Source organism: Quercus robur, chromosome 9 (assembly GCF_932294415.1).
Source record: "Quercus robur chromosome 9, dhQueRobu3.1, whole genome shotgun sequence".
Taxonomy (NCBI): Eukaryota; Viridiplantae; Streptophyta; class Magnoliopsida; order Fagales; family Fagaceae; genus Quercus; species Quercus robur.
Genome location: NC_065542.1, coordinates 22,074,007 through 22,146,095, shown reverse-complemented (window position 1 = coordinate 22,146,095; position 72,089 = coordinate 22,074,007). Strand labels below are relative to the sequence as shown.

General features: G+C 34.2%; 4 protein-coding genes across 6 annotated transcripts; 2 read left to right on the top strand and 2 right to left on the bottom strand.

The window, feature by feature from the left end:
* Positions 1–18,121: 18,121 nt before the first annotated feature.
* LOC126699588 (uncharacterized) lies at positions 18,122–23,604 on the bottom strand. Its single transcript, XM_050397488.1, has 2 exons — positions 23,405–23,604; positions 18,122–18,395 (listed from the first exon to the last, which is right to left on the bottom strand). Exons 1-2 carry the CDS (start codon positions 23,551–23,553, stop codon positions 18,272–18,274), a joined length of 273 nt encoding a protein of 90 aa, XP_050253445.1. The 5' UTR covers positions 23,554–23,604; the 3' UTR covers positions 18,122–18,271.
* Positions 23,605–25,504: 1,900 nt separating this feature from the next.
* On the bottom strand, positions 25,505–34,218 carry LOC126699584 (V-type proton ATPase subunit H). Of its 3 annotated transcripts, none has more exons than XM_050397483.1 (12): positions 34,106–34,218; positions 33,682–33,763; positions 32,601–32,726; positions 32,244–32,346; positions 32,101–32,171; positions 31,346–31,413; positions 31,115–31,232; positions 28,824–28,985; positions 28,546–28,671; positions 28,011–28,136; positions 26,622–26,801; positions 25,505–25,990 (listed from the first exon to the last, which is right to left on the bottom strand). In XM_050397483.1, the coding sequence occupies exons 2-12, from the start codon at positions 33,709–33,711 to the stop codon at positions 25,742–25,744; spliced, it is 1,359 nt and encodes a 452-aa protein (XP_050253440.1). In that variant the 5' UTR covers positions 33,712–33,763; positions 34,106–34,218; the 3' UTR covers positions 25,505–25,741. The 3 variants fall into 3 exon arrangements, with proteins under 3 accessions (XP_050253440.1, XP_050253441.1, XP_050253442.1); XM_050397484.1 differs by lacking the exon at positions 34,106–34,218 and adding an exon at positions 33,951–33,975; XM_050397485.1 differs by lacking the exon at positions 34,106–34,218 and adding an exon at positions 33,820–33,842.
* Positions 34,219–37,568: 3,350 nt separating this feature from the next.
* On the top strand, positions 37,569–38,666 carry LOC126700848 (uncharacterized). Its single transcript, XM_050399027.1, has one exon. The coding sequence runs from the start codon at positions 37,569–37,571 to the stop codon at positions 38,664–38,666; it is 1,098 nt and encodes a 365-aa protein (XP_050254984.1).
* Positions 38,667–51,892: 13,226 nt separating this feature from the next.
* Positions 51,893–62,965, top strand: LOC126699577 (uncharacterized). Its single transcript, XM_050397478.1, has 5 exons — positions 51,893–52,670; positions 53,264–53,526; positions 59,666–59,783; positions 60,835–61,043; positions 62,382–62,965. Exons 1-5 carry the CDS (start codon positions 52,308–52,310, stop codon positions 62,833–62,835), a joined length of 1,407 nt encoding a protein of 468 aa, XP_050253435.1. The 5' UTR covers positions 51,893–52,307; the 3' UTR covers positions 62,836–62,965.
* Positions 62,966–72,089: the final 9,124 nt, after the last annotated feature.

The following is a 72,089-nucleotide window of genomic DNA, read 5'->3' as shown; positions in this document are numbered from 1 at the left end:
AGTTTTAATTAGAGTGGTATTTTAATCTATTAAATCTTAGATAATAAAATTTCACTTGAATTAAACATGTTCATAGTTTTAATGTATTTATAATACTTGCATCAAGCCACATAGTATAAGTACAACATATACAACCCAACTTTCATTATTAAAACTATGGTAGGCGGTAGGTTCCAGTTAACTCAACTGGTAAAATCTCTGATAGTTGAAGAAGAGATCTGGGGTTCAATCCCTGCCTTTACCAAAAATTGATTGGTGTTTTGGTCTGATAATAAATAGCTATTATTAGAAGCGGACGCCATAGGTTGAATTTCTCTAAAAAAAAAAAAAAATTACGGTAAGCTATTAGAATAATATCATATAATTAATCAACCCTCTTTTAAATTTCAAGAAACTCTTGGTAGTAGAATTTTAATCAAAGTAATATATTTAAACATTTTGAAATGTTGACGATAGAGATTTCACCTAGAACAACTATATTAATTATTTTGATATACTTATAAACGTTATAGTGCACCATATGACATAAGGAGAAAAAGAAAAAGAAAATGAGAGGACATTCACTTAGCACAACCAAAATATGTACACAACTTTATTAGATAGTATATGATATTTCTCTATAAAAAAAAAATAGTATTTCATATCATATCATTTTGACATAAACTTATATAATATTAGTTTTGTTGTGAATGTTTTGGTGACAATAATTAAATAAATGATGATGATATAATTTCAGCCGGAGGTCTTATAATTTTACATGGAAATTGTTTTGCATGAATTGCTATTACTTTTAGTTAATACTTAATAGTAACTCATTGAGTCCATGAACAAAAATTAATCAATTTGATGGTTTTAACTAATCAAAATTTAAAAAAAAATCATTAAAAAACGAACTTTTAATAAATAAACAAACAAAAAGCTGGATCCAACCATGTTCATATATGAATTCTCTAGGCTTTGCATTGAGGAATTGTTCTGACAATTGTATGGTTAAAAATAAAAGGGCTTTTAAGGGAAAAGGAATGGTGATTATAAACACAAACAGATAAACCATTTAATTATAAGATATTTTTAGGCTCTTGTTCTTCTGTATATGAAATTGAAAAGCTGTTCAAAAGACCTCCCATTCCTTTAGTTACAGTTGGTTTTGAATATGACAGCTAGGTCCACGTAGTCCTATTATGGTTGGTGGGTTTCACATGTGAATTGCATACCCAAAATAAACGTTTTCATAAAAATCTGTATCGAATTCGAATGTGGCTTCAAACACATTATCCACATAATTATCTTTTGCCCAAAATTGGTGGGAAAACATTTTCCATGGTGAAAGGTGAAAACTTATGCTATGGTATTCCTTTTTATCTTTTTGTGTGTATGTGTCTATTGATATTTGAAATCTCACCAGGTTTTGTGAATTAGGAGCAACCAACCATTTTTTTTTTTTTCATTTTTCCTTTGTTAATTTTAGTTTTAATTTTCTCCTTTAAATTTTATTCATTAATTCAAAATCTGAATTTGTATGCATTAATGATTTTTTTTTTTTTTTGGGAACACATTAATGATACATTATTCATAAAATTTCCCTGATATATATATATATATATATATTTTTTTTTTTTGATTTCATTCAAAATCAATAGTTAGTCAAAATATTTCAAGGACAGATGTATATGTATTTTTTTTTTTTTTTTTGATAACATATCTACTATTTTGTTTTTGAAGGACATATGTAGATCTCCTATTTTGTCTCTTTTAAAAAATTGTACTTGAAACTTTTTTGGTTTTTAGTTTTCCCCTAGGGAATAAGATGGGAAGGATCTTTTTTTCTTTGTGAACTTGTTGAAAAGTACTTAAACAATGAGCTATATCAAAAAAAAAAAAAAAAAAAAAAATTCTCTCTTTTGCAAATTAATTTTAATTGGAGAAAGTGAGAGGAGACGAGACTGAGACTTAAACAATTACAATCTGTAGCTCACTTCCATGAATACCATATGTAGCTATGAGCTGCAGCAACTAAATCTGACCTTTTGTATCTACTGACATGTGCAGACTTTATGTATTTTTCCCCTTCTTTGGGACACACAAGCACAACATTAATTTAACTATTTACATATTTTTTAATATTATATATATCCAGCTGTATTAAATTTTCTTAATTATATACTGGAGTATTAGACTAAATGGATTTAAATAAATAAAAAATGTTAATCTCAAATTAAAGTACCAATAAAGTTGGTACTCAAAATTAAAAACCTTCCCTTCAAAGTTCAAAACTTCAAATCATACATAAATGACGAGTCCCTTCAAACTTGACCTTAGACCAAGGTTGAGATATAGAAGTGCCACCACCAAGGAATCTGACTTCAAGGAATATTATGTTGAAATCCTTTTCAAACCCAATTCTGATACTCTTTTAAGTTACTAATCACAAAATTTCTATGTTATGGGTGTTACATTTAAGTTCTTAACCCAGTCTTTTTTATTTTCATGGCGTAATAAGCAATGCTGATATCCAATTGGGCATGGCAAAGAAAGTAAGAACCACCCTTTTGTATGGTGGGAAACTGACTTTTAACCAAAACACATCCATATTTTTCTTCATGGTGTCGCAAATGATTGAAATAATGAGATGATATTCAATTAGGTGAGACTTTGAGTCTTAAGGAGGTTGCAACACAAAATTTACGTGGTAATTGTAAAAACTCTTATTATAGTTGTAAATTTACGTGATAACTGTAAAAACTCTTATTATAGTGGTGATATGATATATTAGTCTCTATTCTAAATGGTCTAAAATATAATAATTGAGTTTTTCATAGATCGAGAGTATAGTCTTACTCAAGAGTAGATAGGGTGCTACAATAGTCCCGTCCAAGCATAGAAGTCACTTTGATCGTCTCCTTTACCCATTTTTGAGTTAAAAAGTAAATAAAAAAAGAAGAAGAAGAAGAGAGAGAGAGAGAGAGAGAAGATATGACGTATCAGACATGAGCAAGGTTTTGGGCCTTTGGCCCCCACAACCTCTCATTTCTTTGAGGAACAATTCAGATAGTTTGTCCTTTTTCGGGTATGATTAATTTTAGCCAATAAGGTACCACTTCTATCTTTTCTTACAATTTTGATAAAGAATGCATTCTTCATGCAACACGTGTATTACCAGATGGATCCCACTATATATTTCCTGTTGCAAACTGATAAAAAAAATTTGGTCAGTAATCGATATTTAATCTCCTTGAAAAGCACATATTAATTTTTGGTATAAACAAAGATTAAACCCTACATTTATTTGACAATAAAATTTTTTACTAATTAAGCAAAATGAATCAAAACTTACACCCTTGAAATATATTGATTTAAATATCGACTGTTTTGGATTGTACTATCTCTTTCAACCTAGTTCAAGTAGTTTCAAAAAAAATATGAAATCTTAACATTTTTTTTTTGTAATTTTAATAACTATGTTATTGATTAAATATTTAAATTACAATTTTTCGTATTTACTTAAAATTGTTTATAAAAGATGAGTTTCTAGATTGAATTGTAAATAATTTTCAATTGACATGAAATTTGGTATGCATGTTAAGAATATAGAAAACATGTAACTCAACAGTGAGATTTTTGAAAAATTAATCCAATAAAAAAGTTATTAGGTGACATAACATTACTTAAAATTATACCTGATATATAGAATCTTAAAACATTACATAGGTAATAACAAGAATTTAAATAAATTGTTTTTACAATCAAACTGAAACACTTTTATGATATTCATAACTTTGTCATCAAAGCCTCATGGCTCTACTAATATTTGCATATATATTTTTCTGAATTATTAATATTTGCATGTGAAGTGAAATATGTACTTGGCAAATCTCATCTAATGCAAACCCGGCAAAAAAATTTGACAGAATGTAGCCCTTGCGTGTCTAAAGCAAAAGAAGACAATTCTAGCAAATGAATGATAAGATCGAACTCATGAAAATCTCATGACTTATTGACAAAGACTTTGATACCATGCATATTGGTGAAGCATCAATCCTAAAAGGTTAAACCATTAGCAACTAATTACAAGTGAGCTAACAATGTATAATAACTGTACACATTAAATGAGCTCTCTTTAAAATGGAATAGGATTAGAGTCACGAATCTTTGTAGATAAATTATATGATTATTAAAAAAGAGGTTGCATTTTTGTATCTTAATCATTAGAAAGAAGACACTGATTGGAAATAATTCAAGTTGTTGGTTTGGGGAAATAATTTTCTAAAACTATATATGTAACTTTGTTTGCGTTGCTTATTTAAATATATGGGTTGTATTATGTATGTGTGTGTATATATATATATAAAAGAAGACTATGATGTCTTGAAGCTTTTTTTTTTTTAGAAAGAAGACACTGATTGGAAATAATTCAAGTTGTTGGTTTGGGGAAATAATTTTCTAAAACTATATATGTAACTTTGTTTGCGTTGCTTATTTAAATATATGGGTTGTATTATGTATGTGTGTGTATATATATATAAAAGAAGACTACAATGTCTTGAAGCTTTTTTTTTTTTAGAAAGAAGACACTGATTGGAAATAATTCAAGTTGTTGGTTTGGGGAAATAATTTTCTAAAACTATATATGCAACTTTGTTTGCGTTGCTTATTTAAATATGTGGGTTGTATTATGTAAGTGTGTGTGTGTATATATATATATATATAAAAGAAGACTACGATGTCTTGAAGTTTTTTTTTTTTTTTTTTAAGAGAATTTAACCTATAACGTCCTCTCTTGATAATAACTCTTTTGTAAACCATCAACTTCATTTATATAGATAAAAGACTAAGATGTCATGCATGATGTCGATTTTTTTTTTTTTTTTTTTTTTTGAAATACTCAATCGACGATATGGGTGATGGAAGTTAAGGTTAAATGGTGTAGTATATATCCTTATAAGTCTTATATCCATTAATTCTATCTTCCATTAGGAGCGTGAGTCTCTTTCTTTGTGAGTGTAAGTGTGTGAATGCCAACTTCTAACAAAGTGGTATTTTAAGTTTTTAATGACTTGAAGAAAAGCACTAGCCACATACGATATACTCCAAAATAACTAGTTTAGTCACAACTAAGACTCTTTATAGTTGTATATAAAGCTTGAACCAACCTAGTAAATACCTAATGTAAGACTTATAACACATCCATATAAAGCATGCTTAATCAATATATGATCAATATGGAGCATCACAATTCCAAACCAAAAGTGAAGAAATAAGAAAACAAAAAGAGATCTTATATTCTTCTTCTATTTTATTTTTTTTAAGTGTTATTAAAAGTGTGTAGTGGGCCTTTTGTGATTAAAGTGGGCTGGGCTGCCTCCTGCGATATTGGGCCCAAGTCTTTTGAGTATGAGAGTTGAGACCGGTCCAACTGTAACTCAATTTGGTTCAGCTTGTGTGCAAACTATGCCTCATCTGCCAGGAGCACGCTTACGGCGGGCAAAACTGTTTTAGATGGATTGCGGCAGGCAGATATGATAATAACAATAAAATAAAATAAAATACTTTGAAATCTTTATTAAGATAAACAGATAATTCCTACTTAAGAAAAAGATAATCACAGTTTAACAACAATTATTTTATAAGAAAAGTAAAGGGGACAAGGGGGTGGTATATGAGTTGATTAAGAGAGAAAATAAATCAGATCAAATCTGATCCGCAGGACCAAAACCAGAGAGGGAAGAACGTCTCTTCTCAAAGTGAATAATCTCTCATGGAGATCCTGCCGTGGAAATTAATCACTTTGAGAGAAGCGGACCTGAATGGTTGGCACACAAGAACACTCTTTGTTTCCGGGGGAGAACAAGATTTTGAGAGAGAGAGAGGGAATTAACCTATTGGTACATGCCTGCCGTTCTAACTCTCTATCTTTTTCTTTCCTTCTTTTCTAATATTCCCCTTTCTTATCTTTTTCTTTCTACTTCTTTTTCTTAATCCTTGTTTTTCTATTTCTTGGTTTTCAAGTTTTCAATACTATGGTGCTTTTCGTCCCCTTTTCTGCACATGGCAAGGGCCTCTTTATAGTGCCTTCCGTGATCGGATTTTATTATTTTAGCCCTTAACCACCTTTGTTTGGTATGGGTGTACCTGCCGACCACCACTAGTCGTCTATGTGCCACTCCCCATCGCCAGGCAAAAGAAAGCTATTTTGTTTGTTTGTTTGTTTGCCGTGACACCCTTTCCTGCTACGGTGTGGGTGCCTTCTCTTTCCCTATCCCTCATGGCATGCACCTAGTGGTTCCAGCTCAATTTTGCCCCTTTAGGTGGTATGTCATCCCAGCAGGACACTTCTCCCAAAAGAGCCCTAGTAGGAACCTCAAAATAGGTTTTCCCCTCTCCCCACCACCAAACCATGCCCTCTTACCTCTAACCCATGACCTCACAGTGTCTTGTATTGGTTGGGTACAGGCTAGTGAGGTCTGGGTCTCGCGCGTTCCTCTCTTCCATGTATGTCCAAAATCTGTCTGCTGCTCATGCATCTGTCATGGTTGGCTTGCTTAGTCTGCCGTCCGTTCTTGACTATTTTATGGTTTCCCTTTCCTTTTATGGCTTGCCTTATTCGGGATTGGGCCTTGCTTGATGGTGGGCTTTGCTTTTTCTTCAGCCCACCATTTTTCCTGCAACCACCTCCTGCCATACCACTCTATCATTCTTGTTGCGAAATTGTTTTACCTCAATCTGGCTGGGTCTCTTTAGGCCTGCCATTTATTCTTCTCCTAATGGCCCAGCAAGGCCATTAGTTCTTTTGTTACATCACTGGCGAGCTCCTGTGTCCCATTTGTTTTCCCTTGGGCGTTCCGGGCCCGTTTGCTTCCCTTGGGCTTCCTCGGCCCTTTTCTTAACTTTGCATTACCATGGGCTTTTACTAAATTCTTTGGGCTTCCTTGGCCCTATTACATTATTCTTTATCCTTGGGGTTCATGGGCTTGCCATCAACCCCTTACTTTCTTTACTTTCATTACTTTGGGTCTGCCGTGACCCATTCTCACTTTTCCACATCATATACTGCCCATGGTTTGCTTTTTCTCTCTTTCTGGGCTCCTTTAAGCCCATTTACCTCCTCAAGACCCATTTGTTTATCTCATGGGCTTATAATCCATTATTCCTGCCGCTTGGGCTTAATGGGTTTTTTATCCGTTTGCCAACTCTTTTTTGTCCGTGTTGCTAAGCTTCTCCCTTCCACTTGGGCTTCCGAAATGGCCATCAACAAAGTGTTAGTGTTAATTTCCCACCAACTTCGATAAGCATTCTCATCAAATTATGTAAAACTCTTAGAAATGCAAAATAGATAACATTGTAACTAAAAAGGGGAAAAAAAACTAGTTCCATATGTTCCTTTATTTTGCATAAAATTAAACACAATGCTACGGTGGTTATCTAAATATACACAAGCATTGTAGGTTATGTAAAACTTTTCCTTAGTTTTTCTATTAACTCTTTTCTCTCTCCTTGGAACTCTTTTGGTCAGATAAAAAAGATGATTTTTAAATGATGTGATTGTTTGATTGAGTTTGTTGAGAAAGAAAAAAGATTATTTTAATATAATGTATTTAAAATAAAGAATAAGATGAAGGGTGTATAGTAAAAAGTGATTATGCAAAAGCTCACTTTGTTCTATATATTATAATTTGTACACTAGTTTTAAACCTAGTTATTTCTGAATTTGAACTTTCCATTTGATTTGTGCTTCTTAATGAATCTCCATTTTCACCATTAAAAAAACTAAATTAATTGTTTCAAAACTAGGAAAAGAGGATGGTTGCAACAAATTTAAACCTAATGTAAAATTTTTTGCTTACAGGCAAGGGAAATTTGAAATCTCATATTGGAGAAACTTAAAGAGTATTATGAAGGTATAAAGTTGTTTGTGATTAATGAGAAATTTTTAGGTTTATTGGAGGACTGTTGAAGTAGTCATTCTAGCCAGTAAAATAATGCCACTTATGCAAATGTGTGAGTTAACTTCCTAATCAACACAAGAAATTAAAAAAAAAAAATCACCCGGTGATGTCGCATTTGCATGAATGACAATGTTTTATTGGTTAAAAGGACCATCTTAGCAGTCTTTCAATAGACCTAATAATTTGTCTTAATTAACCTGGTAGTCTTAATTACTTTTCATATGTGGATATTTATCTGGGCATAAATTGGGGAAAGTTTAACTTTGATTCCTTCTTTCTTTTTATTTATTTTTTGTCTACATCAAGAATTAAATCCTCAACTAACTTCCTCTTACATGACATTATGCACCATTTATGTGAAAACTTCGAATTCAAATTTAATTCATTTTCAAATACCCTAAGTTAAAGCCATTGGTTTATAAAATGGGCCAAAGGTCAGAACAATCATAAATTGAACCTAACTATTGTACCAGTTGCGAAAGCAACTAATCAAGCAAGAATGTGATATTCTTGTGGCCTAAAAACTGTGGAGCTAATGCTACTCCTTAAAAAAATGCTTAAATTACATTAAATAATCCGAAGAAGGGTCCCCTACTTTCTTTCTCTTTTTGGTGCTGGAAACAGAGTTCTCATCAGGAATTTGAGACCGACACCATTGATCAATTATTAGACTTTAATTAATATATATTAGTGCAGTGTAGCATTATTTAGACTACAATAAGAAGATAGGCTGCTTTTGCTTAAAAAAGAATTCTAAGTATATTTAAAAAAAAAATAGTGAATAGGCATAGATAATTCCAAATTACACTCTCCACATCTTATCCAAATCTCCTAAACTAAAGTTTATATTCTCTTTGAAGATTTTACCCACTTTCATTGATTTAAAATTCTGTAATTTAAAAACACCAACTTGGTTTTTTTTAGGTAAAAAGTCTAATTATAAAAAAAAAAAAAAAATCAAAACTATATCTACCACCAACAACTAAATGTCCAACAATATTGCTGCAAAGGCCAAACATAAAATGAGTATTTATTAAAAGTGTGTAATAGCCAAAATTTTCAAAATTTCACACAAATTGAAACCCTCTCTACCCCACACTGAAAGCAAACCATGCTTTTCTTAGATCTATGAAACCAATATCGATAATTTACTTGACCCAATCTTTGTAACCACTTCACATAAAAGCTGTGGCCCTGTACCAAACATACAAAAGATTTAGTGATTTTGACTACAGCTATACCTATACTCATATATTTGTCTTGTAAGGTTAGAGCTATACTTGATGTGTCTTAATTAGCTCACTTCAAGCTCAAAAAAAACAAAGTTAAGCTTCAATTAGGCTTTTGCCTAAGGAGATGGGAGTAAGCCAAAGTTTGGATACATTTATTAAAACCTTTTCTCCTTTGACTCTTAACTTTATCAACTTATTAGTATAATGAAGTTTTCTTGGAAGTAAAACTAGTTTGATGGGTGTCTTTATCTTTATCTTTTTTTTCTTTGTTTGAGCATATTCAAAAAGAAAAAGGAAAAAAAAAATGTGTCACATACTCACATGTGAGAGAGAGAGAGAGAGAGAGATTTCTTAAAGGTTGTTGGCATAATTTGAGTGAACGTGAAAATGCTTAGGATATAAAATCTTGTGAGACAGAAATAATGTTGCATCATGCATCATTAAAATACCAGAAAGCCATGTGCAAGGACCCCCTTGAAAACAATTGGTCCTAATTGTTGTGGGGATCCACATAAATTGGAGGATGATATTGGTTTTCTTCCTTATCCGTATTTCTATTACAAAAATATAGGATTGATTGATACAACTTCAAACAAACATTACTTATTTTTGTAATATTTTACTGCATTTATTTTAGGATGAGTAATGTAACATTTAAAATTCATAAGTGAATTGTATTTATAAAAAATAGTATTGTTGATACATAGTATTGGTAAAATAATGCTGGAATTTCATCAATAGAGATATAAAATTAAACACGTAACATACAAATAAAATAAGCAACGATAAACATCTTGAAGACATATTAATAATATTATGCTCCATTATGTATATTTTATATTAAACGATGTTAAGATTCTCTTCTTTACTATAATTTGTTTCTTTATATTAATGGTAACAACCAACCTACGTTACTCACTTCCAAGTTCCAATATATAGAGATGTTTATCTCATATTGGTTGTGTGTATTAGAGTTTCAGTCCTTATAACTCCCTCCAGACTACTACTACAAAAGTTAGACCCTTTTATAGTGATACTCTGGTTATGTAATATATAAATATATTATAAGCCTATTTAAAAAACTCTATATACTACTTCCGTGTTCGTGTCTAATTTTTCAATTAATATCTCCTGCTATTTTCCATGGATATTCAAAGTTCAAAACCTCCTTCCCCAACTATCAAAATTATCCAAACCAAAAAAAAAAAAAAAAAAGTAATTGTTCTATATGTAGTATTGTAGTTCTATATTGATTTCAAAAAATAATCAATCAAAACTCCTGAATATGTTTAGACTATGTTTCTTTCCGCACACACATATATAGAGTTGGGTTCAAGTTTCACTTGGTGTAATTCTAAACAATGTTACACCACCCAATAACTAAAAATTCCACCGTTGGATTATAAGTTCTATATGTTCTTAATATGCATACCATTATTCATGCCACTCAGTTGTTATTTACCATTCAATCCATAAACTCATATTTTATTCATTATTTTAAACTAAAACAACTTGAATTTAAATAATTGATTGATGATATGACTATTGATATATAATCATCTTGAAATTTTGCAAGCATGGAGAATGCACGAAGATAATGTAATCCAACGGTAAATTTGTTAAAATTCACATTCAATTAAAAAGTATTAAGTAGTGTAATATTACTTAAAGTTACAATATGTGTAGTGTAACTTGAACCCAACCTCTCTCTCTCTCTCTTTCTATATATATATATATATATATATTGATGGCTTTATTAGACATGCAATGCTTCTTCCACCTTCAAACCTGTCCAACCTTGATAAAATTAATAAAATATAGACCTAAATTTTGGTAGGATGCCAGAGGATTATATCAAGAGTCTTGTTTTGTTTTGTTTTTTTCATCAAGAATCTAGTTGGTACCTTTATGTAATAAATTTAATTTAAGCCCTACCAGTAGACTAGTTCATTATATGTAGTGTGCGAGATAAAGACAAAGTTTGGTCTCTACATGACTATACATATCTTTCATATATGTGAAAAATGCTTAACCACTAAAAATAAATAAAAAAGAAAAAAAGAAAAATGCAAGCACATATAACATATTTGTACAATCTACAATGGGTTTTGTACCCCTCTCTATGACTCTATCCTCTACACATTATCAGCTTTTACTTTTTGCCACGTACGCCAATTGGTAAAATCTGCAACACATGTGAGTGAATTAGTACACATAACATTTATCAGTATATGTCCCTTTCCCCAGAACAGGCAACAAATAAACACCAAAAAATGAACGAAGAAAAAGAGATACATCTGACATGCTCAATGAGGCTCAAGAAACATGATATGTGTATGATTGTGACCATTTCTTTGAAACTGATTTTTCCCCTTGTGTTTTTGCTTTGTTGGACTAGAACTAGATTGTTGTTCTAATTTAAAAGATGGTTTACCAATGAAGCCATTAAATGGAGCCAGCACAGACATAAAACTTGTTTTGGTTTATCTGAGTGAATCAAGGCTGAAGATGTGGAATTGTTGTTAGGTTTTTAGTGTTAGGTCAATTTCATGACATTTGCTTGTAAATTTATTCATGTAATGAATTTATGATCTCTCTTGAGGCTCTTCCAAGCAAACATGAAAGGTGCCTTCAAAGAAACTCACTGGAGCAAATCATTAAAGATTTGAGAAGTTTACCTGACCTTGATCGAGCAAGATCGGGGAAAATTCAATTTCAAATTTGTTTTTCGAATCCTTTTTGTATTTGATTTTGTGTTACCTCTTTGTGCACCTATATAAATCACACTTTGCATGTTATTTCAGTAGAGAAAAAGGAGACCATAATATGTGATATTCAGAGTGAAAACCTTGTGCCTTTTTTTCTTGTGCTTCAAAGAATTGTGAGCCAAATGTGTTTGAGATATTAGAACCACATAATTTTATTCCATTGAGGTTCACTATAGAGAAATCTTCAAGGAGGTGCCTTCAATACACCTAAAGTTTTGGTTCATCTGAAGGAAATTATTATAGAAGGATTCTAGAGGTTCTAGGTAGGGATGACAAAAACCCCTATCCTACCTCGCACTACCCCACTCTATTTTACTTAGGTTTACCTCGTACCAAAGAGAGGATGGGGCAAGGATTGGTTTTGCTTGCCCCCTCGTCCCTTCTTTCCCAAAATACACACACATACACACACACTCTCTCTTTCTCTCATGATTGCCTTTTCCCATTCTGTTTCATCTTTGCCTCTTTAATATTAAAGCCACCTCATTAGGGATGGCACAATAACTCTAACTTGCCTTGCGCAAGTTTTCTCTACCCTGCCGCGTTGCCATCCTAAGTTATGGGAATACTATGGTAAGAAGGTAAGTAGATCAAGGATGTCAATACCATACCGGAGGCCGTACCGATTTGGCCACCGGTACGATATATTTCGGATATCGGTCAATACTGGTGTACTGTTTCAGATTTACCGCTATTTTATATATTTAATATATATATACACACACACACACACACATACACACACAAAATCTCTATTTACCATAAAACAATACCTCAAAAATTCATGTTTACCATAAAACATTACTTCAATTAAGAACAAATAATTCATATAGTTTTAAACTTTAAAATCAACTAAAAAAAAAAAACACAATAGAGATTTTTTCCGATACGGCCGGTACGATGCCGGTATGACTGGATTTCGCCGGTATGATGCCGGTACGGCCGGTATTTTTTCCGGTACGAAAGAGGGGGGTCGAGCATACCGGATTGCTGGCCAGTACGGTATATTCTGGCCGTACCGGCCGGTACGGTACGGAATCGATAACCTTGAAGTAGATTGTTTACATAGGTTGCATAGATAATCTGAATCACAAAGGTTTCGAGTCTTAACTATTTGTAATTGTACATTTATAGTATATTTTTTATGATATTCTTTGTCTCTAGAGTGGTTTTTCCTTTAAAGAGGTTCTTCATAGATTTTCCCCTTTTGTTACCAAATCATGTGTTTATTACTTTATGTTTCTTTCATATACATCATTTGAGTATATTCATAAGCCAAATTCCCTCTATGTTCGATAGAGAATTAGATCATTTAGAAAATACTATTAGATATGTCATTTTTTAAATACTATGCCTTTTTTTTTTGTTTTTTTTTTTGTCTATAATAAGTGAGAAATGAGGATTCAAAATAAAATTTTCTTTTATGGGAAAATCAAATAATATTATTGAGTTATAAGATTTTTGACATATTTTGTCATTATTTTTTGTTCAAAAGTCAGATTTTCGAGTTAGTTTGGTTCATGATAATTATTCTTTATCAACATACAAAGATATTAATAATTTTTATTTTTATTTAATTTTTTATTGTGTGTGTAAATGTAAAGGGTACAACAAATTTTTTTTTTTTTTTAATTTTTATTTATGGAGTAAGGGTACTACATTAAACATTCAGAAATTGGCCATTTTTATCCGGCCGTAAAGCATTTAAGATGCTCAATTGTGTTTAGTTTAAAGTACGCAAACCGTTTTGATTGGAACTTAAAAATGTTATAAACTATGCACTTATGTAGCAGCAGCGCTAGTAAAAATCTACAATGCGCCATTGTCTTTTTCTTTAATTGAATTCTTACAAGAAGTCCAGAGGGAAGATTTAAATCTTGGTTCTCCTCGTAAAAAACATCAAACAATGTCATTGAGCTATACAAATGTACTGTTTGCCATTTGCTACTTTGGCTCTAATGTTCACAAAATGACTGAAATCCTTATGATAGTCTTTGGATTGGTGAATAAAGCTTCAAACTCAACTTCAAATCCATCATAAAGACATAGAAATGTAGATACTGGTTCCTCTGTTAAAACTCACATTTGCAATTTTGTACTTTTATACAACTTTAAAATTAAAAATTGTTCTATACCAAATTTGCTTCTTAAGTATATGTTGAGTAAAATAAATTCTAAGCAAAAAGTAAAACTTACTAATAAAGCAAAATTCCAATCTGATGACTCAAAATCTATGAAAAAGTCTCTGCAATTTGGCTGTTTGTTGCAGATCAAAACAAAGTTGAACAACTCTGAGGTGGTTCTGGTAGTACTAACTACTAACAGCAGAGTTAATAGATTTTCCAAGCAGCAAACCACATATTCAATAAAACAGCTATATTAGTTCAACTGACGTGGTTTTAATAGCATTTCATCATTAATAAAAAGTAATAAATTCTACTAACATGGATTTTTTTATGAGAAAGTTGATGATGTGTTAAAGGCAATAAGAAATCAAAAGTTGAACAATCCACATGGTCTCCCCCCACGTGACTTGTTTCAACTAATAATTCCTTTACCATTTGCACTAAGTTATCTCCTAAAATTGTTTGTTCTTTTCATTTTTATTATTGTTGAGTAATGATAACTTGTAGACAAATTCAACACCCAAGAAACAAGGTAGATAAGCTTCAAACCCAATGACTCTTACAACCGCCATAAGACAAGTTTTCTATATCATCAAGAGTCTTGTGGTTGAATCACTGTTATCCAGTTCCATAAACATAGAAAAGTTCGGTTTGAATTCTCCTTAAAGCATTCGCATCAATTCGTGAAAAAATTTCTATTTATTTTAGCATAAAAATCTATTTTTTCTATTTTAAATACTTACTTTTCAAAATACCCTACGTCAAATTATCTATTTTACACTACATTTTATTAAAATAACAATTTTCTTAATTTTTTAAAAAATTTTAAAATTTTTTTTCTTTATACACAACAACCATTATCCATTCTCTTCTTTCATCCTCGAGATATGTAAAGAAATAATAATCAATTAAGTGCAAAATGAATAGTATCGGTATAAACTTACATAGTTACTGTAGCAAATTTGTAAATTTACATAATTATACACAGATTAATGTAAGTCATTTTAAGACAAAAATGTGTGAATTTTATGTTTTTTTTTTCTATTATAGATTGCTGATAATAATGCTATTGTTAATATATATAAAAATTTATAAATAAATTAATTAATTAATTTAAAAAAAAAAAAAAAAAAAAAAAAAAAAAAAAAAAACCTCTTATGCTCTTGAATCAAAACATTTATAAAAGACGGGTGAAGAAAAAGACCAAGTTTGCAACAAATCAATCAAATGCTTTAAATGTGAGTCATAACATAATCAACTCCAAAAAGCTAACACAATCAATATAATATAAATGTTGCAGCAGTAACCAGAGAAAAAGATAATATAAAAAGCGGGTCCAAAATCTCCCAAGAGAGTTAAAACCAACTGTCATCCACATGGGGGTTTGGGGTCAAGCTGGCAGAAAAATGCAGAGCTGGGGGAACAAAAAGTGAGCAGGTCAAGCAATAGACAATATTGTACTACCTCTCTGATGTGCTAAGCACAACCATGTTGATTTGTTAAATGTTAACTTCTTTCCTCTCTTAAATGCCAATTGGTTATTCTTCTGCCAGGCCTCAAAATATGTACCATTCTCACGCGAATCATGCCAATACTAAATAAGGGACACAGTTGATTAAATAGTGTTGCAGTTTCCTTCATCCAATCCCAGAAGATTTTTTTGACATATTTGCAGTGCAAAAACCAGACCTTGTGGCAGTACCGGAGCAGAGTCAGGGTGTTCATTGTATTTTACTTCTTGGTGGGCCACTTGATGAATTATGCCATGGTGGGCTTAACCAAGGTTAGCTCTTTATTAAAACCCATTGAGGTTACATGTGTGTGTGCATGTTCAACAGTTTTAAGATATCCCACCACTGTGCAGTGTTATGTATTTATTCTTCACACATTTCTATGCTGATGGTTACAGCTCGTCTGGGTGCATTGGATAAGGCCATGGGGAGGAAGGGAATGGAGAGAGATAGAAACCATTCCTTGTTTGGATGCTGTCTGGAAGGAAAGGGAACCCTCTTTCCTCCCATTATCGTGACACTTTTTAGAGTATCTTCAATAGATGAGTTGAAACTAAAATCCTCTCTAAAAATAGAGAGTAAAACCTAAAAACACAACCCCAACGGTCTCTTCAAGGTTCAAAGAGTATTTTGCTAAAGAACGGTCACTCATTTTGTCTAAAGTGCTACTGTTCATTAGCAAAAGAATTTATTGGAATAAAATATTCAACCCTCTCTCTCTCTCTCTCTCAAATAAAAAAGTTGAAACAAGTACATAAAAAATAGATAAAAATGATTATTTTAAATGGGATAGAGAAATAGTAGAAAATTTATTGAATATATTTAAAAAATCAATAGACTAAAAATAAAATTTATTGTTTACTCTTCAAACAGTAAAAAAAACTTAAAGAATTTGTTGGAGATGTTAGGACTTAGAGTAATCACATTAGTGATTGTAAAAATGTGTAAAATGCAAAAAGTCCTCAATTTTGTACATTTTAACTCAAAAAACACCTACATCAGTCTTTGTAAAAATTTGCAAATATATACTATGGTTGTGTAAATAAATAGTAACCGTGCATATATGCACAGTTACTGTTCACTGTGTAAATGATTTTTTTTTTCTCTCTCCTCTCTCTGCCTCGGACTCACCTCACTCTCACCAATCAACTCTCTCTCATTTCATCAGACTCTCTCATTTCATCAGATCAACTCTCTCGCCGACCCACGCTATCAATCTGTTGTCCTATAATAGCAATTCCAAATCGTTCCATTCTTCCCTAAGTCCGAACCGATTTTCTCGCCCGATATGTTCATGTTTCTCACCAAAACTTCATGCTCTTATGGGTTTTTCTGGGATACCCAATTCTCAATTCCTTCAGTTTCGGCCTCAAATCACCTCAAATTCTTGAACCCACTTCCCATTTCGGCCGATATTTCGACTAACCTTTCTCTTTGTGAAATTAACAACCATGAAGTCAAACCCGAAACGGAAATGGAAATTCCTCCTGTTCTTGATGGAATCGCTACTGTTGTAGGCCAACACGTCCTTTTCCCATCGTCGATCTGTCGATCTTGTGTGGGTTCCGATTGTTTTGATGGTGGCTTTGTGGTTGTTTAGGTTGTTTCAGGTCTTTGAGAGATGACCGTGTGTGGGTTGTGTTGGGTCAGTAAGAGAGATGATACTGTTAAAGAAATGAATATTTTATTTGAATAAATGTGTATGATAGACAAACTAGGGGTTTTGTAAAAATAGGTGTGTAAAATAGAAAAAAATAGGTTTTTATTAGATGAGCAAAATGGAAAAAAACTTCCATATACTGATGTTGATGCTCTTAAATATTTATGTCTTGAAAAGTCTCTTCCTCTTTTTTTTTTCTTTTTTCTTTTTCATTTTCCTCAGATAATGAGGGAAGGAAATGTCGGGTTTAATCTAATATAAGAGGTATCACAAAGAATGTTATTATTGCTTGAATGCCTGACCATTTTCATTTCGGTTTTAAAACATAATGAAACTCTATTTCCGTACAGAATCTCAAAAAAAAAAAATTTCTGAACTTCCAAGGACACCATCAATCTTAACTCTTAACTTACTGTTAGCCCTGTGGAAACGATAATTGCAAACCAACTTAAATGGATTTTCAATATTAAGTAAACGGCTTCTTCATAGGGTCTGAGTTCTAAAAGAATGTTAGGCCTAGGAGTTGCACTGAACAGAGTCTTTTTTCTTTTTCTTTTTTCAGACAATGCAGCAGCTGGTATTCGTGCTGATATTAGCAATGGCTGGTTCTTTTCTCTTTAAAAAAAAAAAAAAAAAAAAAACTTTTGGTACTGTCATTATTTTGTGTAATGAAATTTATTCATCTAACAAAGAAAAATTTATGAAACAGTCAAGAGTCAACATCGCACTTAATATGAAAGGAAAAAAGTCTTCTTCTTTTTTTTTTTAAGAGGGAAAAGATTGAACTCAGTACTGTATATTAGGTGTTTTAAGTATTTGTTGTGTAATGAAAACTATTCATCTAACACACACACACACACACACACACACACAGAGACTCATTAAGCTTGAAGTTCACAATATGTCTATAAAACATGTGTAAGATGCTCAATTAGTGAAATGAAAAATGATACACATCAAGAGAAGAGATACAGAATTACCGACAGATTTACAATACAGTCAAAGATTGAGGTGATAGAGAAAAGAGAGATTCAATCATCATCATAAGAAACATGGAAAGCAGTGGTGCAACCAGATGCCTCAGGGTCCTCAGCCCCACAACAGTCATAGAACTTGGCAGCATACGGCGGATCATTGGGTCCCAATTCATAGTACCTTAAGCCAAAGTAGGAATCTTCCACGGGTTAAATTGTCCACAGAAAGATAAAATATGATGGAAAAAAAGTAATATTTTTAACCCAAAATATGTTTTTAAATTTTAAAAACCAGACTAGATTGGGCAATTGGCCTCGGACCACTCAATCCAGCAGTCTAAATTTCAATCCAGATAGACCCAGAATTGTTGTTGATTGAAAATGAGAATTGACCTCTTGACCTACAGTATAACTGTCACTTTCAGTCAATAAGGACTGTCATGGTTTGTGAGGGCTGGCCAGTTACTGTTAAAAAATAATACGTGCATGAATCTTGTGCCCTATTAGGATTTGAGCACGAGTTGGTCATTTAGTAGAACCATCAATTATTAAGGTATCTAAACAGTGTCAACCAAACCGAGTATCATACACTATAGATATACTTTTTTGCTAGGGAAAATAGAGATGTAAGTGTGTTTAAGCATAAAACACCACAATCATTACATGGTTTCTTATAATTTATTTAGTGTTTCTAATTCTTAAATTAACAAAATAACAAATGTACTACATCATAATTCAGATGAATCATCTAGCTAGTTGGATTTGTAAGAACTATCCATAAGCTGAGACCACACTGTTGATTTTATGGGTTGACAAATAGATCTGAGTTTTACAACATGCCCCTACCACACAAGTGCACGCACACACACATGCATCTGATCTATACTCTTCTGGCAAAAAGGGTGAAGCTCTCCACAGAGACTCAGTTCTCTGGTAACCACGCCAGTGGTTCAATTCTTCTCAGTCTAGTATATCAATTAGCATGCCAAACTTGCAGCCAATGCAGCACTGCTCTCATTATTGGTTCTCTATATTTGAACTCACTCTAAACAACAGTTTTCCATTTGGAGAACTTTGGGACTCTAAGTCAGGGAATAAATGGACTGACGTATAAAAGGGACAACAGAGTACAGACCATTTATTCACTCTTGCTTAGAGGGCGTTTGGATCCCACGTTTTCTGTGTCCACGTTTTGATCACTGCGTTTTCTTTGTTTTTTTTTTTTTTTTTTTTTTTCTTTTGCCCGCATATGTTGACTTTGGTGGACAAAAATTACTGTTTTGCACTGTAGCAGTACTGTTTATATACTGTAGCAATACTGTTCACGCATTAAAAAATATTAAAAATGAGTCCTACAGTACTTTTCACACATTTAAAAATTATTCACACATTTAAAAATTATTTTGCTACAGTGTTTTTAGTTTTCAGTTTCAGCAACAATAAGCTCAATCCAAACGGACCCTTAGTAGTCACTAGTCAGTCTCTAGAACTAGGACTCCATGATGGCATGATACGCACATGCACAGCTTTTATTAAAGGTAAGACCAAACAGGAAATTCAAAGAACATAAACAGTGTAATCCTAAAGGGGCTTCAACATTCTGGCATCTTACTTTCCCAGGCAAGACAGTCATCAAACCTAATTAGTTTCCAGCAGAGGTCACTGGTTATGGCTGAGAAATACTAGGAATTTGTGCAACATAAACAAATATATCATACTTAAGTTTATAATGCCCCGGACTCAAACCCACAACCGGTTGTTTTTTCATGAAAGACACTTGCCATCGCACCAAGTTGTGCAACATAAACAAATATATCATACCTCAGTTTATAAATCTCATAGACTCAATCCCATGACCTAGTGCTTTTTTATTAAGGCACTTATTATCGCACCAAGGCTTGACCTCCAATAACATAATAAAACCAAAAATAAGACCCAATGGATTGGAACTACTGCCCGTTCCAAAAATATGAAAAATACAACAATACCCCTTGACTCCTAAAATCCAAGAATAATAATAATAGAACAGAACAAAATAAGCTTCTTGCTGCCTGAATCATATTTTTATATGAACCTTAAATATTTAAAGTAAAAAGGTTGAAATTGTAGTTCAATATATCAAACAAATAAACATTACAATGAGCGGTATCATTTCAGACAGCTACTATGATATCATTAGTCGTCATCACCAAAATGGCTCCACAATGCCAACATTGACACATGCAGTCACTTTAAAAACAATGAACCACCATTACAGTTGCCACCATCTTCAGCACCACCAGCATTGTCACTTTAAAACATGTGAAACCTCTAGTTTTAGACACATCTCTTCTTTAAACAGCAATCTACAGAATTATATTTCAGACACCACTCAAACCAATGAACTACGATTACAATTGCTACCATCTTCACCACCACCAGTATTGCCACTTTAAACACAACTACATGAAACTTATAGGTTTAGATGCATATCTTCTCTGAACAGCAATCTACAGAAACAATCTTCTTCTTCTTTTGATAAGTAACAAACAATCTAAATATCAAAAGAAGAAGACCAACAAAAATAATGCTCTTTTTTTGTTTTGTTTTTTTTTTTTTTTTTTTTTTTCCTTCCCTAGTAAGCTAAGCACAATTAAGTAAATGGATTGCTTTAGCTAAAAACACGCATCATTACACAAAATGATTTGGCAGATTTAGATGGGTTGAAAGCAGGACCAATAGTGGCAGTGATGGTGGTGGTAGCAATGTCAACAGGAGAATAGAGCCTCTATTACTGAAGAAATAATACTAACCACATCTACACAATGCCCCAAAATGACTAGTTAAGTTACAATTAGGGCACCTTATAATCACTTATAGCCTAATTCAACCTAGCACACATCCGCACAACACAAACTTATTTAATCCAATCCTCATAATCAGGAGGGATCATAGTATCTCCCATCATGTGCAAATGCTTTCAGAGATCATGGTGTGACAATTGGTGATGAATCAATGATGGGGTGTACATAACAATAGGTATTAAAAAAAAAAAAAAAAGGCAATGCTTTGCTTGTTTTTTTTTTTTTTTTGATAAGTTGCTTTGCTTGTTAATAAAAGAAAAATGCTATCTTTGTACAGCATTTATTTCTTTTGTAAAAAGATCCGTAGAAGTACATTACCAAACACAAACTTCTACCTATCAAAGCAAAAAACACACACATACACACATGACACAACCTTCTTAGTTCTTCCTTCCTAAATTATATGCAACCACCCAAAAAAGAAAAGGTGATTTTGAGTTCTGAGATGCAACCAAAACCACACATCATGAGAGATTTCAAATACACAAACATATGAAAAAAGATGCCCCACCAATTCCAAAATCAACAAAAGCCATAAAACAAGAGTCATAAATCTAAATGATTAATAATTTGTACTAGCTCAAAATAACCAAATTCATTTCAGCATTTTGAATTCTTCTGACTTCTTCTTAAGCTCCAATGTAAGTATTTTTTAATTCTAATGAACAAAAACAGGCTTCAAGGCATTGTACCCTTAAATTCCGTGTTCATTTATGTTATATTACATTATCAGTTGTTAGATACACACAAGACTAAGGATAGTAATGAGTTACTGTCTTTCTTCTAAAAAAAAAAAGGGAATAAAATGAGTTGGATCAACCTTGACAGAATAGCAAATTTTAGCAGTTCAGGATGAATAATTACTTTTAAACAGAACAAATACATTGTCTAATAATTGTAAATCAGTGACAGAATGTTTCTAAAGATTGTTTGTTTTGAGATGCTATACAGTCAATCAATGAAGATATGTAATTATGTACTAATAAAAAGAAAAAATGAATGACTTTTTGAATGCAATAAGGGCACTCAAAAACCAATAGAATTCAGGTTCATCTAAGAGTTTTCCAGTTTCAAGGAAAAAGAAATCTCAAAAGTTTTCAAAACAGGGATGGCACTAAAAGCTAAGCCTTAAATGGTATAAGATTTTAACATAGGTTTAATTTCAATGGGATTCACTCTCTCTAGCTGACCAGTTATTTCTTTTAATTTCTAGGACTTATTTAATGAATTGAACCTATGGTAGAAATTTCCAATACGTAAAAACTGGAAAGGTTGCTTCATAGGTCAATGTGATGAACACACAAACATGACATATTGTAGAGAGAACTTAGCAACTCCGGAAAACATGCAGCAGCTTTCCTGTCATCAAAGTTAAGAAGTCTTCCAACGATTTGAAGCTTTCATATCCTTCCCATTTTTTTCCCAAAGACAACCTACTAACACCAACCAAGCCTTAGTCCCAAAATTTTAGGTTCGGGCCTTAGTGCAATGGTAAGTGCCTTCCACCAAAAGTGACAAGTGCTGATTTGAATGTGGGAATCAGCCTCTCCAAGAAAATTGGGAATAAGATTACCTACCAAGCTTTGTGCATTAAGTATGACCTTTTTTTATGGACACTTATTAGACTAATCAAAGTCTGCCACATGTATTCTTTTTCCAAAGAAAACCTACTAACCTATGGAAAGATGTTTAATGTGATTAAAACGTAACAAAGGAAACACAAAATATAAAGTATTAATATAAAAAATTGCCTATCACTTGCAAACTTGTGTAAGATTTAAGCGTCATAATTCATTACATATGTTGCAGTTCTTATCTCAACATCCTGCCTGCCTTCAAAAACAAAAAAATTCCAGCTGAACCCCATTTATATTAATATAACAAATGTAACTCTCAAGTTTTTATATGACGTGAATTATATACTGTAATTTCATTAACAACAAATACCTTTCTAGATATCTGGTCGTTAGCAACATTATGGTACATTAAAACAAATCCCATAAAAAAAAAATTGTCCAGAAATTTGGGCATGGAAATTTGAGGGCAGAGTTTTCCCATAGACAAAGTAAATTCTCAAACTATAAGATCTTAATATATCTAAACATATAAACAAACAAAAAAAAAAAAACCCAAAATTCAAATGAAGCAAAGGCCTCAAATTCTCAGTCATATATACATATATATCCTACAAATAATCCAATTCAGCACATGGGTATTGAAAAGAACAGGAAAAGCAATCCATGTATCCAAAAAAGCAGTGAAATTTAAGAAGTGGGTATGCAAAAACATCATGAAAGACTCGTATAGATGGATAGATAGATACAAAGTACGAGGTAGAGTAGTGTACCTTTTCTGATCGTCATGGCGACGACAGACGAAGAACGAAGGGTGGAAGCGGCATGAGGAAAGTGTGTTAGATGAAGGAGTGTAGTTTTGATGGCACCTTTTGCATACTTTCTTGACTTTCTCTTCCTGCCTCTCACTCTCTTTCTCCATTCCCCTCTCCTTTCCTCTGTGTGTGGAGACTACCAATAATGTGTTGAAATCACTTACGAGTGGATTCTCATTATTAAAAAAAAAAAAAAAGTTATGAGTGGTTGAATTTTCAATTTTGTCGATTTTCATAAAATAAATAAATAAATATCAAAATAGTTTGAATTAAATTTTTATTTAAATGCATATGACTTGTAAAATTTTAATTTTAAAATTGATTAATAAAATTTTTAGAACTACAAAGATAGTAAGATGTAATGTTTGGCACAACAATACGATTTTTTTTTGCCAATAATTGTTTAATATAAATGGTTTTGTGTCAAAATAAGTCGACTAGCTTTGTTAGGATTAATAAATGGGCCAGTTCCATGTTGGTTTGCTTAATCTTCGATTAACCCACAATAACAAGATTAATTATTAGAGTTAACTTGTTTTGAGATGAATTTGTTTAAGTTGTATAAATAAGTGTCATTTTTAAGCAATATAAATTTCAATTTTAGATGTAGAATTAAGTAATTAAAAAAATTGTTTATCAAAAAATAATTTTATAAAATTAATTATTTTATCGGTGGGTTCTTCGTCAAAACTCTAAAGTCCCTAACGTTTTACCAAAAAAGGAGGGGGATCTTATTTTATTTTGTTTATTTTTATTTTTCTTAGATTATGTATTTCTAAATTTGAATGGAATTGCATTGAGTTGAAAGCAGAGCATTTAGATTGTATACTTCTATTAATATATTAATTGATATTATTATAAAATAGAATTTTGAGTCACGTTTTTATTTTTTCAAAATACGTTGAAGTGAATTGTGTTTGTGTTAACCAACACAATCAAATACCCATACCCCACTATTGTAAAATTTGCTATTATTTTCTAAATTGTCAAGAGAAACGCACTAACCCAATATATTGATGGAGATACATGGAAGGAAAGAAGGGAATAGTAAATTGAAATGCGATGATTCAAATGTTATAATTAGGGATGACAATGGAACATGGTGGAGTTTGGATTATGTGTGGTCTATCCTTGTCTTGTCTCCTATTCGGGGTGGGGAAAACTTGCACAAGACAGGGCAGGTTGGTGATATTTTATTAATCTTAATGAGATGACTTCAATATTAATGAGATAAAAATAAAATATAAAAAGGAAAGAACAACGGTGAGAATACTAAGGGAGAAGTAAAAACAAAACATATGTTTTGAAGATAGTAATAGAATATGTATAAAAAAATTATAATCTTATGATTTTCATTATTATCTTATTATTGAGTTACGAAAATGTATTTAATTAATTTTAACATTTATCTACCTGAAAAAATCTAAACCAAACAGTTAAGTAGAAAAGCAAAGCAATTTCTAGTTAATAATTGCAACAAGAACTCTGATGAGTGATGATAAATTACAACAACTAAACAAATTGACTCGTATCTTATTTACTCATTTGAAAGCACGTAATCCAAACAAAGAAACAAAGAAACAAATAAATAAAGCCCATAAGCTTTTTGCAGGTAAGTTGAACCTTCATAAAATTTCAAACAACTAACATCCAGGTTTAAATCTCCATCCTCCATTGTAACCATCAAATTTTCAAATAGAAAAATAAAATAAAATTACTAGCAATGAACATATGAGTCCATCCAAGAGAGATTCCTTAAATAGTTGATGCAAAATTATGTCCTGGTAAAGACATGGTCCCCTCCCATCTTTGCCTCGAAGTTTCTTTGGAAATTGGCATATTGGAAGGGAGTGATGGAGGTACATTGCTAAACTTGTGCTTTTCCTTTCAGCCAAAATAAAAAAATTATCGTGCATTTCGGCATGTCCTCAACTAGCCTCTAATAATTTCAAGTCTGTCTCCCAACCAAATTAGGGACATCATATAAAAACTTTCTCTACTGCAACTTTGTAACTCATGACCTTACAATCATGCACACACAAAAATGCATAACGAAAATGAAACCAAAAACTAAACTTTTTTATTTAATATTATGCCTAAAAATAATATTCCACTGTATAGGAGAACAAATTAATTCTTCAAACTCTTCCACAACTGAAATCTCTGACAAGAGAAGGGCGCTAGATGATAAATTACTCAAACAACAACAAATGAACCATATATGATACGGGAGCCAAAATACTCAAGAGTATATGGGCTCAGAAATATACACCATTATTCCCCAAGAAAACTGAACTAAACCTGCAAAAAGCTTGCATACTTGGCACCCAGGAAAAGCCGTTGAATACAGAGCAGGGCGTTTTTGGTAACCTCAGGAGTCTCATGGTTCATTAATTTCATCACCCTTTCCTTGGCCTTGAGGTCTGTCACAATGATCCGCCCAGCCGGATGATGCTGGATGAACTGTGAGAGATCGTAGCAAGCAACAGCCAGAGTCCTTGGATCATTTGATGTATCCAAAATTGTAATGAGGACCCTCAAAATCTGTAACAGAAGATCATACATTAGCACTAAACTTTTGTTGTTGGACTGAATTGTCAAACTGAGAGAGCAATCATAAAATAAAATCTCAATTCTAAAAGTGCCATACAACCTCATGCTTTTCTTTAATGAAATTGTATTTATGCTCTGTAACTCAGTGGCCAGAACTATGGGGAAGTTGGTCAGAAACTATTTGCACACTAACCATTTTAAAAAAAAGTACCATATACCATCCAAAGAAATAATGGTATAACAAAAATCACAAAAAATCAATACCAAGTGAGTGATTGTGTGTGTTTGGAGATGGTATATGGTGTTTTCACTCCATACAGCATCACATAGTGTGTCCACATACCATTCACTGAGTGTGATGATGTATGTTTGCCTGTGTTCAACATATCTACCAGCGAATATTGGTTCAAATCGAGGTTCAAGAAGGGGTCCCAAAGCCACTAGTGACAAGAAAAGGTTAGGGTTTACGTTTTTGGCAGATCCATTGGACAATATAGATTGTTGAAGTATTGGATGCCCCAGGATATAACATACCAAAAGGTAAACTATCAGTAAAAAAATTGTTTAGTACTTACTAGCTGCTTTCAGAAAGGTAAAAATTGGGCAAGGGAACCTTAAGTACCTGGAAATCATTCTCTTCAAAGTTCTTAATGTTATCACGCCAAAACAAGTTATCTTTGTGCATAGGAGACCAGTCAAGTTGACCGAGGAGGACTTCTTGCTTGTACTTATCAAAGGAACTCAACTTCTTAATCTTGTCCTTCAGCCCTTCCTCTAGTTGATTCAGAGCCTCCAACAGGTCCTATGAAATATTTCAAATAAATTAGAAGAAAAGAGCACCATAGATAACATCATTGTGTATAAGAATTAAGATTATGACTCAGGCACAGATGTTGGTCATCTCACAATTCTCTTAGTCTTAGCAATTAGTATTTTCTCCATGCAAATGAAATGACTCATGCTAAGAATTCATAAAGTCATGTCATGATCTTGAATCCAATACCAAAATGAATGATAGCAGTAAAGAACACTACACAATAGATTTAGAATATGACAAGAAAAGAATCCATTACCTAGTTAATAACAAATGTAATAAGATTTTGTAACAGTTCAGCAAAATGCAGAAAAGTAAATAATCACTAATAGCATCAAAATTGAGACCATCCCATCAAAGTTACCATGATGACACCCTGGACATCATAATTCAAATTTCCCACATTAGCACAACTAATCATGGTAGTATCCGACTTTCATATTTATTTGGTAAAAGGTAGATCCTTATTTCAATTTTTAGTATGAGAATAGTTAAGAAGCACATTCTGACTCTGTGCAATCAAATACTATTTAATTAGAGAAACTTATGAGATCTGTAGACTTGAATCAAGTTTCAAGGTACAGAATACTGGCTACCAACCAATAACATGGTCATAATATGATGAGCATAAAAGAAGAGGGTGTCCAAATGAATGAAAAGTAACACAATTATAGATGAAATGAAAATATGCCCGCAATTGTGTTTTTTTTTTTTTTTTTGATAGGTAATAAAAGGTAGCATTCTGAGCTTATAATTGGGGCAAAGATGCCTATAAATTGATTTGGTGATGTGCAACTAGAACCAATTACTGTCCCAGCAAAAGAAAAAGAGAAATTTAATTCAAATTGTAACAAAGTCAAAGAAATGCGGATAAGAATGCATGTTTAGAAGGGGAAGGAAAAAAAAATTGTCCCATTTTTTACACAAAACAATTGCCCTATATAGAGACAGTAGCAGAGAAAAAATATTGTAGCTTAAGCCAAGTACAGGGTATAAGGAACTGGGTCTAGTTAAGTACACAATTTACAAGCTTTGTTCATGGACTGTTGGACAGCAATATTGATGATAATGATGAATTCTTCTACCAATTGATACTTATTAGAGTCAAGGTAATACTGTAATAGTTGATTGTTTAATAGATTCATAATAGCAAATTTTAAATTCAATGGAAGACCACAGCAGACATAATTCTCTCACCTCATCACTCCATGCTTGTGCTTTCAAGCTTTGAACAATTTGTGGCAGACCATGGTCTATCATTTGAGCACCAAATGCTGCTTTGGAAAGCAAGTTCCTAAGGGTCAAGACAACAACTCTGACAACCTAGCAAGAATTGGAGAGCCAACATTTAATATCAGATATAATATATATATATATATATATAGAGAGAGAGAGAGAGAGAGAACAATCTTTTTTAGTTAGTACATAATTGTAACTAGATGCTTATATTACATGCATGAAATCTGCTTTTCAGACAACAGTGAATATTATTCCTTGAACCCCAAAAAATAAGAAGAGACTTTTTTTAGTAGTAATTGTTATGTTAGGTAAATATTCATGCACCTGAGGGGATTTGCAACCCTGTCCCCACAAACCACCCCATACTTATGGGGGAGTGGAAGTGCCATTTGGCCCAAAGGTGGCAAATAGGAAAGCTCAAAAAGTAAACTGCAACTTATAAACATCAACCAGAAAAGATAGTTGAAATAAACTCCACAGACCAAAAACTTACCTTCTCCTTTGTGGAACTCTTAACAACTTCTATGAGGCGAGGCAGGGCTCTTGAAGTAGCCAAGTACTCAACCGCAGGTTCATAGTATGACAAAAGCCAAACACAGAGACAAGTTTCATACAGAAGCTGTAACAAAGAGAAGCAGTAATTTCAGGATTATTAAAGTTAATTTTTACTTCAAGAACTCCAAGCTTGCATGAAGGTACGACTAGGATGGACCAATTTTTATTGGGAAAAAATTGACACTTTCTAGCCATCCAAAGCAAGAAAAAACTTACCTGAATTGATTGCTGGGTGGATGCTGGAGAAATTAAAGGAATGAGCAACTTCACCCCATCTGCTTGAACAAAGGAGGATCTGACCATGGGTTCCTTAAGTAACGTAGCAAGGCAACTGATGGCAGTTGGGACACCACGACTAGGATGGGAAGGCTTCTTCAGCTGCATGTGACATCAGGCATCAGGACCAGGTGATGACTAAACCTTTTAATTTATACTGACATTAAAGCCATAAAAAAAATAAAATGCAGAATTATTCAGAGGTGAATATGCCAGATGGAAACACTTCTTGAAAATGACACAATTGACAATACCACTAACTTTACTTATATATTTACAATTTGTTGTGTTTTGGCCCACTTTGATGAGTTTTCATTACGTTAAGTTTTCCTTCAGCATTAATGTTTCCTGGATCACTTAAAATTATTCCCAAAAATTATAGAAAGAAGTAGATCCACAAGTATTTACCTAATTTGCAAACCAAATACACATACTACTGGAATTTTTTTCCTCCTTTTTTGATAAGTAAAATGGTGGGCGAGTGAAAAACATGCAACTGGAAATATTTGTACAACTTCAAGCCTTTCACTGTTTTCTTTGAATTTCCACCTCCAGAGTTTCTTTACATTCACATATAACATGAGCAAGATTCAGTACACATGTTACCTTCAATATTGGACAAGAACCAAGAGCTTTTAGAAATAGAGCGTGGAATTTAGTGCTAGCATGCTTAGTGTGGACTTTGAGGAGGGATTCTTTGTACTTTGGTTGTTCTTACAATTGAGTATACAACCCAGACTACATAACTGTCTCCAGGAACCGTTGTACTCTTTTTCTTAGTATTTAGTACAATTTCTTGTTACTTTTAGGAGGAAAAAAAAAAAAAAAAAGATCTTTTTTCTTTAAAATGTTGCAAATTCACATGTTTAAACTTAAGTCCATATATCTACATTAACAAGTTGATGTATGTAACATTATGCTATCCTTGGTATAAGTTTCTCAAAGAATGTCCGATAATTCGTGTTTTTCAAATGACATTTAGACATATATATGTAGATGGCATGCATTAATGGATCATAAGGATCAGTTGGATCTTGGAAGCATTGCTTATTCATACGCTGTTTGATTGGTCCTTTGTGTGGGGTCTTACAAATAGCAATACTTATGGATTTTATAGAATCATTTCTATTTCGTCCATAATTTTTTGTAATTCTGTTACTTATCAAAAAAAAAATTGTAATTCTGTTAGGTCATGGAGTGCTCATCATCATGAGCATGATGTAATCTACTTTATGAATAATGTTTATTACTTACCAAAAAAAAATTTCTACACTTGTATCAATAAGCTGTCAAATATGCAAAATAGCTATCTTTTGTATTGCCTCAGGAGAAGAAAACTTTGTTTTGATAAGCAATCATGGGGGATCAAACCAAGGAGCCCTTGGTTGGGACAATGGCAATAGAACAACTAAGCTATACACACTAGACTGCCTCGAGACAAGAAAACTAAAGTAGTCTAATGATAATAGGATGCAAAACCTTTCTATTTCCGGCAGATATGACACACAAGATCAAAAATTGAAGACTTTGGTTCAAAAATTACACGATTACTTACTTATCAAAAAAAGAATTACACAATTACTTGTCTTTTAACTTGAATGTTAATGCATGCTTTAGAAACTCTTAATGCGAATGTAGTATTTAGATCTTTAGACCAGAAACTGAATGTAACAAGACAAGACCACTGTTGTCAAACATTCTTGCAAACAAAAAACAAAGCCCACATCAACTTAGGCAGAATATAATTCCATATGCAATACAAGTAAAATTAGAGCTGCACAATGTGTGAAGTTCTTATAAAACTTCTCTGAGCAAAAATTGAAACTAAACGAGGAAAGAAAGCTTTACAAACCAGTGTGAAATCATAAAATCTAGCATTAACATTAATACTACAAAGGCCTTGTTTACACTATAACACACTCAACAACATTGGAGGCATGTGACTGGAGGATTGCATGAAAACTAGTCCTTTTTGTTTTAAAGTGGGAAAAAAAAAGTGACATATCACCATAGTCCATCAGCACAATAAGGTTTGGTTTAGCTTCTAAAGGTCACAGAGGTAAGTTGTAGTTAGGGCACTTCACAGTGAGGTAAATTGAAATTGGCCAATGCTCTTATTAGCAAAGCCCAGGCAACTAATTAATGCTATTGGAGTCTACAGAGGCACTGAAATTCCCAAGCATGAGCCTTTATGTATGCAAACCGCCTACAAAAAAAAGATGTATGCAAACCTGTTCACAAAGCCATTCTACCAATGCTTGCAATACATCATCAATAGAAGTGGATTTTTTCTTTGAATTTGAGGCTTCTCCATTTGCAATTATGCCATCCTGGATTTTTGGCCTAGCACTATAATCACAGAAAAACAAAAGAGAGTCACAGTTAGCCAAAAAGTATGGCATACGTTAGTTAATTTCAGAAAATTTGCACGTCACTTTACAGATGGATCACTTTTTATTTACCTTACTATTAAAGCAACTATCTTACAGCTCTTCTCTTGAATGAACCAATTACCCTTCCAAAGCAATCTGAAAGTGAACAAACATTGGATCCTTTTAGATTTCATCAACTTGAAGAACACAAGAAAAACAATCAAAGCAAACAATCACTGAAATGTCCAAGAGTGTTGTTGAGCTACTTTATGGATGGAGGAATTGGTTTGGTGAACCTTCTTTATTTGTTTGGAATTTAGTTTCATTATGCCCATTGAGTGGCGGGAGAGGAACAAGTATACTTTGGAGGATGCGGATGCCTTTATTGCTCAATTGAAATTGTCTTTCCTTAGAACCTTGTTTGAACTGTCTTGTGTTTTAGGCCATAGTGAGATACATTTTGTTGTAGAATCGATTGATTCTCTTTCTTTTAGATTGCAATTATCAAATAGATTTACAAATAATCTTTGAAAGGAGGTTGGCTTTATGATATGAAACTTAAAGAGAAAGCACTAGTTACAAGAAAATTCAGCTAAAAACCAACTCAAACAAGAAAAGAAATGCCTCTAATTGAAGTAGAAAAAGAAACTAGTAAAAACACCACTTTTGACACAAGAAAATATTCCATGACTCAAATTTTGATTATGACATTCTTGGAAGAGATGCATCAATTAAATCATTTGGTAATTTGATATATAATCCACAAACACACACACCGGGGGGGAAGCCATAAACACAAGTGCATACTGCTTAACACTCCAAAACGTTTAGTTCACAACTTAACTTAAGAAGGGTTCATAAGTATCTTCACTGGCAAGAGACTTGTCATGGAACAATCTTGCTCTTTTTGGGTTTGCTGTCAAAGAAAATAAATGATATTAATTTTATATATTATATACATAATACGAGACCAAAATCTTCCAATTACCTGTAAGCATTTCATCAACTAACGCCAGAACATATTCTACAGTTTCCTCCTTATAAATGTCACGTAAAATGCTAACAAACACCCGAACATAAGCTGGACCATCCTGCCACATTCCACTTGTTAATATCATTGTAAAGCAAACACAAGTCATTCTTGCACTCCGATACAGGCAGAATTTTCAATGAAAATTATGGTTACACATCAAAAGTATACAATAATGTGGTTGTAAGGTATGAGGAATATAAAATTATTTTTAAAAAGCACAAGATAAAAGAGAAGGTCCAAAGGTTCTGAATATTATAAAATTAGGCAAAACTAATACCCACTTCAAAAATCATGACAGCAATGAAACATTACATCATCCAGAAGTTGTGCTCTATAGCTTTCTGGTCTATTATCATAACGCCTTAGCAGCTGAAGGCTTGTTCCTGAGATGAGCTTAGTTGTCATGTACGTCTCCCATGGAATGTCCCTCTTCAAGACCTAGACAAATGGAAGCATAAGTTAATCCAAGCAGATATCTTTACCTAATCAACTTATGTAGATAACGAAATGTTCATATTAGATTAATAAATTAAATTCTATATGGAGCAGGGAACTATGGTTGCAACACCACAAAGGATTACATGATCAACAATTAAAAATATATAAAAATAAAAAATAAAAAAAAATTCAAGGGTAAACAGGTCAAGAAATTTTATTCTGCAACTTTCTCATTCTGAGGAGGAATATCTGTTTTTCAAGGAATTGATTTCAAACTAAATCAAGGTCCCTTTATCTGATCCTTCACTTTCCTCTTATTTTTTTCCATCAGGTCTCATTCAAATTAGAATATTCTTCAATTGTATAAGGTTTACAGAACTTTTTGTTTTTTCCAAATAAGATATTGACACTTATAAAATTGCATATCATAATAATACCATTATGTAAAACAGGATAAATGTTTCTTAACAATACGCAGCTTAAAATGTCACGCCACTTCTTCATCTTTTCCACTTGTTTTAAATTTCATACATCTGCACTTCATACTTTCTAATATAATTTTGTTCTCTTTTCTTATTTTGACACTTGTGTAATTAAACAAAATAAAAAATACAAACTTTCTTTCAATTGTTCATTTTGGTTAAAAATTTACATAATCCAAATGTGAAATAAGTACCAATCACAACAAGACTTTTTAACCAGTTCCAATTTCTTACAACAATGTGAAAGTTTGAACCAGTGCTTCATAAGCAAATCTTTCTCATATACCTTTTTATACTAAATCCAATTCCAGTGTTCATCCAATAAATTACAAAATGCCATGATCCAAAACAAGTACACATTGATACAAATAAGAAAACCCAATTGGAAAACAAGTAAATCCCACTTCAAATCAAATTTAAAAAAAAAAAAATTAATTTACCCAAAAAAACAAAAAGCAGAGTGGATCACCAACCTGTTCTGTGTTTAACTCAGCTTGGTCCATAATTACTGAATACCCACTTGGAATTATACCACAACTTCACCAATTCCAACACCTAAACACCAAAATAATTATTCTTAATAAAAAGAGCTTCAAGCAAAGCGTCCATACAGTTAATTGGAATTTAGAGTACCACAGATCATTGATCAACAAAAAACACCACAAATCAAATCTGAAAATGAATTCAATAAATTTCAGTGACAAATGCAGAGATTTGGGGATTGGGAAAATTGAGAACAAACTTTCAAATCTAGCAAAGCGGAAATGTGATTCAAATTCCTCCCAGATTCACTAGAAAAATAAAATTGACAAGGTCATTTTGATGAGTTTGAATTTGAATTTCTACGAATTCAGTGAAATGATTAGAGAGAGAGAGAGATTGGGATCGACAGCTTACCTGTGTCTTTGTGTGGTGGTGTTTTTTTTTTTTTTTTTGGTTCCGGGCTCGTGAGAGGAGTTTCTTTTTTTCTTCTTCAAGATACAAATCGATTGGTTTTGGGAAGAAAATTGAAGGACAATTTGGTAATATTCTCTCTAATTTGTTTTTGTAAAATTGTGGTGTGGCCCAGTAATTGTACGACACGTGGTATTAGTTTTGAGCTTCATTGGTATTACCCTCTTTGCATGGCTTTATCCACCAAAATATAATACTGTAATTACCATGAATAAAATTAACATATATTAGTTTAGAAATATTTTTACAGAAAAATAAAAATAAATTTTTTTAATTTTTTTTATATTTAGGGTCCATTTGAATTCGCTTATTTTGTTAAAACTGAAAAATTTTTATTGAAAGTACGGTAGATGAAAGTAAAAGTTAACTAAAATAGTACAGTAAAACTCATAAATAGTACTAAAAAGTGCAGTGGAACCATGAATAATAGGAAAAATAAACTTAATAGTAAAATAATCTGATTTTTTAATTTGGAACCAAACACATACTTAATATGATTTATGAAATTAGTATAAAAATATTTTCAAAATAATTAATAGACAAATGTCTAAAAGCATCTATTAATCCAACACAAAACTTAACAAGCTCTCGAAGGAACCTTCCTTTTTTGCCTTTTTATTATTATTTATTTTAATAATATAGTTTTTGATACAGTGAGTGGGCAATTTTACCATGTAGGTGATTAGCTAGGGGACAAATATCTTCATTGACTAGCCGACAAATAATGGTGTATTATTATTATTATTATTATTGACATAAAAATTGGCACTACCTGGACTTTCACATGTTGAGCATGTGTTATATTAGGCTCACACTTTGAGTTGGCAAATTTTGCAAGAGATATACGTTGAAAATGTTTATTTGAATGGGGGAGACCCCTATAATTTTGTAGAGTTATGTCATTGCTCTTTTGGTTTTTATAATTCAAATAAACATTACTCAAGAACACAAAAGAACGTCATTCCTCTAAGCTTCCAGAACCAAAGCAGAAAGGGTGAAACTATTACAACCCAAAAAAAAAAAAAAAAATGAGGGCATTCTTAAGGCAAACTTACACAAAGCATGGGCTACAACCGCTATTCCATCTGCTTACCATTTCACCCAACAAAAATTACAAAAAGCAAAAGATTTTTAGCTGCACAACCAGCCACTCACTACGTTTGAAATTTCAATGAGAGCATCAAAAAAAACTTCTAAATCCCCTTCCAATACTATGCTTTTTCATTATTGCAATTTCTAAATGTAAATTATTCACTGGTAATGCAATGCATTTTTAACCCCTCCCCCTGCGGCCCTGCCCTGCCCTCTTTTCCACCTTGAAAATATTTCAGATCATTTTGGATCTTTTCATTTGCTTCAAGTGATCATTTCAGTCAATATTGGCCGGAATTTGAGTGTCGGGCAAAATGCAATCTATCTTAATTTTGTATTTAATTTTTCTCTCTTTTTATTTTTTTATTTTTTTTAAATTTCTCCCTTTTCATTACTGTCTCCTCCCTCTTTCTTGGCCAGGACAAACTCTATAAACTCTCATCATTCTTTTTTCCCCCTCCTCTTCCTTCCTATCATCATTTATTATCTTAATTTATTTCATGTGTTAAATATGTATAAACCATTTTTTATTTATTTAAGATATAATAGTAACCCCCAAACAACATTGGAATACATTAGTAATGATATATTTTGTTGTAAATAACAAACCAGAACAAGCAGAGTCTCCATGACCCTAATATTTTGAAATCCCTTTTCAGAGGTGTTTTTGGTTTCCTTAGGGTAACAAGGTTACTCTAAGGCTAGTAGGGTTTTTTTTTTTCTCTGGGGTTTTTTTTGGGGAAACACTCAATCTACCTCTGATGGAAGATCTCACAAAACAATGGGATGGTTTGTCTATCTCGCACAGGGAAGGCCCCAAGTTTAGACTACACAATGACATGGCCAATTCAGTTTTCATCATAGCTGCAAAGTTCCTTACAAAGCGAGCTTTGAACATTGACGCCATTGCAACCACCTTTACCCCCCTGTGGCGATCCAAAAATGGCTTTAAAATTAAGCACCTTGGGAACCACGTGGTCTTATTCACGTTCGATAACAAAACCGAAGTGGACAATATACTAGCAAATGAACCATGGAGCTTTGACAAACACCTTATGGTGTTACGTAGATACGATGGAGTTAGTGATGTGCAACTAATGGACTTCAATCTCACCCCTTTCTGGATTCAAGTGCATGGAATACCAATAAAGTTCATGAATCCATCTGTGGCGGAGGGGTTATGCGAGACAGCAGGTGTAGTACAGAATCAATCAAACTCGAAGACAGAGGAGTGTGGTGGATTCATGCGTGTTAGGGTGTTGGTAGACATCTCACAGCCCTTGTGCCGGGGAAGGGTGATAACTCTTGACGATTATAAGGAGATGTGGGTCTCGTTCAGGTACGAACGTCTTCCTAACATTTGTTATTGGTGTGGTTGCCTCACACACAATGATAGAGATTGTGAGCGATGGATAGAGAGTGACGGCACACTTGAAGAATCAAACAGGGAGTTCGGACCATGGATAAGGGCCTCGCCAATGACTGGAAGTCGAAAATCTGTGGTGTCTGTACCGGGATTTTATGCAACGAAGAAAGCCACTTTACATGCACAGAGGAAGACCGGTGAGCCATGGAGGGCGGCGGCCACAGAATCCCCAAACACGGTCAACCTCAATATGGCAAGCGACAGTCACGGAATTTCTCCAACCGTTACAAACACTGAAGATTCTTTCCTTTCAGGTACACATAACATTGTTCGCCCCCATTTAAGCCCGTGTTTAGTGCATTCATTAATACCTGAGGACTCTTTTGAAAAACACATTGAAGACATTGACCGCGATCTCAGGAAATTTGATCTACCCACACCAAACGTTGCCAACACACACTTACCGGATACACTTAAGCCCCTTATACCTGATACACATAGCCCAAATACTCCCCATAACCCACATCATGCTCCTAAACGGCCCACCAATTTAACACCTGAGGCTCACAAACCACAGCAGACCTTCGACCAGCCCAACCCAAACACTTTAACCACACCACATGGACACAACCCGCAGCAGACATCTAACCAGCCCATACAAAACACTGTAACCACAAAAGATGACCACGACCTGAACCCATCCATCCCAAACATTCCTACCCTGACCCCGACTTCATCAAATACCACAAATAGACCAACCTGGAAACGTATGCCTAGAGCTGAGGTAGAACAGAAGCCGTGCCATCTTGCTTCATGTGGCACAAAAAGGACCCTACCTGATTATAAACACCAATCTGAGTTACCAAAGAGGAGAGCCGTGGTTTCACAGGTTGATGAAGTTGAATTACAGATATTGGCAGAGGCTGGTCCCCAGCCCTGCCAGGAGCAATGAGTCTTTTAGTATGGAACTGTCGTGGGCTTGGGAACCCACGTACAGAAGATCAGCTTGCAGATTGGGTGTGGGCAAAAGATCCCTCTGTCGTGTTTTTAGCCGAGATATGGACAGACAAAGCTAGGCTAGAACAAGTTCAACGTAGGATTCAATTCAAAATTTTATTTGAAGTTCCCCGGATTAATAAAGGAGGCGGGTTAGCAATTTTTTGGAAAGAAGGTTTTCCCTTGGAAATTGAAACTCTCTCCAAGAACCACATTGACACTACTATTCACAAAAATTCTGAAAAAGAGTGGAGATTTACTAGATTCTATGGGGAACCTGATACACATAAGAGACATGAGGCTTGGGCAAAATTGAGGACTCTGAAAACTAGGGGATCAGCCCCTTGGTTGTGCGCCGGAGACTTTAATGAGATTACAAGTCAAGCTGAAAAACAGGGGGGTCGACCAAGACCCCATCACCAAATGCAATTGTTTCGTGACGCTCTTGATGAATGTAGCTTTATGGATTTAAAATTTGTTGGCTTTCCTTTTACATGGCACAAACACTACGCAGAGTTTACAGTTTGGGAGAGACTTGATCGTGCCTTGGCCACAAACGAATGGTTCTCAATGTTCCCGGGTACAAAAGTTTTGCATTTAGATGGAACGGCTTCTGATCATAAGGCACTGTGTATTTCACCTGAAGGTATGGATTGTAGCTTCCAAAAACCTTTCAGGTTCGAGCATATGTGGATGACTGATAAGGGGTGTAGTGAGACCATTGAGGCTGTTTGGAGTGACAATTCTCCTGAGCCATGGGACACTAGAGTGTTAACAAAGATAGATAGATGTGGGCAGGAGTTGACCCGTTGGAGTAGGAAGAGTTTTGGTTGTGTTCGAAAAGAATTGGAGAAAAAAAAGAAGCAATTGAAGGAAGCAGAACAGTGGGCCGTTCGGACTGGGGATTCTAGGCGCATGAAATGGTTGGAGGGTGAGGTGAATATTCTCCTTGATAAAGAAGCAAAAATGTGGAGACAAAGATCAAAGGTTTTGTGGCTCAAGGATGGAGATCGAAATACTAGATTTTTCCATAGCAAAGCCTCACAGTGAAGAAGAAGAAATTATATTACACAATTGCATGATGCTTCAGGTAGATGGTGCACTCAGCAAGCTCAAGTAAATGCCACTATTGTGGATTTCTATCAAAACCTCTTCACCTCGGCAAATCCTAGCAATTTTGAGGAGGTGGTTGACTTGATTCCTCAAGTGGTGACAAATGAGATGAATGAAAAGCTGGTGGCAGAATTCACAATTGAAGAAGTGGAAGTTGCTTTGAAACAAATGGCCCCTCTGAAAGCACCCGGCCCGGATGGTATGCCCCCTCTATTTTACCAGAATTATTGGTCTTTGCTTGGCTCTGATGTGTCACATTCCATCCTGCATTTTTTAAATTCGGGAGTTTTACCTCCTGCACTTTGCCACTCTTTTATTACTTTGATCCCTAAGGTGAAGAACCCGAAATTTGTGTCTGAGTTTAGACCCATAAGCTTGAGTAACGTGTTATATAGAATTTTTGCTAAAGTTCTAACAAACCGTTTGCAAGATGTTTTGCCTCAGATTATCTCAGAGCACCAAAGTGCCTTTATGTCTGAACGGTTGATATCTGATAATATTCTTGTGGCCTTTGAAACATTGCACTACATGAGGAACCATACCAAGGGGAAGTCGGGCTTTATGGCTTTGAAGCTCGACATGAGCAAAGCTTATGATCGGGTAGAGTGGGCTTATATGGAGAAAGTTCTGGTGCAGTTGGGTTTCCATGATAAGTGGGTGAAACTCATGATGGCGTGCATCACCACAGCCTTATATTCTGTACTAATCAATGGAGAACCCCATGGTCACATCACTCCAACTAGAGGACTAAGGCAAGGCGATCCACTGTCTCCCTACCTTTTCCTCATGTGTACGGAGGGTTTACATGGGTTGATTCGTAATGCAGCCAATAATGGAGAGATTAGAGGAGTCTCACTTTGTCGCAATGGGCCTAAGCTAACACACCTCCTGTTTGCTGATGATAGCCTCGTCTTCTGCAGGGCCAAAATTGAGGAATGCCAAAGTTTACTTAATATTTTGGCCAGTTATGAAAGAGCAACAGGGCAGCAGATAAATAGAGCAAAGACCACCCTCTTCTTTAGTAGGTCAACCTCAGATGAAACCCAATTGGCCATAAAGGAGATGCTTGGGGTTCCGGTGGTTCAACAGTATGAAAAATACCTGGGCCTTCCTTCTCTTGTTGGCCATAATAAGAAGGAGAGCTTCACATACATCAAACAGAGGGTTTGGAAAAAAATTCAAGGATGGGAAGCTAAACTCCTTAGCCAAGCGGGGAGAGAGATTTTAATTAAGGCTGTGGCACAAGCCCTCCCATCCTATACCATGGCTTGCTTTAAGCTCCCATCAACACTTTGCCATGAGATTGAGATGATGATATGCAGATTTTTTTGGGGTCAAAGAGGGGATAATCGGAAGGTGCACTGGGTTAGGTGGCAAGATTTGTGTAAACCTAAAACTCAAGGTGGTATGGGTTTTAAGAATCTCTCCCTTTTTAACGATGCACTCTTGGCAAAGCACACTTGGAGGCTGCTGCATGACAAAACCTCCTTATTCTACCGTGTTTTTAAAGCAAAATTCTTCCCCACAACATCAGTGATGGAGGCCAAAATACCTGCTAATGCTTCGTACGCATGGCGGAGTATTATGAGGGGAAGAGATGTAATTAAAAAGGGGAGTAGGTGGAGAATTGGGACAGGGAACTCAGTCCACATTTGGGGGGAAAATTGGCTGCCTTGCAAAGCAAATCCGAAGCTGCTGTCACCAAGGATTGAAGACAGTGACATAGTTCTGGTCAGTGACTTGATCGACCACGGGCAGAAAATATGGAGGGAGGAGGTCTTAGAGCAAATGTTCTATCCTTTTGAAGCAAGTATAATAAAAAATATTCCCCTATGCAGGACAATTCAGGAAGATGTATTGATTTGGCCCTTCAACCCGGATGGTGTTTACTCTGTAAAATCCGGATACAAATTTCTGCATGAGGAACAACTGGGCAAGCAACCTGGTCCGTCTGAGAACGACACCTTAAAGCCTTTATGGAAGAAGATTTGGGGCCTCAATGTCCCAAATAAAGTGAAACATCTGACCTGGAGAGCTTGCAAGGAATCATTACCTACAAAAGCGAATCTGGTTCGCCGTAAGATCACTGCCACAGCCACCTGTGATCGTTGTAAATTGCACCAAGAAGACGCCGTGCATGCCTTACTGCACTGCCCAGAACTGATGCCCCTGTGGTGCAAACGGCCAAAGTGGAACCATGGCACGCTCTCTGCGTGCTCCTCTTTTATTGACGTGTTTGACTTTATTTTTGCAGGAAACAGAGAACCGGAGCTGTTTGCAACTGTCATTTGGACATTGTGGAATAGGCGAAACAACCTTCGACTCGGCAAACCAGCCTTACCACTAGACAAAGTGTTGGAGTTTGCCCAGGAACGCATAGAGGGGTCTGAAACTACCATTGTGCCATCTTCGCACCCCCATGGACGAAAAACAACCCATTGGACTGCACCTGAAACTAACGGCTTCAAGATCAATTTCGACGGCGCGACATTTGCTGAAAGAGATCAGGCAGGGGTAGGCGTGGTGATCCATAATGATGCCGGGCTGGTTATGGCATCCTTGACTCAACAAATACCTCTGCCAGTATCAGTCATCGAGGTAGAGGCGCTGGCGGCAAGAAGAGCTTTAGAATTTGCTTTGGAGCTTGGTTTCGACGATATAACATTGGAAGGAGATTCCGAACTCCTTATGAAGAATCTGAAGAGTGGTGGCAGCCAGCTAACTCACTACGGAAACATTGCTGCTGATATTCTATTCCTGCTGTCTCAATTCTCTAGAGCGACCTTATCTTTTGTTAAGAGACATTGTAACAAATTAGCACATTCACTCGCAAGGAGAGCATTTATAACTCCTAATATGTCCGTCTGGATGGAAGAAGTACCACCAGACCTTGCATCTGTATTTTTGGCTGACTTTGAGAGCCTACCTTAATGAAGTTTCACAGTTTTGATTCTCAAAAAAAAAAAAAAAAAAAAAAAAAAACTTTTAATATCAAAACTACATGAGTTAATATGTCAGAAGGTGGTCGACACCTTCTAACACCTAGCCTTAATTTATAGAATTGATTACAAATGTATAAAAGCAAGTTTAAATGTTCGTGCTTTAGCAAAAAGCTCAAGGAGTAGTTCCAAGGACGCGCACATTCAAGTAACTTGGCTCTCAACAAATGGGTCCGTTTGGATTGAGTTTATTTTTGTTGAAACTGAAAATACTGTAACAAAATAATTTTTAAATGTGTGAATAGTGCCGTGGGACCCATTTTTAATAAAAAAGTTGCTGAAAAGTGGAATTTGTGGGTCCGTGAACAGTGCACGGGTGCACTGTTTACGGTTGACTTGGTCAAATAGTGCGGCTGAAAACTTGCGTTTCTCAACAGCCTTGCGTTTCCTCCAGTGCACGTGGGTCCCAGCTTCAGCAAAACGCAAACACAGATTGAAAACGCTGGATTAAGTTGAATCCAAACGCTCACCATGAATACCGGAGTAAGAGGATAAATTGATGAGAAACTAGATATAGAATAGGAAGCTAGGAAGTATGGGTACAGATTTGGGTTTGAGTGCAGTGTGGTGACACAGCAATTTTTTAAAAAGTAGGACGCGGATGAGGCGGGATATGTTTATTAATTAATTATTAAATATATTTTATTTTTATTTTCTATATATTGCTAAGTATTTTTTTTTTCATATAATGATAAACATATATCAATTTAAGAGCAATAGTATATAATAAAGTGAATAAATAATTGTGAGTTTTAGTTAACTCAACTAATAAAATTAATTTTAATAAATATTTTGGCCCATATCAAGTCCAATTTCGGACCCAAAGCGGGTCCTATTTCGGACCAAATCGAGCCACATTGGGAAAAAAAATCGTCAATGGATGCGCATACAACTGCATCCACACCAATCTAACTCAGGTGCACTAGCCAAAATGGCACACCCATGCTTTCTTGATAGGAAGTAAACTTTTTTAAACTAAATATAACTAGATATGGAATAGGAAGATAAAATAAGATGATTAGCTGAAAAGATAAATAATTGAAATTTAAATGCAGAAATATAACTAAATATTACTTGACTGAATATAACTTGAAATGTCTTTCAATACAAGCATGAATTAACTAAAATAACTCGAAACACTTACAAGTGCAAGGTAACTACTAACTACGAGACCTAAACTATATATATATATATATATATATTTCACTTTTTGACTCAAATCAGCAGGAGCAAAGGCTTTGTCTGGGTCTCCAGTCCAAAGATCCAAATTGTGCCGAAAGTAACCATGAGGTGACTAAAATCATGAAGAATCTTCTTTTCAAAAGCATCATCATTTGTGGGGGTCAAGTAATACAATAATTGGGATTTTACCAGAGTAAACATTGTAGCATTTTGACCATTATATATATATATATATATATAATGTTAACTCCAAATAACATCAATATATATTAAAACTGAAATATTTTGTTTTAATTAACAATCCAAAACGGGCGCCGAAACGAATTAACAACCTTGCCTTGAAGTAAGAAAATATGTGCAAGGGAACTTATTTAAAATGCATCAATCTACCAACTTCAGAGAGAATTGTTGCTCTCTATTCTTGTAGCTTGGAGGAAACCTTGCTAGTAGTGTATTGAAAAGAAGCCACTTTGTATTAGAGAACTCTAGTTGGAAACCCAAATACTGCTTCCCGTATGACTCCACAAGTTGGACTCCATGAGAGGTTGCCACTTCCTCCTTAAGATAGGAAGGAATATTCGAACCAAAACATATTTCAAACTTGTTATAGTCTATTTACTGTCCTAGTAGCTCACAGTACCATTTGGGAGTAGCATTGAGCTAATATTATTGAACCCTCTTTCCTACCTTTAACCCTATACAAACATTTTGCTCCCCTCCTTGTGTCATTTTATGGGATGGGACATTTGCACTAAGTTGAGAGAGATAGAGTGACAGAGGATTGCCTTAGTGAAAACTATATGAGTGATAATGACATCAAGACTACCATTGATTAAAATGCTATTATAACATATTGGATAATCATTTTAGTATAGGAGTACTTTCAGTGAAGATTACCCAAATTAAAACAATTTATAGAAAACTTTAACTTACCCTTTTATATGCTTTGTTCATGTCAACCTCTAAAGCATCGTAGCCCTATCTCTCCTTATTATTCTTTTTGTAAGAAAATTACAAATTTTATTAGATGTCATAACATTATCAAAGATTAAACCCATTGAATTAAGAGAGCTCAGGAGATTTAACTTAAGGAATCAAAGTAGTATAAGTTTTGATTTAAAGCTCTAAGAAGTTCACCTATATGGAAGAAATAGCTATAGTTGAGTAAACATCATTGGCAGTCATATCACAAAACTACTAATAGAATTGGGGTTCTATCAGATCTTGGAGCCTTGGTAGATCCCTGTTGAAAAACAACACTCTACTTCAAATTATGTGACAGACCTTCCCAACAAGTCCCTTTGATTTCCAGTGAGACTTAGACATACTAGTTGAGCTATGATTTTCATCCATAATTAAGTGATCCTGATGGTAAAAAATTGTCACTAAAGAACGTTACAATATATCTATCTGAATGTCACTAGCGCTGCTTATTTAGTTGCCATCTTTGATCCTCCTTGTGTAATAAATAAATCTTGTTAGACTTTTTCCTTTTTATAACGAGTTTGGAATTACTTTGGATTTTGATCCCTATATACTATACAATTAGTCCTTTACTATAGTTGATCTTAAACTTGTTATTTTCCATCTAGCACATCTGCCTGTCTCAAATATTGGTTTGAATCATTTTGCATCAACCTTTAATTTTCTTGAATTTCCACTTATAATCTCTCAAAAGTTTAATTATTCCATACCTAGAACCCCTTAGAGTTTTAAGAGACAGAACCTTGAAGCCTTATGTTTCATGCACCCTTCACCACTTGTTTTGCATTATGGATGAAAAAGCCATGTTACTGTTTAAATGGTTATTGCTTCCTAAGTAAAAAGGAAAAAAAATGTTAAGAGGATGATTTGAGAGATTTTAGTCAAATCTTGCATTTAGTTATAGGCGTCTCCTATACTAGAGGTCGAATTAAGGCAAAATAGGAGGCCCAAATAAGCTCTTGGCTGATTTAGGAAGTATGGATAAGGGATTAGAAGCTCTAGTTGAAGTCCAATACTACTAGTTCATGCACAAATAGAGCACGACACCGTGGTGGGTGGTGATAAGCAATCTGAAGCTCAACTTAGGGATGAAAAGAGAATATGTGGAGGGTGAATTTTATGAGTGTTTAATGCCTACCTATGTTCCCTAAATTGTTCTAAAGAAAAGTATATCTCATACTCAAATTGTTGCATAATATAATAAAACTACTTGGAACATGTAACTATACTGTATCCGAAAACATAGCCTCTCATGACCTGGGTGCCATGTTTACAAAGATCCAGAGGTCCCCTCATGGCTTGGGGTGCCATGTCTACAAAGCATACAAATATCTCATTGTGGCATGGAAATCGCCATGTCTACATGGAATTAAACCCCCCACGGCCTAGGTTTCCAATCTACAAGGAACTTAGTCCCCTTGTGGTCTGGGTTGTTAGTCTATAAGGCTATCACACACAAAATTGTTTATGTGTTTACAAAAATGAATCATGCTTTTATTAGTGAATCTCTCTTTTGCCTTACTAGGCTAAAGTTCATAGCATATCAACAATGAGTTTCTAAGGGTTGTCATATTGTAATCTTTCAAAGTTTGTTTCTGAATCAATGCATTCTTTTTGTAAACAAGTATTAAATCTGAGTTTACTATGAGCATTATTAAACATATAAACACATATAGTAAAAACATGGACTATAAAATTTTCATGGCATAATCCCCTACTTTTTAGTTATAATTAATTCATCAAGGAACATACCACATTACTTTTAATGCTAGGAGGATGGCTTTAGTTTTGTTTGGGGGGGGGGGGGGGGTGTGTTGGAACAATTATGTTATGTTTGGATGTTGGGGAAAGGAGGGGGAGTAGAGTAGAAGGAAAGAGAGTAATTTAATTACCTTATTTGGATGTTTTTTTAAGGAATGAGGGGGAGGGATTTGGAGGGGTTTGAACTACTTCCAACCTCTCATTTTTAATTCCCCCAAATTGGAGAGATTTGGAGGAAGAGTGGAGCATAAAAATACTTGACCAAATGAATTATCAAAATTACCCTTACAATATTAACAAAATTACAAATGAAAAAGCCTAATTATTCCCCTCCCATTTACTTAATTTTAAAAACATCCAAACAAGGTGAAGGATAACCATTCCCCTTTATTCTCCTCTCTACTACTCTCCTTCCCTCTACTCCCCTCTACTCTTCTCTCTCTCAAAACTTCCAAACACAGCATTAGTGTGATCCTGATTAATGTGGCCTTCAATGCAACTTTTGGAACAACAAAGGCGTCCTAATGATCTTCAAGTACCAGTCTAACTAGATGAAGTTACAATAATTCCCTTGCTTAATTATTACCTACCCACATAGAGTATGAAGTTTGTTATGGAAAAATTGGACAAGCTTTGTTAACACATTGACAGGAAATACATACACACACGTACAACATGATTTTCAATCTCCAATGTTGTCTATCACCATGTCAAGAGTTTTGTAACTTAAGTAATTGGTACTTGGTGTTTCTAACAAAAACATCTAGAATTCAAATCTCTCATCTTCCAACATCGAATTATAATTATTATTATTTTTTAAATAAAGTCAATCACCACTCTCCCCCATTTAAACATATGGCTTTTTTTTTTTTTTTTTGAAAGTTGGACAATTTCATAAATCAAGCACAACAATTATGTGCATTTATGTTTGCCAGCCTAAACAATATCTCAAATTACACTTTGCACCATAAACTTTTAGAATTCATAGTTAACACCTGTTCGGGGGCCTTTTTCGGTTGTCCAGCCATGTGTGGTCCGTTGGAGGGATGACCTTACTAGGCCTGGGTTCTTTTTTTGGGGAGTTGCGTCCGGAACTCAACATTGTGTCACGTGATCCAACGGCTATCGGCGTATTTTTTAAGCCTATAAAATCATTAAAGCCAAAGTCTAAGAATCGCGATAATAGGCGAATAAATATGTAATATTCGTTTGATATGATAGCTTTGATCAGTAGTTGTAATAACAATTGGAATATAGTATTTATTCAGAAGTAAAGTAATCATGTACTTAATGATGTAAATTTAAAGATATGGAAGCAAAGTCACTTATCTTTGTATGGTTTATAGCCCAGCTGTGCAGCATCAGTGAGCTGATAAGATTCCAGCAGAATGCCAACGGTAAAGGCTAGTTTATCATGCATTTAAATGAATTTAAGCCTTGGTTAATAGTTGTAATAGCAGTTGGAATAAAGTAATATGTATTTAAATATGAAGTAATCATACTCAATAATGTAAATTTAAAGATAAGGAAGTACAGTCACTTATTTTTGTATGGTTTATAGCTCAGCTGTGCAGTATCAGTGAGCTGATAGGATTCCAGCAGAATGCCAGCGGTAAAAGCTAGTTTATCATGCATTTAAGGCTGCGTTTGAATCGGCTTCAAACCAATTTCAGAAATCAATTTCCGGAAAATGCATGCGTTTGGCTGTCACGGAAAATGTTATTTTCCGGAAAATGATTTCCTGTTGACCGAAATTTTCAGTTTGACCACGGAAATGAATTTCTGCCTTCATTTTCACTTCAAAGGATTTCTGGAAAAAGAGAGAGAGAGAGAGAGAGCGCGCGCGCGCGAGAGGAGAAGACCAGTCCGAGCTCCAGTCCGCGCCGATCTCCAGTCCGAGCTCCAGTCCACGCGCGCGAGAGGATAAGAGCAGTCCGACGACGGCGATCGACGCTTCGCAAGATCGCGCCGTCAATCGCGATCTCGCGAAGCGTCGATTGCGATCGACGGCGCGAGATCGCGAAGCGTCGACCGCGATCTCGCGAACGCGAGATTGCGACGTTGATCGTGATCTCGCCTTCGCGCGATCTTGCCTTCGCGAGATCGCGCCGGCGAGATCGCGATCTCGCGAACGCGATCGGGTTTTCTGGATGTGTTTTCTGGGTTGTGGCTTGTGTCTGGATTTGTGTTTTCCTTTCTTCTTTTCCAAACATTAGAAAATATTTTCCGGAAAATTTTTTGAAATGCAACCAAACACACAAAAATATTTTCCTTTTCCAGAAATTAGCATATTTTCCGGAAAACGTTTTACGACAACCAAACACAACCTAAATGAATTTAAGCCTTGGTTAATAGTTGTAATAGTAGTTGGAATAAAGTAATATCTATTTAAATGTGAAGTAATCATATACTCAATAATGTAAATTTAAAGATAAGGAAGTAAAGTCACTTATCTTTGTATGGTTTATAGCCCAACTGTGCAGCATCAGTGAGCTGATAGGATTCCAACAGAATGCCAGCGGTAAAGGCTAGTTTATCATGCATTTAAATAAATTTAAGCCTTGGTTAATAGTTGTAACAGCAGTTGGAATAAAGTAATATGTATTTAAATGTGAAGTAATCATATACTCAATAATGTAAATTTAAAGATAAGGAAGCAAGGTCACTTATCTCTGATGGTTTGCAGCCCAACTGTACAGCTTCTGTGAGCTGATGGGATTCCAGCAGAATGACCTCAGCGGTAGAGAGGCAGTTTGCCATGATAACTTCGTGATTGAAGGGGAAAAATGGGTGCAACTGGAGGTAGAGAGAGTATGTCCAGCTGTGTGTAGGGGCTGGTTAAGCTTGCCCCTCTTATCATGCACTTAAATGAGTTTCCCCTTTGACAATGCTCTTTTAATTGTTGTGAAGACATGAATAGAGTTGCCTTTCATGAGAAGAGCTTTTGTATGGAGTATATGTGCCTTCTAAGAGAAGGGCTTTTGTAAGAAGTAGTTGTGCCTTGTAAGAGAAGGGCTTTTGTAAGAAGTAGTTGTGCCTTGTAAGAGAAGGGTTTTGATATAAGATCTTGGTGCCTTCTAGAAGAAGGGCTTTAGTAATAGATGTTTATGCCTTCCATGAGAAGGGCTTTTAGTATGAGTGTTTGGCATCTCTTGAGAAGTGTGGAGATGGTAAAGACATAGATGTTTTGTGGGATATAGTATTTGTAATATGTATGATATATGAAGTATGAGAAATATGGAGGTTAAAAGATAGTAAAAATGTAAGATTATAACTGTTGGAGAAGTTATAGAGATTGCTTTCCAAGAGAAAAGATTTTGTAAGAGAAGAGTATGGAGATGTGTTTATGGGTAGCAAGATATATGTATTTTCAGAATATGGAGAGTGAGATACTGAGTATATGAGAGTAATAGTATTGTAGTGTGCTTAACAAAGTTGCTGGGATTTTCTGCTGGGATTGTATGAAGGCTTATGAAGGCATTTATCAGCTAAGGGCTGAGGAGTTTAGTTCCTAATCTGGAAACTAAAAAACTCAGAAGCTTAGAACTTCATTAAGAGCTTCAGAAAATTATTAGAGGGAGAAAGAATAGGGAAGTGTATGTGAGAGTTGTTCTCCATTGGTGTCCCCCCTTGAGGTCTTGATGAAGAGTTCCTTTTAGAACTGAGTTTAAGGGGGTATTTTAGCAAATAATCTCAGCCAAAATCTGTCCCAAATAGTAATAAATCTTTAGAGAATCCATCTCTAGATTTGGCCAAAAATGGTATGTTTAGCTATAAGGTATTCTTACTATTTCGAGTGAGAGTTGCTGGGGAAAAGGTAACAGAAAAGGAAGGTATTTTAGCAAGAGAAAGGTAGTTTCAATAGTTGGTTTTGGTTTTAGCCAAATATGGAAAAAATTAGTGATGTTTAGGCTGTTGGGTCAGCTGTCACAGCTGTTCTGAAAAGGCTGTTCCAGCTGTCAAGAAAAGCTGTGACAGTTGTTCTCCATTGGTGTCCCCCCTTGAGGTCTTGATGAAAGGTCCCCTTTAGAACTGAGTTTAAGGGGGTATTTTAGCAAATAATCTCAGCCAAAATCTGTCCCAAATAGTAATAAATCTTTAGAGAATCCATCTCAAGATTTGGCCAAAAATGGTATGTTTAGTTTTAAGGTATTCTTACTATTTCGGGTGAGAGTTGCTGGGGAAATGGTAACAGAAAAGGAAGGTATTTTAGCAAGAGAAAGGTAGTTTCAATAGTTGGTTCTAGTTTTAGCCAAATATGGAAAAAATCAGTGATGTTTAGGCTGCTGGGTCAACTGTCATAGCTGTTCTGAAAAGGCTATTCCAGTTGTCAAGAAAAACTATGACAGCTATCATGAAAAAGCTGTCCCAGATATTAGGAAAAGCTGTTTGCTTTGGGCAGAAGCCAATAAGGTCAGAAGGATGATTTCAGACTGCTGGAGAGGTCATTCAGCATTTATTGGATGGATTTGGCTGAAAAATTATAAGATCTCTTTGAATAGTATCTTGCTATTTTGGGTATAACTACTGATTACTGGGATTTTAGCATTTTAGCGTTAAATGGCTGATGATATCAATTCCAGCCAGGTGTGAAGTGCTGAATGCACTGCTGGGGTTCAGCTGGAAATGTTTCCTTTTCGGGTGTTTGTGTTTTTGGTCCAAGGTTCCATTACAACTCATTTTTAGCAAGTAATAGAAGGATTGGTTGAAGGCTAAGGAAGTTTTGGAGATTTAGTCAAGGCCCCATTGTGTTGTGACATAATCTTAGTGAGCAAGAAGGATATTTAATGCTTTGCTCTAGCAGTTGGCAGAGAAATATATGATCTAATTGTGGCAGACAGCAGTTGAGTTTAAAAGATATCATGAATACTTTGTATATAGTTGGAGATAAAAAATAGTCAATCAGATTAGGCCATGTGTTTGAGTTAGATTATAATTGAAAAAAGTAATGAGATTTATGTAGAATAATATAATGAAGTTTCTAAATTTGTATAGCAACAGCTGGGGATTGAATGAACAGTTATCTTCCCAGCAGTTAGATGGCTAGGGATATTGAGCATTTGTCACATGATGAATATTAAGCTTTAGGAAAAGAGCAATGGAGAATTTTATCATTTAAAGTGTTAGGTGATAAGAGATGCTTACCATATGTTGCCCTCTACACACGAACTCGTCAGAGTTTAGGGAGTTGGAAAAGACACGCCAAGTAACATGTTTCTTTTACCAACTTTAAACCGCTGGAACTTTACTGAACATACCTCTTGGCCCTCCAAATCACGACTCCCAAAGTTTCCCTAAAGAGACTTATGAGCTTGGGTCATAAGCCAAAGATGAGATGATGTACTTCGGGTTTTGTTGTTATTTTGTGTAAATATGGGCTCTTATTGAAGAAGCTGCTTGTCATGAGTGTAAGAGAGGTAATATGGGCTGTGAGCTTTAATTCATTGCTTAAGCCCAATCCATATTTTGATGTTGATAATGTCGTGGGGTTATGATCCCAATTGATGAAGAGGAAATGTGGATCATGAATCCGTCTCTTGAAATAAGTATCTTGTGGGCCATGCGAACCCAATCCATGTAGTTGAATGAGATATGAGCTTATTTTGGGTTTTAAATAGATTTACCCAAAAAACCAATAATATGTTGATGTGGCATGGGGTGCCAATGAAGTAATGCCACGTGGGTCGAAAAAACAGTCCTCAACAACACCTTTATCTATAACTCGTGTCACATTTTGCATCACGCCGTCAATTTTGACGTAATCTTGGACCAAAAACCAAAGTTTAGGGTACAAGTATAATCATGAGTATAGTTTAAAATGTTAAAGTATAATAGTATCTCCTTTATTTTCAAGCAATTGAGAAGATGAACAATGGCCTCTTTTCATATGATACTATGTTTTTTTCATTTAAGTTAACAAGCCCAATCGACAATAAAGTGCAAAGTGTAACATAAATGATAATTTAAAGTGTTAAATATACATTTTAAAATTTTATAATGTAAAATGTAATTTATGATATAGTTTTTTTTAAATGATATAATTTAAGTAGTCCTTTATGACAATTGTTTATAACTCATAAAATATAATTTTGATACTACTTTTAGAAATATAAAATATTTCTAAAAATAGTACTAAATTGATTTACTGTTTACATTCCCCATTGTAATTTTCGCTTAAAAAAAGCAACTACTAGAATTCGGCAAGTAGAAATTTTTGAGAGAGAGAGAGAGAGAAAGGGGGGATGAATCGAGAGAGCTCTTGACGAAGCTGGAAAGAAACATGTGGTCAATATCCAGAGATGTGTAATTATCTTTTTCTCTCTCTCTTTCCTTTTATTTATCTTTTACGAAAGCAAAGAAGAAATATTCATTTTTGAGACCGAAGCGTAGCCATTGGTTTATCCATTCCTCCATTGAACATTGCCCTTTGCCTCCCGAGCAAATAGGGGGCATTGGTTCGAATGGTTACTAACTAGTTCTGTATGAAGAAGAAGAGGAAGGAAAGCTATCAGTTTTTATAGAAACCCAGCAATTACTATAAAGCTTATAAACCCCAAAACCACACCAACAACAAAGACAGGTATATATATATATTCTAGAGACAGACAACATAGATAGATAAAGAGACAGTCATAGGATAGGAGTTTTATCTATGTCTATGTCTCTGTCTCTTCCTCACATCTCCACTTCTTTCCTCTCCCCTCCAACTTTCCAATATACACATGGGCATTCCAAAATCTTTGCCTTTTGGCATCACAGAGGGAGAGTGAGGTTGAGACCTGCTTCTATGGTGAAAGGCCCACATGGGTTTTTCAGGGTTTCTTCTTGTTCCAGCTTCAGAGGTGAGAGAGGCGCAGCAGAGTTTGAGAGTGGGGCTGAAGAAGAAGAAGAAGAAGAAGAAGAAGAGAGTAACAGCGATGAGGAAGAAGTGGAAGTAGAAACAGAGGAGAATTGGAATTTTGGGTCTTGTCTCTTGCCTGACAGATGGGATGTCCTGGGTCTTGGACAAGCCATGGTAGTAACTTTAAACTTTTATGGGGTTTTCGTTTTTTTTGGGGAAAAGTTTGAATTTCCGAGAAAACTAGTGAGTTACATGATTTGCAATTTTTCTGACCATGTTCATTATCAGATTCCTCAATTTGTATATTGGAAATTGCTCAATATTTCGTGTGTGCATGTGTGAAATGATGGAGGGCAGTGGTTTTTAGTTAGGAAGGCATGCATTTAATCTCATTTGGTAGCAATTTCGGGGTGTTGCATTATATCAATATATGGATTACTTTGTTATTGCACTCTTTAATCGTGTGAAGCATCTGTCAAAATAGTTAGAGGACTGAAATTTGGTTTTCAAGTCTTTAATATACGCAATTATAATCATTATATAAGGTAAATGTTGAAAAAACTATGACTTCTTCAATATCTTTAAAATGCACTGTCAGTCTGTCACTTGTATCTGGTATTATGTTGGAATTCAGCACTAATTTTATTTGTGATTAAGTATCTCTGATTGTAGCTTCAAAATTTTAACCTTTTCTTATCTGATGTTCTACTGTGGTATTATATTAATAAAAGTTTATTCTTACTTGCACGTTTGTTAACTATTGTTAGGTTGATTTTTCCGGCATGGTTGATGATGAATTTTTAAATAAACTGGGATTAGAGAAAGGAACAAGGAAGGTTGTGAATCATGAGGAGAGGGGTAGAGTTTTGCAGGCTATGGATGGATGTAGCTACAAGGCTGCTGCTGGTGGATCTCTTTCCAACAGTTTAGTGGCCTTGGCTCGGCTTGGTAGTAGGCCCATTGGAGGCCCTGCCTTGAATGTAGCCATGGCTGGCAGTGTGGGCAGCGATCCATTAGGTGGCTTCTACAGGTCAGGCTCTGTTTTGACTAGACTTGTTTGTTATTTGTTTTTATCTATGTCTTTATTTAGAATTGAGTGAAACCAAACTTCTGGTTAGGGAGACTCTGGCTGGTTGTTTCCACAGCAAGTTAAAAAATAAATAAATAAATAAAAAGGAAAAGGAAAGAGAGATTGCCATTATGGATTAAGTATGTTAAAGGAGTAGATGTCAAGCAACTTTTGGTTTTTCCTTTTGACAGAACTGATATTGTTGATTATATTTTTATTTGATAAGTAAGAAGAAATATTATTGATAAAAGAATAGCAAGAGAAACACAAAGAGGTCATGGTAGTGAACAAAAGAAAAGAAGAAACAAAAAGACAGAAGCATCCCCTAATCTATTCTAATAGATGAAGGAAAATCCAAAAGGGTAGAACTATCCGAATAACCCCAACATCAAAACCAATCAAAGAGGGTCCGCTGGCAAAACTCTAATAATTGAATCACAGTTTTTCCCTCATCCTCAAAAGACTGCCTATTCCGTTCAGTCCAAATAATCCACATTAAACAACCTGGAACCAAATCCCAAATATTCGAGCTATGCTTCCCAAGCCAATGATACCAGCAAAATAATAAGTCTACAACTAAACCTGGCATGACCTATTCGATCCCAAACAATCGAATCATATACATCCATAAAGAATGAGCTATCGGACAGAAAAGTAACATGTGATCCATAGATTCCGCATTGTTGCAGCACAAACAACAATGATTCGTCAAAGGGCAACCACGAAGTATAAGGTTATCCAAAGTTAGAATTTGACCATGGGCTGCTGTTCACATAAAAAAAGCCACCCTTTTAGGATCCTTAGGAAGTGTTTGGTTTGTCAATTTCCATAATTCATATCTCTGTTTCCATAACTCATAACTCAAAAATGGTGGGACCCATAGCAAAAAGGTTGTTTGGAAAGTCCATAACTCTGTTTCCATCACTCAATTCTCTGATTTTTGAGTTATGAGTTATGGAAACTGAAAACACATTTTGGTTGTTTTTAGTTTCCATACCTCATAACTCAATGGTAATATTGTAATTAAACACACATAGGGGACTCACAAACAGTACCCAGCCGCAACTTTTGACCACTTTTGACTTTTTTTTTTTTTTTTCCTTTCTCCTGGGTGGGCTGTTCGGTTCTTTTTTTTTTTTTTTTTTTTTTTTTTTTTGCACTGGTTCGGTATGTTCTGGTTTTTATTTTTTTTTTCACTGGTTCGGTCTTCATGTTCTGGTTTTTTTTTTTTTTTTTTATATTTATTTTTTTTTCACTGGGTTCAGTGTTACTGGTTCGGTCTTCATTTTTTTTTTTTTTTTTTTTTTTTTTTTTCCACTGGGTTCGGTGACATTGAATGAAAAAAAAAAAAAAAAAAATCCTAGACTATGTGACACGTAGGGATGGCAATGGGGCGGGGCGGGGCCGAAGGATGAGATCTTCACCCCCGCCGTGCATGGATTTTTCTTGCCCCATCCCCACCCCGCCCCACATGACGGGGAAAATTTCTTGCCCTATCCCCGCCCCTTAAGGCCCCACGAAGACCCACGAAGCCCCGCCCTACACCGTAAACCTTTATTTTTTGTTAATTTTCCCTACAACTATTACTATTTTTTCAAATAAAATGACATGTTTCAATAATAAAAATATATTTGAAATTATAAATAAATTATAAACAAAAACCCAGCTTGTAAAATAGATATGGATTTTAACAAGCATAAAGAAGCAGCGTTGTTAAGCAGCCAAATGCCTCCACAAAATTACAAAAACAATGACACAGACACATATTTAGAGCCACAGACCCCTAACTCATTAAAAAAATTATATTATGTTCATGATGAAAAGTAAGTTGAGAAAGACCGTATGAATCATGAATGAAATAAGCAATTCAATAGTATATAAATTTGTTTATAATAAATACAAAAAAAAGTTAAAATTGGTACCTTATTTCCAACTTTGCTAGAGAGAAAAAAGAGGTAGAGCCACGTTAGGTAGAATAAAATAAGCTAATGATATTCTTGTTTAAATAGTAGGGTTTTAGGGTACGATAAAATTACAATTTAACCCTTATTAATGCGGGGCGGGGTGGAGATGGGGCGGGGCGGGTCTAAAAGTGTAAACCCATCCCCGCCCCGCCCCGTGGTGCGGGTCTAAAATCTCGCCCCATCCCCGCCCCACCACCTTTGCGGGGCGGGGAAAACCCGCACGGGGCGAAGCAGGAAGGGGCGGGTCAAGCGGGGCGGGGAAAAATTGCCATCCCTATGTGACAGGTATGAGACCCACAAATAGTGTGAAAAATATTGAGTGATGACAAGTGGGTGATGGTGCCAAACGGGTAGGGTATTTTGAGTGATGAATGATGAGTAATGAGTGATGAGTGATGAGTAATGAGTGACGGAAATTGAGTGATGAGAAAAAGTAAACCAAACATGGCCTTAACTTTCCAAATTCCCTTCCAAGGGAAAATGGAAGGAGTTGCATTTCGAATCTTATGATAAAAGGACCGAGTATCAAACTTCCCACTGCCATTAAGATCCCAACAAAGTCTGTCACACCCTCCACCCTTTGGAATTCGGGTTTGGATGAAATGAAGAAAGGAGTAAGAAGCCGCCAACTCTCAATCATTGAATTCTTAAGAAACCTTAAACTCCACGCTCTGTCATTATCACCCACTGGAGGGCTTAACACCTCTGAAATGCAAGCCTCCTTATTAGCTGAACACAAAAATAACTGAGGATATAGAATTTTGAGAGGAATATCCCCAATCCACTTATCATGCCAAAAAAGAATACGAGAACCGTCCCTCACCACAAAAGAGAAATGCTTAGCGAAGTTTCCCACCCTTCACTAATGCTCCGCCATAACCCACAATCATGAGCCCTACTACAAGCTCTAGTGCACCAACCCCCTTTTCCTTCCCCATATTTCATGGCAATGACCCTACGCCACAAACGCGAGGTTTCATGGCCATACCTCCAAAGCCATTTTCCTAATAAGGCTTGATTAAAAGGCACCAACTTCCGAACTCCCAAACCACCCAACTCACGCGGCAAGCAAACCTTTTCCCAAGCCACCAATGGAAATTTGAAGCACTCAACTATTGAAACCCACAGGAAGTTCCTTTGAATGCGTTCCAATCTAGTTGCCACAGCTTTAGGGATAGTAAAAAGGGAAAGGTAATAAGTCGGAAGGCTTGAAAGGGTACTCTTCAACAAGGTGAGTCTACCACGCCGCTTCCAGCCTGAAAGCTTCTTATCCATCCTCTCAAGGATTGGATTCCAAATAGAGGGTGTTTTCTACAAAGTACCCAAAGGCATACCCAAGTAGATCATAGGCAAACTTTCCACCCTGCACTGAAGGATATTAGCCAAAGACTGAATGTTACGCACCTCCCTAATAGGGACAATTTCACTTTTCCCCACATTCACCTTCAAACCAGTAAAAGCTTGAAAATAGGTCAAAACCAGCCTAATAGAAAGAATCTGCTCTCTAGAGGCATCACAGAAAAGAATGGTATCATCAGCAAATAGAAGGTGAGAAACACGGATACCAGTGGTAAATAATCTTTAAATTTTGACTTATAACTTCTGGTAGTCTAGTAATGTTGTGTGAGATAGCAAGATACGAGTTATATCTGTCTTCTATGTTATATGAATGGCCTAAAGGAAAATAGGTTATCTAATTTCACAATCAATCTAGATGGTCAGTTAAGCACTTTGGTCTTATCCATGACTGAATGCTCTCTTGCTGGAATTTTAAACTCCAGTTACTGATAGCATGGGCAAGTTATGGATTATTGAAATGATCTGATTCTGCTCTTGGGGGTTGGATAACTCAATAATTCCTCATAAGCTAAGCTCATAGTCTACTACCTTTCTGAATATAAACTCATTATTAAAGTGGCTAACACTATAGAGAAACTGCAACATAATCTTACTTCCTCTTTTGTTTGGGGCAGGGTGGGAGTTCCAAGGAGATCAAAAGATAAAAAGATGTAGTTTTTGGTCTGCAATTTGTGTCCCCAATGATCAAGGTCTATGCATTAGATGTATGTTTGGGTAGAAAATAAGACACTAAATGTAAAGACCTCTATCTGGCTAATAGGATTACTATTCTATCTCCTTGGAAGCTTGCCGTTGAAAATATTGAGTTGTTATGGAACTATAGTAGGTGTTTAGCTCTTACGTGTTATGGAAACAAGGAGACATTGGTTTTTTGGTCGTTTTCCTTGCCTTTTCTTGCAGGAACTATTTGCTTATGGTTATTCTTTCAATAGTTTACTTGACCAGATCTGTAAATACAAGCAATATCCTATATATGATGAGTTTGATGATCTTGCTGCCTGTTTTAGATTTGACACATGAGCTGCGTGCATGTGTATTAAATTCCTTCCATGACTTCAGGGTGTTATCTTTTTAATTCAATGGATGTTCCTCTGTTGACTAACTTGAGGGGTCTAAAAGAGGTTAAAAATCAAAGTGCATCTGGAGCCATTGTGATGAACACAAATGGTTACTCATTTGAAAAAAGAAAAAAGATTCTCAAACAGTCATCAATGAGGTATCAAACACCTCTCTTGGCCCATGTTAAGATGGTCCCCTCTTTCAATTTATTGGAGGTATTTCTAGCTGAAAAACTTCTCATGGTTGAACGATAGGAGATACTTATATTTCTTTACTTATAACTAGAAGAACCTGGGAAAGTATACGTTCCTCTGGAAATTTTATTATCAGAATGAATATGGGCAAACAGTTGCAGTTGATGGAGTAGTCATCTAAGAGGTCATTTTTTAGATCATTTCATGATTTTCATCCATATGTTCTTTGTCCTGTGTGTTTCAATGGAAGATTGCATTAGATTCTAAAAGCTCGAATTTGTGTGAAAACACGAGCTGTTTAGACCCCCAAATTAAAATTACGACTCGGTTGATTTTACTCTAACTTAAACTAAGTGTAGAATAAAGTAAATGCGAACGACCAAACAATATAACTACTCTAAGCCATATTCATCAAATATCAACAATAAAATGAAAGCTAAAAGAGTAGGGAAGAAGAATGCAAACACAAGATAACACACCGATGTGTTATCGAAGAGGAAATCGAAGAACTCGGCGAAAAATCTCTCCGCCGCCCTCCAAGCGGTAAATTGATCCACTAGAGAATGAGTTAGAGTACACGAACAACAAAAGACCCTCCAAGCCTAGTTTACCCCATGTACTTGAGCCCTCCAAGCTCTTGCTACCAACTGACTTGACGAAACCTTGTCTTCTCTAACTCTCCGGATCTCACAATTCAACCCGATTGCATCCACCAAACAAATGGCTTCTTCCAATGCTTCCCAACAGCACCAAAACCTCACTTTACACTCAGGATGGGTGTGGTAAGTGTTTGAACTATCAACCTCTCAAGGATTTGGATATGGAGAAGGAGTTGAGGAAAACCATAATGGATTGTGTAGAAGATTGTGAGTATAACAATCTCTCACTCTCAAGGGTAATGGCTAGGGTTTTCTCTCTGAAAAGCACTCCTCTCAATATATGGGTAATGTGAGTATATATAGTGTGGGTAGAGATCTAGTGTATCAGATATGACAAAATGGCAAAACAAAATGTTTTGCGGGTATCTTGTGGGAAGACATTACTCGCGAAACACTCACGAAAATCAGCTGTCACCATCTGTCATAACTCTTAGTATTCCAGTTATGTGCTGAGCACACGGCTTCACTTTGTGGGAAGTCTCCTCGTGAGCTACCTGTGAAAACTCCTTTGATCTTCAATTTTTCTTGAGTCTTCACACTCTCTCTCACACACAACCCTTACAATGAAATCTCACATAAGATACAGGGTATATAAGATTGAACAAAATTACAATAAAATTTGGCACGGAATTAAAGCTAACACAAATTAGTTGTAAATCACAACTTTACAGATTCTTATCAGTTTCATAGTAGAATTGCACCCACATATTTTGTGGGTCTTCTCTCTATAGCATTCTCTAAGTATTTAAATTGGTCACAAGGATTGTCTGGGGTTAACTTTTTGATACCTCTCTTAATAGTTATTCGACTTTGTTGCTTCTGTGATGGAATAAAATTTGACTTCCTCTCATAATGTGTTTAATAGGACAAAACTGCGTCGGGCAAATGTGCAATTTCTATCTGCACCCATCAAGGATGGGACAACAGGGACAGTGATAGTTCTGACAACTCCAGATGCTCATCGTACAATGCTTTCATATCAGGTTGGCTAAATATATGTAACATCTTTTTACTTAATTTATGAAAGTTTTATGGTTTTACTTTTACCCCAAAAAAGAGTGTTAAGTACTTAAATTCATATATTACTGATGCGGTACTTTTATATTTATGCTTGGTGTGGAATTTTCCAGCTGTTGGCTACGTCTTGTTTCCTCTAATAATTTATTATTGAATAGAAAATGTCTGTACATTCTATTAATGGGCTGGCGACTAACTCATACAATCTAGATGTAGACTGAAAATGTAGGTTCTTGGGCTGAGAGCTTTTAAGTTGTTAATAGTGTGTTAAATGATCAATTGGTGCACATGGGAAAGTTGAATCCTGTTATTCTCTTCTCTTCTCTCTCTCTCTCTCAAACACACACACACACACACACACACACACTTTATTCCCTGGCTGAAAGTTTACAGGCTTATGCACAATTTGATTTATTTGTTTCATCTTTTTGGAAACCATTCACAGGATGATGACTATATGCAAATCAATTAACTTCAGCAAGTTATGGTTTAGTTAACTTGAAAATTATCATGAGTTCTGAAATTTATTGGGGGCTTGCTTATGAATAAAATAAAAAGTATACACATCTTTAGGATCCTTGCATATCCAAGGAGATGGTGAGGGAGGAACTAGAACAAGAAATCTCAATTTTTTTGGCTAGTGGCTTTTCAAGGTATGAATGGCCTAAATTACTCTGGAAATGATGATGTTATTTGACTTTCTAAGTTTTTTAGTGCCGATAACTTTTGTGAATCATCCATTGCTTGTTGGCCTTTCTTCTTATTAGTTGCATTATTACTTTACTGATTATAAAATAAATTATTTTAGCTGAGCAAACTTATCAAAAATAGTTTTCTTAAGTTACTTTGCAATAGGCAGTCACCTGTCTTTTAATTTCTAATAGAACTTTTGGGGCAGTTTAAAGTTCACATATAAAATTTACGTTCCAAAGAAGCTCTTATCATTTCGTTAGTGTGTGTAAATTGTCTGTGAAGTGAATTGAATGAGACACTAATATATATGCCCCCTGATATCAGGGCATGCCGTCAACTGTCAATTATGATCCAAGCTTAGCTAGCATAGTTTCAAAGACAAACATACTTGTTGTTGAAGGGTATTTATTTGAATTTCCTGATACAATTAAAACAATCGCTAAAGCATGCGAGGAAGCACGTAGGTGTGGAGCCCTGGTTGCTGTAACAGCATCCGATGTCTCCTGCATCGAGAGACACTATGATGATTTCTGGTAAGATTGCTAGCTGACTTGGTTATCTTATTATAGAATAATCACATAGATGGCATGATTCTTTATGCCTTAATAGGCTTTTGTTATTTAAATTTGCTAAGACCTCTTCCCTCCACCCCAATAGAAAGGATGAATAAAATAGCTTTTACTAAATTTAATTAACCCAATTGTGGTGGTTAGTATGTTTCTCTTTAATGTGGTTGACAATCTTATGACAACCTTTGCAATAGTGTAAATGAAGCTGAATTCTTTGACAACCTTCACAATAGTGTTGCATAAAGAGGATTAGGTCTCATGTCCTCAAGTGCCCAACATGCCAATTTCCAATAGAATTGTCCTGCAAATTATTGCCCTAAGTGAAATCTTTAGCATTGGGATGATGATGAAGATGAGGTGGAGGTGGGGCTATATTAAATGAACAAATTAATCCTAGTATGATCATAAGGATTGAGGACGGACCAGGGACATTGCATGAACTAATTGGGCTTTCTATACAGTTGAGAACAAGTATTTTGGGGCAACAACTATTTCCATAATTCTACGGAAAGGGATTTAGGCAATAATTATTTCTATAATAATTGTATAGAAATCAGTTTAATTATTGAAATCCTCAGAAGAAGAAAGAAATGGGATCATTTATTAAAATCTTCAAGTGTCAAACTCCAAATATTCTTCGCTAAAATGGTTAGCCATCATAAAGAAGATGGACTCAAATGAATGCTACTAAAAAACTATGGATGGTTCCAGATCCCAGGTTGCTAGGTGCCTGTTGCTTTTATAGATTGTGAGGGGTAGAAAAAACCTTAGTTCCAAAGCTATTTCATCTTCTCTCTGGTTTAACGCCTGAACTTTTTGAAACCAGAGAATTAATTGTCCAATTTTTAAAATTCATTCTTGTTTGTTTTATATTTCCTTTCAATTTTTTAATACATTCTATTATCTCATTTATCTGATTAGTACTCCCTCCGTCCCACTTTTCTTGTCCTCTATTCCATTTTGAGATGTCCTAAAATATTGTCCTGTTTCTAAAAATAAAAGTCATTAATTTACTAATGTTCCTATTATACCCCTATTAATTTACTAATTCAATTTTTTGATAAATTTTTTTAAGGGTAGCTTTGGAAACTTATACATTTATAAAAGGTAGACAAGATAATAAATGATATTTTCTTAAAAAATTTGACTTTTCAAACAGGACAAAAAAAGTGGGACGGAGGGAGTAACTTTTTCCTCATTGAAGACTCCAATCTGGCAATCTCCATTCATATGCTGAAATCGTTTTCTCTGTGAACAGTTCATTCAGTTTTATTTTACTTTTCTTTCCTTTTCTGCTGTCAGGGAAATAATAGGGAACCATGCCGACATTGTTTTTGCTAACAGTGATGAAGCTAGAGCTCTATGTCACTTTGCATCAAAGGAAAGTCCCGTTTCAGCTACAAGGTATCTGAGCCATTTTGTTCCCCTAATCTCAGTTACTGATGGGCCAAGAGGCTCTTACATAGGTGTAAAAGGAGAAGCAGTATATATCCCTCCTTCTCCATGCGTACCAGTGGACACTTGTGGTGCTGGGGATGCATATGCATCCGGTATGTTGTATGGTATTTTACGGGGTATGTCAGATTTGAAAGGAATGGGTACATTGGCATCTAGGGTTGCAGCTACAGTTGTGGGGCAACAGGGGACCCGGCTTAGGGTTCAGGATGCTGTTGAATTAGCAGAATCGTTCGCATTCAACTATGATAGTTCCACGATTCGATCAGATGTCGGTTCAGATCATATTTCCAGCTTATAGTCGGGTGCTGTAGGCCATGTACATTGACATATCATTTATTTGTAATCACACATTCCTTTGTTGATATCTTTGTGAGAATGTACACATTGGTTATTCTGGCAATGAAATAGCTTAGTCTTTGAGTAGGTAAGCATATTGTCATGAAATCTTAATCACACTGTACCAGAATGTCACATTTTAACATGTGCTTGATTTATCAGGATGCCTATCCCTTCAAAGTAACAAATTTGGAACTTCTGACTTCATAAATTTTGACAATGAAATACCCTACACTTTACTATTGTAACCTCATTGAAACATCTCCTTTTTTGACAATATTGAGAAAACTAGTGCATTTGACTTCAATAAAATCCTCTACATTTCTTTGATAGCTTAGATTGGCTGATGATGATATATTTTGAGCCTTTGACAAATAGCACCAAGTATTGAATGCTTTTGGTCTTCCAACAAGCCAAACATTGCTCTTTAATTTCTGGGTGCATAGAAAATATTTAATACTTAGATTTCCTACGTGCACAATGTTGAAAATCCATGCTCTCTTTAACTGTTTGTCAGCCTGATGGTTATTGTTTTCAATCTTGTCTCATTTCTTCCAAGAAACAAAGTTCAACGTTCAAAGTTTCATATTTATGTTTGGTAGACTCATTGGCTCCTTGGAAGTCCAATTCTTAAGTTTTGGCTTGATTGAAGATAAATAAGTATGCAGTTAACAAAGAAAAATTGAACACAAAATGGAGAACAAGTAGTTAAGATAAAAAAGAAAAGAAAAAGAAAAAGAAGTTTTTCATTAATATATGGGTGTAGTAGTTAGCCAAATCTTTTTTCTGTATCTGATAAAAAGTGTGGAACCAGTTGAGGATTTTGTCTCCTCTATTTGCCCACCTAAATGGTCCCAAATAGATTAAGGACCTCTTTCATGGTAAATATCTATGTACAACTTGTTTAATTAAGTGGGCATTCAAATTTCAATTCACAGAATGCGTTACATCAATGCTTAATTAAGTGATCTTCTAATTCACACTATTGCATATTTGCAGTCTAATCTTCCAGATACGTTCACACCTAGAGGATGTTCAATTGGGTGATTCATGATTGACCCAATTTTGAGCACCCAAATTAGGATTGCTTGATTGGACCTTCCATGTGCTTTTTTTATTTTTCTTTTTCATACAAGTAGTGAGGGATGTGGATTTGAACACCACAAAAATTACTAGGCTCTTGGCTTATGTTCTACCTTTTTTATTCTCAAGTTGCACAAGTGTTCTAGTCATTATCATGAAAAAACAAAGGTGAACTCTGAAGCGAAACTTCTTATGATGGTAGCTAAGATAGTTATGTGTAAGTCAAATCTTGATAAATATCTTTTAAAATTTCCACTGAGCTCAAAGAATATCTTGCTTGTTTCTCAAAAAAAAAAAAAAAAAAAAAAAAAGCTTTTTTGCTCTAGCTCTCTTTTAGTTTCTCACATGTTCGTTGTCAAGGTAATTCTGTTACTCACAACCTTGCTAGACATGCTAAATATGTCACAAGTTTTTTGGTGTAGATGAAAGATGTTCCTTCCCACCTTACTGTGGTAATCCAAGCGATATGGCTTTTCTTTAATGGAATTTTCAGCCTTTTTTTTAAATAAAATAAAATAAAATAATGAATCAAAAATTGGGTTAGGATTAGAACTACTCCTTTCTAATTTATGCTCTTGGCCTGACATTTGCATACAAAGAATTTAAGTTACAGGCAATTTCTAATAGTGTTCATTGTCCTGGCTAACTCACCATTCATTTAGACGCAAATGGTAGTTGGAAATCGAATGGAAAATCAACTTTTTTTGGGTAAGGTAACGATTCTTTTTTAATTCTGTATTTGCATATATGTAGGGATGGAAAAATTCAAACCTAGATAGTACTCCACAATAATTATTTTTTAATTATAAATATGAAATATGAAAATATTAATATAGCCTTCACTATGTATGTATAATTTGTTTGGTATCAATCAATAATGTGTACTTATGAAGGATTAGGACATTTGGTTAGTTTCCTCCGTAATTCAAAGTGCCTATCCATCCCCAACTGTATTATGGAAATGAATACACAAGCTTCTCACCTATAACTACTAGAGATTACCAATTCTGCTACCCATTTTTCAGTAGATTTTGGCTTGTTTTGTAGGCCATCTCGAATTTATTGAATTTTGAAAAAGAGGGGGAAAAGGATAACCATCTGGTCCATCTCTAGTTTCTACACTGAATTAAGTGGTTATAAAAAAAACTATAATTAAAGGAAAAACAAATTATCAAGAATTAATATTCCACTGTTCTTTATATATATATATATATATATATAAATAAGATCGAATTTTAATTTATGGTGTCCGCTCCATAATATTAGTTCTCAAGGCAAGACAATAATTTATTTTCTGGTGTAATATCTTATTTGACTGTAAAAGATTTTATCACTTGATTGTTGAAATGTGAAACAATTAGCTTTATATGGACATTAATTTGGTGAAAACTGTTGAAGGGAATAATACAGACATTTTTTTTATTTTTTTTATTGGTGGAATAAAGCAGACTTAAATTAAGCATCCCTTAAAAAAAAAAAAAAAAAAATCAACTTCCTGTCTGATTTTCTATTCACTTTACGTTTCCCATTTGTTGTGCTTAGTTTGAGAAAAATATACTTCTACAGAATGATAAAATAATAAAAGGAAAAGAAAAATGCTACCAACCTCTATAATTCCTGGGACACAAAAAGGGTGACGTGACTCAGTACTTGAGCTCTAAGTTTCAATGAACAATAAAAAACTAAAATCTAAAATTAAAGATATAATATTTTACACTAATGATATAATTTGAAGTGAAAGTGATATTCCTCAAAACAATAGAACATATCAACAATTGGAAGAAAAAAAAAAAGAGTGAAAAATATTATAATATTGCCTCACAAATATAGCTAACAGGCATGGATCTCAATGTTTCATATGCAACAAAATGACAAGTACAAGTAGATCATTGGGTTTTTTTTTTTTTTTTTTTGGGTGTGTGTGGGTCATTGGGTCTTGCTTCATGTCCAGGTTCATATGATTTTGATGGTGGAACATGTAAATTACCATATGATTCATCATGCAAGTAAGTTGGTGATATGGGTAACCTAACAAAAGATTAACCAATCGATGTTAAGTCAACAAAATAATTGTGGACTTAGTACGTGCAACCTCTCATCTCAGCATTAATTATGAGACAGATATCATCATGATATGATGAGGGGATTGTAATGTAAACTCTAAATTGACATCATGGCTTATTTCATCAAATGTGGGACCCTTAGAAAAAAAAAAGCCACCCCATCCCTATAATCAGTGACCCCAGGTCAGTTTTTTTTTTTTTTTTTAATTGTTGGAGCAAGTGGACCAAAAAGGAAGGGAACAAAATACGGTTACTAGAGAATCCATGGCATGACATAGGAAGCATATCTCAGAGATAATGCTGAGGATCCCACTAAAGTGATTGATGATGGGCACACAAAATTCTGTATTTGGCTGAGGATAAGAACCAACAACTAGACCAAGAAGTAAACTTTGGAAACCTTCTTGTTTGGTATGAAATTTACATAGAAACAATTTTGCAAAGATGGTAAAGAGGAGGAGGGATTTAATCATAGTAGTATCTATTTTTTGAGTAACCAACAACACACATTTTGGCTCAGCATGTCAAGAAAGTAAACAATTTTGTAATTTAGATAGAAGAAAATTCTATTCTGATTGAGTCAGTGCTGTGGTTCAAAATATATTGAATTATTCTTTGTTTTTTTAATAAATGAGTCATGCTAACGAGTGTCCTTAAGGTATTGGTTAACAATCCATTTTAAGAAAGTTTTGACATCACTTTTATGAGAAATGAAAAAAAAACTGTCAAAATATTAATTGTTTTTTTTTTTCCTTTTTCCATAAAAACTTTCTTTAAATGGATTATTAACCAATACTCTAAGGGCATCCGTTAACATTTTCCTTAATAAATTTACAATATGAGCCCTTGCTTTTGAAGGTTTGAATTCAAGACTTATCCTTGACTAAATAAAAATGGGAATAATGAATAACCCTTCATTATTGGACCAATATCCTTGGTTGTTACTGTGTTTAATGCTTGGAAAAGAAAATTGTGAATCTTTAACTTGGAAATGGGATTTCCACTTCAATATATGGTTTGTACAACTCAACTGTAATTATTATGTATTATTATATTCCACAAGAATCATAAGTCCCATACACCATACAGCCAAACATAATGGCATTTCCATTTCAGTGCTCAAGAGTCAAGACACCAAAAACTGCCACAAGCCACGAGAATACAAAATGGGTAAAAATGAGAATGGGTAAAAATGGCAAAGGGTAAGCTCATTCACAAAGATGTGTTCTTGCAAATCATACCTAGCTTATGAGCAGTGCGTTTCTTTTACATATGATAACCAAGTGATTCTATGGACAACATTTTATTACTAGTTAAACCTGAATTTGTTATAAAAATTTTCTCATTAGCTATTCACTACTATTATTGTTAACTATCATATATATATATATATATATATATATTGAAAAATCAAATACCAACTTTCAAGTTAATAAACTTAAATATAATGATATCTTTTTTCTTCTATAAAAAGGGTTAGGAGGTAGAACTTCAGGAATAAAACCACTTATTTAAGTCTAAGGGGGTAACACTATCAGTTCGAGATTACGGCATTTTGAAGTGGAGGTCAATAATTAGAATTTTCTCTCCTCTTTTCGACCAAAACTTTCTTATCAAGAAAAAGGAGTAGAAAAAATGTGGCAATGGTGACTTACTAATCAAAAAGAGAGAAAAGAAAAGAGAACAACTACATTTTACCTTAATAATAATAACTTTTTTTTTTTAAATGAAAGAGAAAAAACATATTTTTTGTCTCTATATTTTGGTCCTATTTTTTTCAATTGGTCCTTGAGTTTTAATAACTTTTATTTTGATCATTATATTTTTAAACAAGTTATCATTTTGATCCCTATGGTTGCAGTACTTATGAAAAATACTATTTAAAGTTTTAAACTAGTAATGCAGTCCATTAGCCATGTAAATATTCTTTGTAAGTGAGATGATGACAGCAACTAAAATGATAGCAAGTTTAAAAATGTAAGGATTAAAATGAAAGTTATGAAAACTTGATTACCAAATTGAAATTAGGGCTAAAATATAGGACCAAAAAATTGTTTTTTCCATCAAAAAAAAAAAAAAAAATTGTATACTGGAAATTTTTTAATGAAATTCAGTGGAGCAACCTACCAAATTTCAAGAAATTAATTGGTGCTGCATCCATTATGGGCAGGAGTGAATTTAGGCAGTGCTCATTAGTTAATCTTGACATATAGTAATTCATAGTCTCATCGAGAGACTTTTTGGGGGGTTTCTTAGAGGCCTTCTTGCATTGATAATCATCGATATAGACAAAGTTGCCCCCATAATTAAAGTGACTCAGTCGTATTTCAAATTTTCAACAAATCATTCATTAATAGCTATGACCAGGAATTAGTTTGCTTGTTTGTCTAGATAATAATAGAACTAGAATAAATGAAATGAAACTTCCTTTTTTTTTTTTTTTTTTAATGCAACAAATGAAATGAAACTCAATTATGTGAATAGTTGGTAAAATTTTGATAAAACAATGTATTTTGGGTCCATACACTAAAATTGAATTTTAAGTTCAACGACAATTGAAAAATGCAATAGGTTTTTTTTTTTTTTTTTAGGTACATTGAGAGGCATGAAAAAACTCAAAATTTTGAATAATTAATAAAATTGATCTCATAAAAAAAGAATACGGACTATACAATATGAACTTCCCAGAAAAGCCTCTTCCTTAGCAAAGTACATTTTATTTTTTATTCAATTTTGTAATGAATGTTAGACTCCCAGATTCGGCCTTATAGATTATATAGTGGCTTGTAATTTAAAAGTTCTCATAATTTTCATAATATTCTACTTTATATTTTTAATATTTTTGTTCAACATAAGCTTTTAAATGTCTAAAAACTCGTGTTGGAGTTTACCAAATAACTCCTTATTTTTATTTTGTCAATAAAATGATTGCGTATGGATTATATAATTAAAAAATTATGAAAAATGACCCATTTTTATTTAACTTTTTTAGTGGAATTGTTTATAGATAATGGTCATTAAAATAAAGGAAATTAAAGCTACACCCCATGCTGCAGGTATGGCCCATGAGTTTCGCACCTACCACTACAGTTAACTTTCATTTCTCTCATTGTCATTATGAAATGCTAATCACGTGTGTTACTATTAAAATGTCAATTACCATGGATTAATATATACTGTTTAATCAATTCTTAATCTTATATATATATATATATTTATATTTATATGTGAAATATTAGGAAAACTACTCTAAACCATTAAAAAAAATCATACGAATGATATAAAAAAAGGCTTATCCTCGTCCCTTATTACTTATAACTTCAAGAAGTAGCTCAAAACCTCATACATTCATTCTCAAAAAAATAAAATAAAATAAATAAATAAATAAAATAAAAAGCCTCGTACCTAGAGCAAACTTCTTCTTCCATTGTAAAGTGATGATATCACATTTAACCGCCACTAAAATTTCTATTCTTTTTCTTAGGAAAAAAAATTAAAAATATAGTATACATTTGAAAATTATTGAAAAAAGCTTTGTTTTTAAAATTTTATTTTGTCTCTTTTTTTTTTTCTTCAAAATAATCTAGCTTTTTTTTTTTTTTTTTGAGAATAAAAAATCTAACTTTTAACTTTATAAAATAAACTAATTTTTAGTATTTTGTATCACATTTAACATAAAAGTAACTAAAAATTATATATTTTAGCAAATATTATACAAATAAATTACTAAAAATAAGCAATTCTCAAATGACTTTCAAGAGTTAAACCCTTTTAATTTTTGAGTGTATATCGTATTGTAAATCTTTTTAAAAATATTTTTTCCTCAACTTGTGCATGTGAGTTTATTATCAAAAGAGATTAGCAATTCTCAAACCAACACATAAAAGAAAAGAATCTTTCCTACATAGCAAATGGTGGAAAAGTCATGTAGAAATCCATCTCACTTTTCCTTTTATAATCAGACAATATATAGATTCCGATTCTTATTGCCCATTTAATTGACTACAAATTCACAATGATAAAGTTCAATTAAATCAAAACCCCTGACCTTTGGCTACCACCAACGACCACCACTAAAAAGAAAACCCAATACATATTAACCTATTTTTTTAATTTTAATTTTAATTTTATTTATTATTATTGTTAGTATTATTTTTCATGTGAAACTTTTATTTTCCTACTTTAATTTTTAATTTTTATAATAGTTCTTTCAATAAAGTACGGCGCAAAAGATGCGTTTTCCGCACAAGAAAAATGGACGGACGAGAAGTGCCAAAAGTACAATTATTGGAGCTAATGGGACACGTGGCAAATATTAAAACTAAATAAATAAATAAAAAAGAAGCAAAGAAAGCGATGGGCTATTTTCGGGTACGTCACAGTTGCAAGGGCGGCGTGTACCCGTCACTATCAACCAGTGGTTAGAAAAAAAAAAAATTTAAAGCTCTCTTTACCGGTATTACCAGTAGAATTGCAGAAGATGAAGGACACAGTACGTGTCAACATCAGGACCTTCCGGAGGGTACAAAAGTTTTATGACCCATCTTTCACACCAGTACTTTAATTTTGATGATAAATTGAGTGGGCTCTTCGGTTGGTAAATTTTCTCGTGAATTCTGTTTTCAGTTAATTCAATTGTTAAAATATTTTGTTATTAAATAAGTGATTTGAGGCTGGAGTCTTATTTGATTGTTTTTTGACCTAATGATAAACTATTACTTTATTTTGATGATAAACTGAGTGGATTCCTCAGTTGGTAAATTCTCACGTGAATTCCGATTTCAGATAATTTAATTGTTAAAATATTTTGTTATTAAATAAGTGATTTGAGGCTTGAACCTCGTTTGATTGTTCTCTTGACTTAATGATAAAAAGCAATTATTATAAATTAGTCATTATAAATTTAAATTCTATTATATTATTAAAAAGCTAGTAAAGTCTCTTATTTTTGAATAAGAGATCTAGGTTTAAATTTCTTCTACACTAAAAATCGATCAAGTATTTCTTCATATAATGATAAAGAGCCATCATAGAGTAAATACTATAAATTCATCATAGAGCAAGCACTATAAATTTAAATTTTATCGTATATATCAAAAATTTGGTAAAGTATCTTGTCTTTGCATAATAGATCTAGAATTGGAACTCTATTTATTAAAAACTTATTGATGTTTCTTATCTTTTTTTTTTTTTTTTGTTTTCTTCGCTACTTGTTTTCCTTTGTCTCTATAGAGAGAGAGAGAGAGAGAGAGAGAGAGAGAGAGAGAGAGAGAGAGAGAGAGAGAGAGAGAGAGAGAGAGAGAGAGAGAGAGAGAGAGAGAGAGAGAGAGAGAGAGAGAGGAAAAAAAAAATATTGATGTTTCTTATCTTGATAATAAAGAGCAATAATTATAAAGCGGACACCATAAGTTAAAATTAATCATATTTATTAAAAAATTGATAAAAGGTCTTGTGCCACTTTGAAATATGATTTTGCTTTCATATTTGTCATGTTGTACATTTTTGTTGGTAATTTGATCGTTTCATTTCGACTTTGTCGTCATTTTTTGTTAGTAATCTAACTGTTAAATATCATATAAATGTATTCCATTAATATATGTTATCTATATAATGCCAATTGTCACGGTGTCACTAAATTACTAACGAAAATGGATAACAGGGTCAATATGAAAATAGAATTAAACAAGAAAAATCAAAATGAGAAATTTGAAACATAAAAATTGAAATGAAAATACGTAACCCCAAATTTTAATGGCAAGAAATGTACTTTAGTATTTATATTTATGACTTCTTTTCATAATTTGTTGCAATTGTAGATTGTTAATAATAGAAAATAAAAATAATATATATTAGTCATAGATCATTAATCGTGATTTATTATCTCAATACATTGTGAAATAAAATGTTGTCGGTAGAAAAATTCTTATTTTTAAAGTTTATTTTTATTTTTGTTACTATTATTCTCATAGTCATTACCTTTATCAGTTTTTTCTTCCTTTATGTGCATTGTGTTAATTGTAAGACTCACGTGGCAATCCACTTTTGACGAGCGATTATAAAATAGATGGCA

What these genes read in the sequence shown, in the direction of transcription:
- LOC126699588 (XM_050397488.1), bottom strand. Translation starts at nt 23,553, where the DNA reads ATGGAGAAAGAGAGTGAGAGGCAGGAAGAGAAAGTCAAGAAAGTATGC. An exon ending in CGCCATGACGATCAGAAAAG is followed by an intron (nt 18,396 to 23,404) that starts GTACACTACTCT and finishes CTTTGGCTTAAG; the next exon opens with GTACTATGAATTGGGACCCA.
- LOC126699577 (XM_050397478.1), top strand. Translation starts at nt 52,308, where the DNA reads ATGTCTATGTCTCTGTCTCTTCCTCACATCTCCACTTCTTTCCTCTCC. An exon ending in CCATTAGGTGGCTTCTACAG is followed by an intron (nt 53,527 to 59,665) that starts GTCAGGCTCTGT and finishes TGTGTTTAATAG; the next exon opens with GACAAAACTGCGTCGGGCAA. An exon ending in AGACACTATGATGATTTCTG is followed by an intron (nt 61,044 to 62,381) that starts GTAAGATTGCTA and finishes TTCTGCTGTCAG; the next exon opens with GGAAATAATAGGGAACCATG.
- LOC126700848 (XM_050399027.1), top strand. Translation starts at nt 37,569, where the DNA reads ATGAGTCTTTTAGTATGGAACTGTCGTGGGCTTGGGAACCCACGTACA.
- LOC126699584 (XM_050397483.1), bottom strand. Translation starts at nt 33,711, where the DNA reads ATGGACCAAGCTGAGTTAAACACAGAACAG. An exon ending in CTGAGTTAAACACAGAACAG is followed by an intron (nt 32,727 to 33,681) that starts GTTGGTGATCCA and finishes CCATTTGTCTAG; the next exon opens with GTCTTGAAGAGGGACATTCC. An exon ending in CACAAGCATGGAGTGATGAG is followed by an intron (nt 26,802 to 28,010) that starts GTGAGAGAATTA and finishes AATATTTCATAG; the next exon opens with GACCTGTTGGAGGCTCTGAA.